Here is a 72089-nt window from a genome sequence, read left to right as displayed (position 1 = left end):
GGCTGTTTATTTGAAGTAGATATTGTATATATATATATATATATCGCTACACTTGTATATAATGCGACAGAATACTGACTGTCACCGACAAGGTCTGTTGGTTCGTCTGGTGATCTGTTTTATAACATATCGGTTTCCTCTCGACTCCACTAACAGTTGTTTGTGACCACTGGACGTCAGTGAGATGGCGTGTGTCGTCCATCCGATGACCATCATGCATGTTGACTTAAGTCCTGACCAGCAGGAACTCCCTAAGGACCGGCATCTCCTTAAAAGTCGGAAACACTGCGCGTCAGCTTTGGTACAGGATTTTAGGTGTTCCATACTACTGATGGTCCGTATACAACACAGGTTCTCACTAGGTGAGAAAACGTGCTAACATTGCCGTGTTCACGACACGGTTTCTCATCCCTCAACGATTTCACGATTTTTCACCCGGCACCTTTTCTCATCCCAGCTCTCTTTCTCCCTCTGAGGATATAGACAAATCTGATCTAAATGTTGTTTAAGGTCCTCTGACGATATAGACAAATCTAATCTAAATGTTGTTTAAGGTAAAGTGCAGCCAAGCTACACCATGTGTGAGAGATCGCGCAAGGGGTGAGAAATAGTGTTGCGAACGCAGTAGTTTTAGCACTATCGGTGAGAAATTGTGCTAGGGATGAGAAATCGTGGCGTAAAAGACGTGCCCTGTACAACTGTATGTGTGTAAAAAGTTTCGGTGGTGTCAATTCATTTTTAGAAATTATCTTTGCCCCTTGAGAGAGGATTCTGGCCGGAAAGTGAATTCGATTACCAACTCTGATGAAAATGCATGTCTGTAGTACGGGTGCTGCTAGGTATAGGGGTAATACATGTATCAATTATATATGTAAGTATTTTACTGCATATATAATTATTTACTTCTGTACTTTTTCTGTTTCTTTCTACTCGATCTTGTGTTGAAACGGAAATCCAGGACACAACTCCATTGTGTAAACCCTATTGTGTGTGAAAGAGACATGTGTATTACTACTTACTGTAATTCAAAACATTATGAAATCAACAACACGGTCCCAGTAAATCCATTTCAATGTTTCTAACTAGTGGGTTTGCAGTGGGATCACTGCTTAGTAGCGGACGGAGAGTGTCAGATTAAGGAATTTAATCACACCGTAAAAAACAACATTTTAATATCCTGAGTGATATCAATCGACCATGTTACACACAATTTAGAGCTTTGTAAGTCATGATATGTTTTGGATACACGGTATAAAAAAGTGGCGTCCTGGCTTGTACATTGTATTTGTGTAGAACTTGATGGAGTATATACAATACTGGGTATAAACTTATAATGCACGTTTCGCTATCTGCAATGGATTCTTAGCTAATCAATAATAGCTAAGAGAAGAAAAAGGACAGTTTTAAATTTTAGAGGATCATTATCGACCAAGTCAGATACTGTTGAGATTAAACTTATACTGTATACTTTCTTTCGCTCCTGTGTGTGTTGACTGTTGGATACATGGTTAAAGCGTCTGTCATTCTTCTATCACTAGTCCTCCACCACTGGGTCGTGGGTTCGAGACCTACTTGGGACGGTATATTGTATATAGTAAAACGGCTTCACAAGGGGTCTAAAACCAGGACAGGAAGCTGAGTTAAACGCATGAAAAACTTTTAGTGTCTGGCCCTATTCCAGGTTGTTCAAAACAGAGAAGGAAGATAAGTGGTACCGAGAACTATAGAATGATTTAGGAAAAATTAATGGAAATAAGTTGCGATACTGTTGTAAATGGTAAGCATAGGCAAACGTTAGCCAAGTTCCGTTGCGGTAAATTGAAATTGAAAATTAAGACTGGCCGGTATTCTCTCCCTTCTTTAGAGTTAAATGAGAGGAAATGTATTGTATGTCAGTCAGGATCGGTAGAAGACGAGCGTCATTTTTTTTTAAATATCGTGAGTTTTATTCTGATATTAGGAGAGTTTTTTTAGTGGGGCAAGTAAGTAGTGTCCAACCGTTTTAGAATTAGACCCTTATGAACAATTTTATTTTATTATGACAAGTGATGATCTTCAACCTATTTTAACTGCTTCACTATATTTGATGTATCGCAGAATATCTTGTTTTATCTATGTTTTACCTATGATTAACTTCTTACTATACTTTGTCTCATAAGTCAAACTGGCTGGATGTCAATACATTTTGATGCAATTTGTAAAAAAAATTATTACTTCTAATTCATTCAATCGAACACTTCGATTAGAATGAAGTGTCACTCTTGAAAACGCTGGTGTGGTTCCAAGTGGAGTCTGGAGTGCGGCAGGGATGTGTTGTCGCCCTCATTATATTCCAGGAAAGAACGACTTACGGGAAAGTCAAGGGCAATCCAATGGCTGATATTCTCCCAATTAGGGACCTAGATGTTCACCAAATCTTAATGACGCATTAAGGTGATTGATTGGCTGGTGTTCATATCGGCACAGGCAAAGAGATATAGGTCCGTTCTACCAATTGTTATGATACATTCGAGTTTGAAGAGGAATTTCCCTAAATTTCATAAAACATGTAAAATATTTTCTCATTTCTATCTTCGTCATTCCAATCGACTCATTAACACGCTTGCTTTCACATGCCCCTAGAGAATTAATATCTATAAAATAAAGCAGTCTGTATATCGCTAATGTATAGGTGGCGATGTTTTTTCGTCTCAATATTTGGTAATACATCGGTATTTGCCGGAATTTATTTATTTTTGTTTGAGAAGAAACCCTAATTGATCGCCTTTGAGGTTTTCTGTACTAATGTTGTCCCCCCCCCCCCCCCCCCTCACGTGTCCTCCTCGTCGTCCCCGTCCTCGTCCTCCTCCCTCCCTTGTATGATCGCCTTTGAAGTATACTATAGTATTGATGTGTTTAGTTTTATGTACAGGTAGTGAGCTATTGTTAGGGCTAAGCAAATATCATTTGATTTCGAATTCGTCTATGTAAGTTTGGACGAGGGATATTGGTATTTAAACATGAGATATGATCGACGTCAATCACTTGGGTACAACATATAGGGGTACGTTTGTAGTACACAGGCTGGGAATTATCAATGGTTTTCGAGTAAATATTATTTCTATATATACAAATACATATATCTAAAAAGCATTGAATTTGACAAAGTAAGGGATTATTTAGCGCCTAGGTCGTTTTAATGTTTGCTAAATATCGTGTTTTCACGCCTGCTTGTCTCCGTACGGTAGAAAAGATTCCGTTTTCAATTAACTTACATGAATATGTTTACATGTACGTACCTGCCCTATACCTTTTTAAATTATAATCACTGTTTAAACGCTAAACAGTATCCTGTGTAATAAAATACGAGGGGGGGGGGGGGGGGGGGGGGGTATTCATCATGCTTTTAATTTTCACCATTGAGGATACTCCACTCAACCTTTTTAAATTTATTTTTAAGGTTTAATAGGGGAAAGTATTTAGTTGTATGTAAAGGTACCGACATTTACTACAGCTGAGGCCCAGATTAGTCATACGTGGCCGACCCGGTCTGAGTCTGGTCCGAAATATTGGAACATGTTGTGTATTTACTTTAAGAAATAAACTAGGAGAAAGTGGATAACCTTGGTGTAACACGAAGTATTCGTAAGGACGGATAATAGCAAAGACCATAAGGTACGGAGCTTGGGGCCTGTAATTAGCCTCGTCTAGTTAAATACATCTAGATCTTGTATATATATATATAGAATGTTTATCGCTATTTAACTTACTATAAACGAAGTTTACCACACGGCGAATTCGAACAAATCCATTTGCTAAAGTATCGCCTGGGGGAACATACCTTACACACAAACCTCAACCGCGCGCCTAATGTTAATTTACACACAGCACAGGCAAGCCATCATTGCTGACGAGTGTCGTACTATGCATGGCCTTTGAAGAATTGGATAAGACAGTGTAGCTGGTTAAATGACACGCCTTATCGTGGAAGAGAGTTTGACACATTTTACAGATAATCGGCGTTATCTTGAGATCTATCAATGGTAGACGCCGGAAGCAGGTCCGTGGACACGGAAGTAAGCATGTGACAAGTGTCGTTTGGAGTTCACGAGGAGAGTGTGAACGACACACACCTGAATGGCATCAAACGGCAGAACGACATCATCAGGTAAGTTGCATTCTTAATAAGCTCACAATGAGACAAATGTAGTTTATTTTTCTGGCGAACACTGTTAAAATAGGGCAAAACATAAGTTTTTAATGATTAATAGCCTTTTAAAATGCATGATATTAATGTTTCACAGAAAGATTGAGTATATTTATCATTGAACGAATATTAATTAATAACCTTTGACCTATTTCCAAGAGGCTGACGTTTTAGCTCTTCGAGTAGTGCTACTCCAAACGATTTCGGATCCGAAGTTGTTACCAACAGTTTTACGGAATCTTCTACCTGAATTTTCTATTTTGAATTTTAATGTCGAAGAATGCAAATGTGCATTTTGACCGTCGAAAATTCTCTGGTCAGCCGACAAAGTTGTGGCTAATGCGTGTGTATATTGGTCCAAAATTGTTCTGGTTCAGGGGGTAGAGTGCAGCACCATAGAGCCTTCCAAACGCCAGAACCAACCCGTCTAATCCTGAATCCGGCACAAGACTAAATATCTGGCACTAGACTAAATATCTGGCTCAAATTATTTCTGGTGTGTGGTTGGCCAATCGATAATTGTCAAAAAGATATATATCCGGTCCGGTGGCAGTGTCGGGGAACATTTTACAGATTCGCTGGATTAAAATTTGAAGTCACTGTACAAGACAAAATAGAATGCATCAACGGCAATCTCTATTCGTATTTAATTAGAAATAATACAATCAGCCTATGAGTCAGAAAAGCATAATAAATGTCACACGTAGTACTCTAATTAACCCCACTCTGACGTTCTCTGTTGTTACATAACCACAGGTATGAAGCTTACATACATAGTCAGTCGATAAATCATACAAAACATTCTTTGTATACAGTTACATTAATTATACAAACGTCTGGGAAATAACAGATTGATAAGTAAGAAGCATGCACCCACATATATGTGGCTTTCCAGACCACGAAATGTACAGGTGATTTAAATAACTTTCACATATATTAATACGTTAAAATTTAATGTAGAACGTTAAGGACTATCGCAGAACAACAAAATAGACTGTTCTGTTGAGACACCCCCTTGTAAATGGAGTTAAGTTCATAAAAAAGGTGTAGATAGTTTGAAAATGAAAATGCGCTGATTATGTTCATATTTCGTTTTAAAAAAAACCTTGAAAACAATCATAAGTTTTACATTTAACAAACAGAAACACGTTTCGGAATAAATGTTATTTCTAAGTCTTTAAAAAGCGAACACCCTTCCCGTGTAATTCCGTGACCACCATCGAGGAGACGATAATTTGTCACAACTGTTAACTACTTAGTGAAGTACAAAAAATAATATTATTCATATAAAAAGTCGGGCTTTACTTGTTAATAATCAGACAAAAAGGATTTCCCAGAATACGAGAGATTGCTTCTAAGGTCTAGTAGAATTCTTTTTTTCTCCCCCTCCCATACCCGCCCCATCATCCGGCGCTGCGCCCCTCGGACGCTCGACCCCTGTAAGCATACACTCCGAAACATGATTTGCTTCGCCACTGTATGTAGTCGCTTAACATAGATGGTCTCTTTATAGAGGTGGTCTCTTGATAGAGGTGGTCTCTTTGAAGAGATAGTCTCTTGAGCAGGTTTGACCGTACCAGTTTAATTTTGAGATAGGCCCACTGAGTCATAAGTCAGAATACTCATTCGGAACTGGAATTGCAGAGGTGCTCCGTATGGGACAGTCATAAGGAGAACCCATCCAGTAATTATAGATTTCTCGGGAAAAAGCTACGGTTTATGAGGGGATGTCTCGACAGAATATCGCTTTTCTTTGTTAGGATACTTGTTGATGGTTCTTAGCTGCTATTAGTGACACTCTCAGTAGGAAATGACTGTTAACTAAATTAAGATAAAGAATTAAAATATTTCCATATCGTCATTGGTAATTAATATGGTGTCATATAAGCAGTCGTTTTATTGTATCATGATTTGCATTTTTTTCTCATCCGTGTTTTGCCAGAGGACAAATGAGCAAAACAGCAATAAATATCAAAACTAGACATTTAAAAGAAAATGTCAAATCAGTGCGCTTGATCGACTTTTCATCGTTATAAATCACGTCATCACGTGACGTGACATTCGTTACATAGATCTACAGATAAATCAAATATGATACAGAATGCTAGCATGCGAGAATGTTGATGTCTTACCAACAATGTCCTATGCAACCTCGAAAATAAGTACTCTTTGGGGGCATTTTTTAATGTGCCCCCTCCACCGGTTCCTCTTCAAACTCCAGGATGGGTGTGTTGGGGTGAGGAATAAAGCGTTTGTTTCGCCTCATCCTTTTAGAAATCCTGAATTCGCCAATGGAAACAATAAAAAAATAGTTTGAAACCCTGTCTAATCTGAACAAAATCACGTTTACCGGTAGTGTCGGTTTGGACAGTTTATATTGTACTTCTTGATAGATTTCTATAAAATCATGACTTTATTTTAAACTATGATTCACGAGCTTGGCTATAAATCATACCCAATTCTCCAGTGATGCTTTAAACTATTTCTCTGTAGCAAATGTGTTATTTGACTTTTCCGGTCGGTAGAGAATGCAAGTCTATCTATCTATCTATCTATATATTCTGCAACACCCTCTTTCGAGTATTATGTGCAGCGTGCGCGTCTGTGCATATTAAAAGGTATTGTGTGGTGTCCGAGACAGAAATGATAAAGTGCGGACTGGTGCATGCATAAGGCAGAGAAAGAAAGAAAAGTGTGATGAGAGAGTATTTGGTGCTAAAAAATGTCTATAAGTTTAGACCTGCTACTGCCCATACAAGGGCATATTTTATGAAACCTCTACGGATGTTGATAGCTCCTGTTGTACAAAATAGCGGATCTATTATGGACTTTGGGTCGGGGTGTGAAGGAGGGGGGGGGGGGGATAATAATAGTTTGAAGATTGTTTACCTAATATATAGTAACATAGACTCCAACTGAGCTATATTTGGAAAGAGTTCTGATTCGGTGTTGGTCATATCAACTCTGGCCACCTTTAGGAGAACTCTTTCCAATACAGAGCCAGAAATAGTGTATTAGGGTAGGTGAACTATGATGACAGGGGACGGGGGTGAAGGGGACGGGGAAGGGTGAAGTTAAAAATACGCTGACATAGTCTATGGCCTAACAAAGGGAGTATCACTGATTGCCTTCTTGAAGGTTTTAAGTGATGGACTGCTGCAAGCTCCTAGCTAACGGGAGGGCGTTCCATTGGACTATGGTTAGGGGGAAGAAAGAGTATTTGTAAAAGTCCTTATTGGTAGGGATTTGCCGAAAAGATAGGGGGTGGGCATTTCTTGATAGTCTCGTTGGGTGGACTACGTATGGTGGCATTTGGATTGCTACTGTCTGGTAGACTATTTTACAAAATAAACACAGTCTGCTTTTGGATCTTCTGTGTGTTAATGTCTGCCAACCCAGACTCCCTAACATGTCTGTTACACTGTCCAGAGGGGAAAATTAGCCAGACACCCACCTAGCAGCTCTGCGCTGGACCATTTCTAGTTGTTTACTTTGATCTTGGGTGTATGGGTCCCAGACACAGGCAGAATATTCTAATTTAGGGTGAACCATGCCAGTGCCGTGTACGCTGCAGCCTTTACCTTTTTGTCTTTCACCTTGATGTTTCTTTTTATATATCCTAAAGTTCTGTTGGCTTGGCTACTTACATTTTGGATGTCAGTAACCTTGCAAAGTTGTGTGACGTTACCCCATGTGAACTAACATTGTAAAATTATAAATGAAATAAATGAATGAATTCATGACTGAATGAATTCATGACTGAATGAATGAATTCATGACTGAATGAATGACTGAATGACTGATACCACCTGTAGCTTTGGCTCCATTAAAACAGTTCACTATTTTCTTATAAACTGATCTCAGAGAAGTGAACAGTTTTTAAATTAATATATTTCATTGGCAATATAACTATTGAACCAGTAACTTAAACAAATTATTTTGATAGAAAATGATAAAAGAAATTAAATTCAAATAGAAATAATTTATTGTTATCGGAATGAAAAAAAAATATAAGAGCATTAAACGTATATAATAAATGTTCGTCTACATATACATTTTAATTTCATATAAAAAAAATCATAACATATCAATCTGAATTTTCTTTCGCATGTACAGGTGAAAAACACAGGTAAAAATCACAGGTAAATCAAACTAACTTCAAGTTCAAGTTAAGTTCAAATATTTTATTTTCGTGTCAAACACATAGTATTCATAAAATCATAATACATATACCTTTGAATATAAAATGTGTCTAGCCAAAATGACTAATTAGACACGTTATAAGAACAATCACACTATTTACTATCTTCAGACATGTAATGTTATTAACCAGTCCTTGTAAAAACAATTATGCTTGATAAATTTTCATTGATAGCAAGACTATGATTTCCATATATATATAATACCATGTACCCCAACAGGGTAAGAGATATACTTACTTTAACGAAATAGGCTATAATCACTATGAAAACAAATTTCCTGATATGTGTTTTTAAAATATATGCGTTCAGGGATATAGCCATTTCTCCCCCCAAACGTGTTTTCGCTCAAGGTCTTTTATAGTGATACTCGTTACATAATGTATGAAGCGGTCTTTCCTTTATTTTTTGTAAATATGTTTCTCTATACATTGTATTGTGAAAGAGAATAAAGTTGAATTGAATTGTATTGAATTTATACGTATTTTATTCTTATTTAGTATCTAACAGTTACCATAATTATTTAAATGTTACGTTAAGTAGGATAAAGTCAATTCGAATAAGATGGTTACTTGATGCAGCTATTAAGGTAACAACTGCAGTATTTTGTAGAACAAAAAACATCCCAAGATATGATTTACGTATAGCATGTTCAAAGCCACGGTGGGGATTTATAATCCAGAAACTCGCTTACAAGACGACGATATTCCGACAATAAAGCGCAGTCAAAATATTCCTGTCTTTGCATATTGCAGAGTTATCTTCTCTTGAGAGCAGGTATTGATTGCTCAACGGCAGTAGTAAACATCAATGATCTCAATTAGTTTATCGAAGTTGTAGGTCACATTTTAATTAATACCTCTTTTCCCTGGTCTGGTTCTCCTGTAATGATGATTAAATATTTAATTTATAATCCCGTGTTAAAGCTTATTTGTCGGTTTTCTCGATTAAGGCAATGTGAAACTGTGTTGCTGCTTATGTGACACAAAGCCAACAGGTCTCGACATAAGCGGAAACCGAAATATATGTATGAAGAACATTCTGAATCATGCATATTCGTTTTAACTATTAAAGAGAAGTTTTATATAAAACGAATACACACATTATTTGACCGACAAATATGTCCTATACAACTTAAATATCGAGGTAGTTTTTGCACTATTTTCTACAAGACTTTAATGGCTTAAAATCTCTCTTTCCGACATAATCTGATTCAGTACAGTTTCTAATGTGACAATGAAATATACGGCCATTCCACCGCTATTTACTTAGGACACAATAACGGTCGGATGCTTTCTTTACAATCAACTTTTTCGTGGTTAAACATCATATTAAAAAACCACCACGAGTCCATAAAACTTGTATTTTTACATAATTTTTGTATATTATAGAATTGCATAGCTCAAAATATTGTAATTCATGAAAATACAATAATAAAGCAATATATACTAGTACATAAATTATTGTTATGGGCAATATCCAACTTGACAAACAGTACAATACATGTACATTGTACCTAACCCACTAACCATTCCCGATACATGTTTCCGAGGTACGAAAACCTGTCCGGAATAACGAACTTATCAATTTTCTAACTAGAAAAGCGGTGACTCCCTATCGTGTCTATATATAACACTGTGTAAATATGTTGTTACAAATATTATATATATTAGTGTTAATATTTTAAAGTATACTTATCTATTTGGTTGAATTACAGCGTTAATCTCTGCAATGCACATATTACATTGTAAAATATCCTGAGTTCAGTCGCCGTCAATACAGGGAATGAGCTTAAATTCGGCCTTGCTACCGTAGAGGGTGTAGTAAAATAAATACGTGAAAAACATGAATGGCCATCACACCTACCTATATCTGCCAATCAATTTACTTTCATTCATGGTTTAGTTATATCGGAAACAAATTTCATATGTCACCTGTCAATCATTAAAAACGTATTAATTAGGTGAAGATGACCTGTGTTTATCTATAAACACAAATAATTAATTATCACACGTACACATTGCACTCGCTAATTATTGGTTAACCTTAATACTTATATGGGATGGAGATCAATTTCGCTCGGAGCACATTTTTAATTCCATAATTAGCCATTCTATTCTTGAGCAGACATTTCATATTTAATTACATTAGCCCCCGAGGTCGATAAATGCAAATCCAATATGGCGGTCTGTTTATGACAGGTAATTAAAAATTGTCCCCTCGAGTTGATCTGTCTCATTACTTCACAGCTTAACTCTATCTTATGATTATCGATTTCAATGAAGCGGTAAGTTGTTTACCATAAAGGTTAGACACTTTCTTGTTTTTGACAGACTCCTCCAGTGCACCAGGCATGCCCACAGTTCTAGCACACGACCAAGCACACAACGTCGCCCGATTTGTTGCCCAAATTATTCAAAGTTCTGTGGAGATAATTAAACAAGAACAAGACCTACTGAACTTCCTTGACGAGGCTCTGGAAGGCTTAGGTGACGATTATTCAGTCGAAGATTATCCACTGACGGAGCAGAACACATCACCTGCAGAAACGATGGTAAGAAAAATGTACATTGTATTTGCTGAAATTGACGTTGAAATCACTTCGTGAAAAATATATTAATTTATTCCATTTCCGTAATAGTTTCACATCTGACTGGATACATATATTTAGTAGTACTGATTTATGTATATATATAGGATTTTAAATTATAATAAGACAATTGCTAACACAATCAATTCATCGTTTCGTTTGTTTTACACTTTGCATGTATTATATTTGCATAACCTGATATTGAACTGCTGATAACCAATCGACATATATCGTTAATAAATCAATGTTATCAATATTTATTGATTGGACATTCATTCATTCATTTCATTTCATTTCATTTCATTTCTACATGCATGTACATACATTCATTAAGCGCATCATTCATTCATTCATTTATTCACTCATTAAGCTCATCATTCATTCATTCCATTCAAACATAAGTAACTCATTCATCAAACGCATCGTGCGGCATTCTGTCCTTACATTGAATAAGTGCTCCATTCTCTTTCATTGACTTAATTGATTATAAATTCATTCATTAAGCGCAACATTCATTCATTCATTCATTCATTCATTCATTTAAGACGAGTGTAGCACCTATGCCTATTCCTGTATGTCAGTTAAATGGAGAACCGATGTCGGAATGCGACGAAGACGTAAAAAGCGACCAGACATTTACTAAAGAAACGGCGGAGATGGACAATTCAATAGGTGCAGGTAGCGTACAATTGTTGATCTATAATAAATTAAGCAAGGATATGCCCAGGCGATGGTCCATGATTTTATTTTAAAAGATTCAACGAAATAATATCTTATTCATTCACAAGCACCACTTATTTACTCTTACATTCGAAAAATACAAACAAAATGTTGTTTTTTTCGTGTTGAAATATTCATATTTGTTGCAATCCTGACACTTTGTCTTTGACCTTGTAGAAATCCCAAATCTGTCTTTGATGCACACTGATGGTAGCAAGCAGAACCTCAGTGCTTACATACAGGACATTATCCGAGAGGCCCACGATAAAGTTACCACGGATGACGCGGAGATGGCGCCCCTAGCAACGGCGGAGAGCAGCATTCAGGATGAGTCAAACCTCACCGGAATTTGCTTTACTGACGACAGTCCCTCAAAAGAATCACGAAACGTATGTACTTATTTATCATGTTTTGAAGTTAAATGGTGTTTTGAAACCTTTGTACTCCTGTAATCCAGAAACGTATATTTCTGTATAGAAAAAAGAGTAAAATGCAAGCTTGAAAATAATTCATTTCCTAAATATGAAATGCCAATATTTGAAAAGAGATCTCATGTATATTTGTTTTAGTCCTGTAGCAATATGAGGATTTGCTGATTATATGTCTACTTTGTTTGTTTTAGGCAACAAATCAAGATAACAGAGAAGAAGAAAATCTCTCAGAATCTGTAGTAGAAGGTAGGTACTAAATTGTGTAATTACCCGATCAGGCGATGCCGGGCGGTGGTTCATAGTGACAAAACTATACGTGGCATACTACAGATATTTAAAACTGACTACAGTCCCGTGTTGGTGTAGCCATATTTAAAGAAGGCTATTATAATGCTAAGGTCGGACGGCTGAACTGATGAAGACTAATGTTGTGTTTTTGAACTGTTCGAGGATTATAAAAAGGTGTCAGAACGTTTAAGTTGAATATGTCATTAAGACTTGATTCACAATATGTTTAACTAAAACCAATAGTGTCAATTTCCAGAATTTAAAAAAATCTTTTATATTATTATTTCAGTACCAGCTCCAGATATCCACGTAGAAGAAGCGATTATTAACAACAACCATCACGAAAAAACGCCGTTAGATGGTGACATCGACGAAATAATTGAAATCGAGGATGACAGTTTTGGACAGCAATCGTTCGTAGAGATGAATAGTAAGGACAGAGGACTCCCGAATAAAAAACGAAAACGTATGAGCAGAATCAAAGATTCTATTCTGAACCTGTTCTCGTGCACGTCATCACGTGCAACAGATACGTCATAGTATTATACGCCTCATTTGCACAATTGACATTTGAAATTACGCCGTCAACGTCGTTTTATATCGAATTAAACACAAAGTGTGCAGGAAATTGCGCAAGACATACCGGAAATGGTATAAGACAACTCAATACTGAACGGAAGTGACGTTAGCTGGATTTACAGGGTTACCATGTGTTCATTTGTTGTTGATTTCTGGAGTTAACGTTGTTGACGTTGATTAAGATGGCCTCATCTAAGTAATTTTAAACCTTACTTCGCGCCTGATCTCTGTGATATTGGACCAAAAGGACCAAATGTGACGTCATCGATCAAGGAACTAACGAACAACTTTGGTGTGTCAAATGCAGTACTAATAATTTTAGATACTGTTTTAAAGAATCTGGAAGGTTCTGATATTCCTAGTAATAATTCTAGTATAGAAAACACATTATCTTGGAAATATTTATCAGGAAATCAAAATGTCCGGATTAACAAGGTTCCTCATACCAAGTATTGAATCCAGTAGTGCGGACCGATCATTTAGTTGGGTGTTATATGGCTGTATTGTAGGGCAGCTTACCATTCATTGATTTAAATGATGGCTTAAAGTCATTATTGATTCTATACAGGTGTTCCCTAACTCTTTAGCATACGTGCTCTTACAGGGAATTTCTAATGACGTGGACGTCTGCGAGGAAGCATACCGCTGTACTAAATGGTGTTTATCGTATTATTTTCTGTCTGTGTTGCAATACAGAACCGGGCCATCAAATGCCAAAATAGAATCTGACGCCATCAATTTGTGAGTAATTCAGTTTCCTGCCTTGATTGCCATTCAACTGAATTACAACGTTATTTTGTCTAATTTTCATCAATTTCACGAGACAAGTGAACTCAATTAACCGGAAGTGCTTTGACATCCGGTATGCAGACTCGTTCGCTTCCGCGACGGAAGCCGCATTACCTCATTAGGAGAGCGACCGGATGTACAGTATACTTGATAGAGAGGATATTGAGCAATGACACGAAATGTTCGTACATCACAAAGATAAAATGGGACAGGTATCTCCTTATTTTCAATGCGACAATATATTCGTGTATCATACTCGTCAATTTGTGCCTGGAAATTAATAATAACACTTAAATGCTCTGGGACAAATTTATCAATTCCCGTTTATAGTTCGGTGGTGATTTAGATTAGTAGAATTTGTATCTATTGTATCTAAAACTATGTTAATTATAACAGAATCATCTGAATGAAAAATCAGACATTGAAAACTCGGTGAAATAGTTGCCCAGAAACCATGTCACGTGATACAAAATGGTAGTTCATTATTGTAGCAAGTGTCTGAACGATTTTCCTCAAATAAGTGTCCTCTTAATAGGCCAAATTCATGTTATGCATAAAGATCATGAGATTGGAATTTAAATTGTTTTTTTTTATACCTTTATTCGTTGCCAATTTTATCATTTTTTTTATATAAAATGTGTTATTTTATATAAGGGTCTTACATGTACTATTGAGAGAAAACTGTATCCTGTTTGGTTCGAAAGGGACAAAGCTCCAATCAAGTCGGTGTCATTTGAAATCAAATATAATATATTTCTTAAAGTATTCAACTTAAATATGCATTGCGTAGCTGTAAGATATAATTGTGATATATTTTGTAATTTATATGCAAGAAATGTGAATAAAAATATTATGACTTTTTAAAAAAAATATGTGTTTGTTTAAAGTTTCTCCGCCAGATTTGTTTTCTCTCTTTACATTCTATAGACGATTATTCGGATCTTTCCAACAAAAAACAAACGAAACCAAAACAAAAAAGTACCAACATGCTGCTAGCTGCGACTGACTTACGAATGTTATTATTTTGTTGTACAAATATTCACAGATGTTTAGGAATAAGAACATTTTCTTGTCGGCAGTGGGTTTCTGCCGATTATCGACGGTCAGTTCACAACATTTCAAAGAAAACGCCCTTGGTATTTTTTCCAATAACAAAACAGTAACCGTAGTTCGTGCTTTCATCTAACTACTTTTCGCCCTCTCATGTTGAACAAAATACCCGTGCCTAGTAGACCATATATAGAGCCTAACCCGAATGGTGTGTCACATATACTTCGTAACAATAGGGCTGTCGGAAAACAAGACTAATCTAATATTCCATGTCATATCAAAATTTAATAATGGAAACAAAAGCAACTAAACGGGTCATTTAAAGTGAAACTTCACTGAAATATTTGCAAAAAACTAATTGAATGTTTATTTGATAGACAAGAAGGATTAATTATACTAATCTAATCACTAATCACCCAACCCTAGCAACGTGATTCTGCTGAAGGGTCGACTCCAGTAGTGTCTTGATGATCATGAAGTGGAATGTAGCAGGCCAATAAATTTGATCCCAGGTCACCAAACCTGCATGGGCCTAATTTCCACAAACATCTATAATCACTTTTCCAAATGAAGTATATATTCGTTGGAGGCAATCTTCAAATAGGTACCATTGATAAGGAGCGGCAAATCAACTAACTTTTAACGACGCATGCGTGACGATTAAAGAACAATATATTTAAGATTAGCCGACAAAATAGGAAACCAGGAAACTGAGTATTGCATATCAAGCTCACTCAAAGAATATTAGCACTGATTCTGACTATTTATACAAAGGGAAAAAAATCCACATAAAACGACGGTCCCGTATTGAAACCTTAAGGGGATAAAGTTCATTACGCATACCCATCACGTGACACATGCACGCGCGACATGGCATTAGTTCGTTTTGCATATTCCCAAATGTGACAATTACCTGCGACTCATTTCCCTATGGAATTTTCTGAAGATAGCTGTTCGAAAATCGCCAATTTGTGAGAGCACCAGAGAGTTATCGGAGTCGTAATTCGGTTTTTGTCTGATGGACTTTGTCGATTTTTATTGCAGTAGTGGTCTAGACGATTTACAGCTCAGTGCTATTTTGATGGGCATATGAAAACGTGCTGGTGAGATTTGGCAACTCAGTTTATTCTACTGAATGAAGTTAGCTTATCAAAATTACAGACACATCTCAAGAATTCTTTATCAACTGTTGCAGAGGTTATGTTTTAGCCTGCTTCTCATTCTAATTTGAAATCTAATTTCACTCAAATGTGTTTAAATTGACAGACCCATTTTAAAAATATCTGAAAAAGCACTGATCAGTTATACTAAAATGTTATTTCAATTTTTCTTTTTTTTGCTGACATGTGAAAATAAAAATGAAGTAGGTATTGACTTCCTAAGACAAGAACAATCATTCGTTTATCATGACAAAGAAAGAAAAAGATTAAATGTAAATCAATATAACGGCGCTATTTCTAAATACAACGTTAAAAGCGACTCTTAGCTCAATGTTTACGCTAAGAATTTTTATCGTAAGATTTTAAGAATTACGCAACAAAATTGAATCTCGCGAGACTTATAAAACCAAACTAGCAAATAATAAATATTTGTTGGTAATTTGGCTTCAAAATCGCGACAAGAAATTTCCATCTCTATAAATAAATTTTCAATTTATCATACTTAAAACGAGGAATAATGACAACGGCATGACACATGGTAGTTTATGATACAAGACCTGTTTGTCGACTTCAATCCGGAACCTTTCTCGATCAATATAACACAGCGCTCTACAGAAGCTGGATGCAGGGCCGTACCTCATATAGAAAACCGGAAAATGTCTAGAAGGTTAAATTACTTTCGTCCCCTAGTTAGAGGGAACTCGTGTTTCCCAAGATCGGAGTTTGAGGATTACATTTTTTTTAGGGTTGGGAAATCCCCATATCTCCTTCAAACTAAAGTAATGACTAGTTTAATAACACTGCATTATGATCTATACTTGTTAAATTATCGGGTTTAGCACGAACGTCTAGCAACATTTGCAAGTTGGCAAAAGGTCTGTCTTCTGTTAAATGACTTTCGGAACACTTCTTGAGATACCATTCATTTTACAAGGAATATGACCCCGTGGAGGTGACATGATGTTTTGTCACCCAGCCATGGTATACGGATGATGAATTGTCTACAAGTATCGATCCTTGCTAATGACGGAGATATCGATCGGTGTATGTATCTCACCAATTACCTGAAACAAATATCGCGCCAAAGCGAGTCACAAACCTGTAAAATATCTGGCATTGTATCATCATGGTATTTGCACCAACATTTTATTTTGTTTGATTGTTTGTATGTACAAAACGGGGTTCCCGGAGAAAAACCACCGACCTACGGCCAGGACCTGGCGACTGCCCAAGGTAGGTTTCGAACCCGCGACCGTTTGGCGGAGGGTNCCTCCTCCCCAACCCGAAATATTTTATCTATTATGGACTCGGTCAATATCAATATCTCATGTTCATATAACATTATAATCACCTCAACAACAGTCCATAATCCCAATAATATCAATTATGGACTGTTGTTGAGGTGAATATGTGGTTATATGAACCTGAGAAAGCGATATTAACCGAGACAAAGTTGAGCAAACCGTCAAATGAAAAGAATCGCATTTTGCAGATTTGCAGAGAGCATTATGATGTTTTAATTGAAATGCCATAAACATAAACGTAGATTACCATGGGTTTTCAAATGAAATCGCATTATGAAAAATAACACCTGGATAAAAAATATATGCAGTAATGGTCAGAAAAATGAAAAAGTGGTATTTTAATGAATTTTATGCAGGTCAGCGTGAAACAGCATCATATTCGTAAAATATATATTTGTAAACATGACGCAGATACAGGTGGTGCAGGTATGTTCAATTTTATATGCTGAGTGTTAAGGACCATTTGCATTAGTGTGAAATATTTGTTCAAATCCTTTTCAAAAGAAAATTTCCATAAAAATCACATTTTGCTATGAATTTTACCGAATTACAGTTGTTAGAAATTTGAATTTTTGAGCATAGAAATAGAAAGAACCCCCCCCCCCCCCCAAAAAAAAAGGCACTCCCCTCGGTTGCTGCTGTTCACGATTATAACTGATGCAGTGGTACCATTTACCTCAAGCAGACTATGAAAATTTCAACTGTCTGTTTATATTTCAACGCTGGCGTGTTCTGCATCAACAGAACGCAATTAATATAAAAAATAGATAATAAAATGGTGCAGAGTATGGATCCCTGTGGAACACCTTTCACAATAGGTTGCGATGTGGAGCTGATGCTATCAACAATATACATAATTCTATAGTTCAAAATAGCTGTTGACATCTTCATTAACTTTAATTTTTATACCTCATTGAAATCTGATTCAAGGACAAATGCAAATCGAGAAAAATGATCTGCCCAATTAATCATTGTCAACGTGTTTTTCCTTCAATCTAGTTTGCATGAATTATTTAGATTAAGTGTAGCCATTAATTTGATTAATTTCATAATGTGACGGTGAAAATCTTGCTACATTGTATGTAGGCTGAAAACAAGACAACAGGATGAAGATATTAATCTGCATCACTGATCTCGGTAGAGTTATCTCTCTTCCTTGAATTCAACCGCATTAAATATACGTGACAAGAGTTGTGCTTCTGTAGATCGGGGATAGAGAAAAGAATAGACCTGCTGTGACCCACTGCATGTATTGTAAGAGGCAACTAATGTGTGAACCCCCTGCAGATTTGGGGATTCGCAATTGTGCCCTCTATTTAGGACACAAAAACGATCAAAATAAATCTGTTGAACCCATCGCAATATTTGGGATCTTAATCTTTTTATCTACTTCTAACTACACTTTTATTTTCTAGCGCCTTGCTTGGCAACACCTTACTTGTGGCTTTATTGTTGAACGTTCGCCAAGGTGATGAAGGCAATAATTTTTCCCTCCAGACCGACAATACCAAAGTCCTTAAAAATGGTAGTTGTTATTCCCTGCTTAACGTTCAGCATTAAGAGGAATGACAACAACTGGTTCATTTGTTGTCAGTATAATGAGACCGGACGGAGTGCTGTGCTGGGTATTTCAGCATGGTATTTCAGTGAGATATCACTATAAAGTCGGCATCAGATCCGCGCTGTCGCAAGGAGGCAAATACCCCTTGCAGCTACTGAGCATATTTCTTGTCACAAAAAAATAATTGCTGAAGAGTTTAAAGAAAGGCCCAATATCGTGCATGTGCGTATCTTTGGGTAAGATTTATCTTGCATAAATATTTCTTTGTACACAATTTCCAAAGCTCACACCCACACGGCAACTCTTATTTACAGTGTGCAGTCTATTGGAGTGAATTAAAAGTAGTCTTAATATATCATCTTATTCTAGTTTGTTATATTTTTCTCAAATGTTATCTTAGACCAGTTTGTTAAATAGTTATAAGGTGCTATATTAGTCTAGTTTGTTAAATGACATTTGAGTGTTTTCATGGAAGAGTTTGTGAAACAAGCTATATTGAGTTATCCTCAAATAGTGACAAAATACATTTGATTACGATCGGCACATTTGGACGCTATAGAGTTTGCGAAGCTGTCGTGAGAGTAAAATTTCGGTTACCAGTTAGAACGTGAAATAACCTAACAGCCAATTATACGACCTTATGTCATAAAATGTCATTTTGACAAATCAGAGTGCATAGAAAAAGATTTTTTAATATGTCCCCAACTTCGCCAATTCCCATTTTGCAGTTTCATTGAAATCAGCCTTGTAGGTTCCGAGATAAGTGTTGGTCACCTTTCAATCAGAGGCAACGACGGCCATCTTAGATGCGCAGTCGCAATTAGAAAGGTTTCTTGCACATCTATGGACGCGCTGCAATACTCATTGGAATCCTATATATAGCTACCTAGAAAACGTGGGAATGAATTCACGGCGGAAAGAGAAGAAGACGGAAAAGGAGAAAAACAGGGTAAACCGATAAGTCAACTGTTTGAATGTTCATTTGTTCATTGTTTTCTGCTTGTTCATTGTTATTTTCCTTTGTTTTTTAAATTGATCGTTTGCTTGCTTACTTACTGATTGATTTATATATTTTTTTCACTTATTGTGTTTGTGTGTATCCTTTTCATCAATTTGTTTGCCTTTCGTGCGCGAGTTGCTGATTAATTTGTTCTTTGATTTGTGTTTTTCTTCATTAATGTTGTTTCGGTGTATTCTTCATCATTTTGTCCATTATTTGTGAGTATAGTTGCTTATTGTTTTTGGTCATTGGTTTTCTTGTATCTTATATATCGGTTTGTTGGTGTTTTGTGCATTAGTTGTATTTTTTTCTATGAGTGTTTGTGGTCTTACGTTACTGTGTATGGTGCTATCTCTATGAAATGTCACATCTTGGACCTATTAAGATGACACATCGCCCGCTCTTTTGTTCTGAGATCGGCTTAGCCAGACGTGTTTAGGGAGATATCATAGTAAGGATATCATTGATGAAACGAAACTATTAATCATTTGTCCATAATTAGGTTTATAACGCGACTATCATACGTACAACGTTGTCATCCGCCCGAAAAGATTATTTTGGTTTTCATTACTGACCGCCTCCATACTATGACACCTGCGTCTCAAACAGAGCTGAGACAGGTTCCCATGCCTCGCCATATTGCCTTTGATATTGAAGACACAATTGTCAGGAATCATATATTTTTGTGGGGATCAAATTTCATGGTCTCCCGACAAAACAACATTTCGCGAGTTCATGAATACCAACTCAAACGGAGAATTGCTGTACGTCAAACTTGTAATTACTTCGTGAAGCAATGAATTCGTGGATGAAGGTTACCCACGAAACGAACAAAATTTAAAAAAAACACCAAAATTTGTGATGTCACAGTACATGGATATGGGAGCATAAAACCCATGTAAAGTATGTAAACCCGCTCTACCGAATTCTATACTAAATAGTAACAAAGATTTCTACAATAAATTAATTAAATAAAAACTGTGGTAGGTACTGTAAAACTGCTATTAATCAGCGCACCCATATTTAAGCGCTCAAGGATTAACCCGAATTATGAACGCAATCGTAAATAAGCTCGCTGACACTTTCTGCAAGCATACACATTTAAGGAAATAAGTTTTATATGTTAAATCACTGCAAATATTAGTACACTAGATAACGTGAAACCCGCTAAAAATAAAAATACCGCTAAAATTAGAATACAGCAAAAATATAAACGTTTACAGCATGTATTTGGTTGTTTTATTTTCGGGTTCATATTAAACTGGAGCATTTTCATGTGATTCTGTTTGACAAGTCTATATACGTACGTAACGTATCTGTCTCACTGGTGATTTGTTTAATTTTTACATGTCTTTGTTGATGATGTTAAAGACTGTGCAAAATAAACCCCCCAAATATGACACATTGTTCCTGCCCTGCTAGTACGCCCTGTAAAATACGTTGTCTACCGCTTTTGACCGTCCTGAGGCTGTGTTGACAAAGAGCGTTAAACGGGTACTTTCTCGCTACCGTATTAGATACAAAAGTGGTTCTTTTTGACTCTGCAGGTGACACACAAAGAAGCCTTGTTAGAGAATAAGTTAGTTCCTTCTGACGCTGTGGAGATGGTACATTAAAATCGATAAAAAGACATTTTGTTTCAGTCTATTAGAGACGCAATTACTTCATCAGTTCCTTTTGACCCTCCGGAAATTGTAGACACAGAAGTGAAAAAAAATGATATTGCCTTAAATATGTTACATGCCAAGTTGGTTACTTTTGATGTGTCACAAGGTACCGTATCAGTGATTAATTTTTCTGTCGTCCAGATCATTCTAGCCTGTGACATTTACATTACTATTCGTAAGGCGTCTTCATCAGAAACTCCAGGATTGTCATCAACGGTCCCGGAATAAATGGAAACACAGCTGCTTCCTTAACGCGAAAATATCTAATAAGTTCTACGTGTTTACAGAAAACATATTCCCGTTATGTTACATATACCAATTATATTTTGCTTAAAAAGAAATAAAAAGCAAAATGACCTGTTTCCTTTTTATTTATTATTAATTTGTCGTCTCGGAAGTTCATAAAATTGCACACACATTTTACACCTATTCTGTCAATTAACGTTTTTCGTTTAAATTATAACGTATTCTGTTTTAATTATAACGTATTCTGTTTGGGAGTGAAACATGAAAAGTCAGCTACATGTAAACTGTATGAAGCATATCGCATATCATAATGTGTTCCTGCAGTTGAGAAACTATATTATTCAAATTTTACATCTTGTTTTAGCCCTGTTGGTGCAGAATTTGGCAATGCTTTTTGACAGTTTTGTCCTGGTACAAAATGAAGCGGTAGAGGGTCACCATGTCTCAGCTCTTACAGAAAAAAATGATCCTGTTTGGAGACAGTAGACAACTTTCACAGCCCTGTTGCAGACGGATTTGATTCCCTTTGACATAAACACGTAAGCGGTAAAATGTTACTTGTCGCTGTTATTTTGGAAACGTTCTTGTTTCCTATTTCGATTTAACACGTAAAACATCACATACCATGTCTGGATTGAGTTTTGGGTAACAAATGTTCTTAAGATAATCAGTTTGATAAATAATTGAATGTTTCATTACCGTGAAAACAGGAACAACTGTTCTCTTGTTTATTGAGGAAATCGAATATGATCGGACGCAAAATGTACTATATCAACTATAGAAAAAATATAAAAGAATATTTTACAAGTAAGCCCGTGTTTGGTTAGAGGTAAAATACCATTTTCCGTTCTGCATCATGAGTCTTACGTCACCAGTTTTGGTTTTGTGGCGTTGAGGAGTGGATTATTGCTTTACGACCCTAGACTCGCTAAAGCTCCACTTTTATAGTCTAACCACTATGTCTTTGAGTTGAATTGAACTTTATTTGCAAAAGTCATTGCAATTTTGCATCTATTTGTCTTCGTTTGCGTATTTCGACCAAATGTAATACAACGAACATAATTTTTGAAAAACAGTTTTGATTATTTAACTTTTGTATATTATAGCTTAAAAAAGGCTGGATAATTCGTGAGTTAACGACCGAGATGAAAGACCATCAATGTGTACTGTTCTATTAAGTACAGTCTACTCCGACTTACTAGTACATTGTAAGTGAGGGAAGGCAAAGGTTCATGAATACCATAAAAAGATCGTTCGGAAACTCTGGAGAACTATACGGCTTGTGAATGCTTTGATGCTATAATATATCGTATCTCAGTAAAAAGACATGCAACATATCTCAAATCTCAATATCCAAAATATAATGGTGTGATCTTGTATCATAAAGCAGACTCACAAAATTTAACGACTTTTGTTTGTTGTAAGTCATACCACACCATCCATGTAAAATATAACTACCGGAAGCCGTTTGAAGACATCGAACCAAATGCTCATTATTTCGATTTATCATCCAGAGTGTTACATAAAACGTCAAGGATGGCTCGGATATGAAATAGGACATCCGTGCAATAACTAAGGTATTTTAAGATATGACAATTATGATTCCAAAGCCAAGAGTCGGAACCTACAAAGACCAGGGCACTGGAGTACAAAATCTGTCTAGACGTATTTTTGACATTTTTAAGGCCCTGTTAAGTTCCAACACAAGCTGTTCCCGACACGCGGAGTCGATTGGTTTGTTTTTGATTTGATTAACGTCTTATTTCGTTTAAGGACGGGCCTCCATGTGTGTTGTGTAGTAAGCGTGCAAGTGTATATGTGTGCTAGAGACAGGGTATGTTGGTGTACTTGCCTACTTGTAATAGCGCGGATCTGATGCCGACTTTATAGTGCTATCTCACTGAAACACGATGCCGAAGGCACCCAGCACAGCATTTCGCCCGGTCACATTAAACTGATAACGGGTGAACCAGTTGTTGCATTTACACTCTATGATGAACGTTAAGCAGGGAATAACAACTAGCATGTTAATGACTTTGGTATGTCCCGGCCTAGGGACAGAACCCATAGTCTTCCTAACCTGGGCGATCGCTCAATATAAAAGCCAGAAGTGAGGTATCGCCAAGCTAGGCGCCAGGTAATAAAAAAAGTTAGAATCAGAAAGAAAAATAAAGATACCAAATGTTGCAATGGGTGCAGCAGATTTATTTTTGTCGCTTTTGTAACTAGCATCAAACAACACATTGGGTTCAAACGCCGAGAGCACATTGACTCCCTGGATTGAATCGACCGCTTTATTTCTTCGACTAATCAAGGCATCCGTATTTTCAGGAAGTCTTATGAACGGCTTGTAAGGGATAAAATCGAATTGTAGGAGAAACTGAGCTAAGACAGATTTTGTGAAGGATTTCTCCTGGTCTTCAATGAGAGATTTAACGTTATACACATCATTAGATACCGGTCCAGATTTGAGCTGTTGCCGACAAACAGATACTCATTAAATGTTCTGTCGGCCAGATCATTCTAGCCTGTGACATTTAAATTACTATTCGCAAGGCGACCTCATCAGAAATCCAGGATTGTCGTCATCGTGCTCCCGAAATCAATGGAAACACAGCGGCTTTATTAGCGGCGAAAATGTCTAACAAGCTCTTCTGTTTCATATGACAAGCGCTAAGTCAAAGAACTAAGATTTGAGAAGTAGATAAAGAAGTTTTGGTTATCAAACTGCGGGTGTTGTTAATGGGTTTTGGTTGTAGCGTTATTTGATGTATGAGGTGTTGGCTACTTATTTTACCCTCTAAACACCGATACTTTCCCATCAGATCGGTTCAAAGAGTAAGCAGAAATTGGTAGCAAAACAGGAGTCAGATGTAAAGATGTGGGTCGACTTTTACGAATTCGTTATTTAAAAAAACATTCATAGACAATATGAATGCCAACTTGAAAAACATTTACCATCTTTTGGATTTTTTTTTCTCGCACCTCGGAGAGATATAGATTTTTCTATCTCGTCCGATCTGTCTTGTACCTTTTCGTGACATTTCGCGGAATTTTTACACTGCGATGTATTCATCCGTGCGTTAACTGCTTGAAATTGACAATCTGCATTATAAATGTACTGTTTTGTCGTTATATGTATAGTTTTGATGTTGTTGGATATTTGATGTTGTAGACAAAATATAATCTACACTGTGAAATACGTTGTCATTTATGTAAGGACGGACTACATTTTTATGGGGAAGCATTCAAATGTAGCTTAAGTAGTGAAGAGGTCATTATCATTTGAGGCCCAGACGGGAAACTTGTAGTTTTTAGCAAAATTGAATATTTTTTTTCGAACTGAAAGGTGCGAGAGAAAGATATCAATTACCTGTAACAGAGCAAGATCGGGTTTTCTCAGTCTCGGGCTAAGATTCTGTAACGGCATTTTTTTTAATAGATTTTATTAATCTTATTGAAAGCTCATCTTATATGTCTTGTCAATTATTAGAACAACCATCTGCCAATGAAGGGTTAATTGTTAACCAAAATTAGATTTATGACGTCATTAAACCAATGACGTCAACAATTGTGTCATGACATTCATAGCTGGTAATGAATGCCGTCTGCATGAGGAAGGGTGATACTATTGCAATGTCATAAACATCTTTTGCTGTTCCTATATTCAGACTTTACTTAAAGGTTAAAGATAGCAAAAAGAATGTAAAATGCCGTGAACTGTCAAACTGTATAAAATCAGGTGAAAAACGACAGATTTTGAACTTAAGCTGCTGTTGAAACGTGAAAACGAAAAGGTCACAAATGGTACTCTGATACATAGGAATTGTCCCTTGCGCGCACAAAGCTCCGAAAATAAGTCGTGACATTTAAACATGGCTGGCGATTGGTCCTTATAAGTGTCAGGAGACAGCTTTGAAGTAGCACAATAAAACCAATCTGGGATGAAATATTCGGATCAAGTGCAAACGTTAGAGCTTAAGAGCATCTACAAGCTTTCGGAATTTGTATTCTCTAAAAAAGGATCAGTCATAAATTCTTCAATATTTTGCCTCTGTGTGGTACTGCCAGGATTTTCAGGTGTGGGTGACAAAATTGTAGACCCTAAGCTAACCACTCTCCAGATTAAATATCAAACCTAACACCATTGGTTGATTTGCTCATTTCATCCTACGTTTGTTCGTTCGTTAATGTATTCCTAAGCAATGTAAGCTTTATAAATATAGGGTTTAAATGTAAACGCAGAGTAAATCTGATTTCAAAAAAGTCTCTTTTACACTAGTTTTGTAAAACGGACTTTATTAAATATATCTTATTGAAAAGGAACGTGCCGTTGATTGTTGACGTAATAACATTGTTTTTAATGTTTCACGATGGCCGATAGAACATCAATTTATCATATAATCACTGTGTTATTTATGCCATGAACACATTCAATTTTTTGTGGGCACATCAACAAACGTATGCATTGTGACGTCAGAATTAATACAATCGACGAACACATTTTCACAAATATTTTTTTAATATGATAAAGCCTTTTTTTCTGGGCATTCTTGAAGTCTAACGTTCTGGCATCTTGGCTAAGCATATGGTTCTTCTCTGTGACGTCATAATATCATCTGGGATTCTCCCACGTCATTTTAGTATGTTTTTATGACTCTCCAGACCGTATATGCCGGACATTACAAATATTCCAAGAGGTTCCCGTATATCGTGGCGCACTTCACGTAAACCGTCACGGAATTAGTCCTTAAACAACCAAAACAACCTTTTGATGTGCTGTTATCCATGCAATTTGATATCATCTTGTGTGGTACATATCCCAACTAAATCATTGTCAACATTTCGAATGTCATATTGTTGATTTGAAACTGGGACACTGAAAAATTTAAAATTGTTCACATTGTGTTAAAAGTATTATTATCAGGTTCCCATTTTAAGGCAGGAAACCTGGAATTTTTAGTTGGAATCTCAATATTATAAAAATGTGCAACGTGAAAAATTGGTGTTATCTGTCGGTTCTACTCCCATACGTTAAACAGTTGACGCCTATCAGTTTATAGCCAAGGGAATCAACCCATTTCAATACTGCATTCTACATTGGTCTCTTGGATGAACTACTGAAGACAAATAGGCCTTTTATGCGGCAGAGGACTTTATATCCTGGCAGGTGTGACACGGAAGACGCTAGAGGGATATATACTCACCGTTCTTTACATCTAGATTTATTGTTAGAAAGCGATAAAGCCACTTTTTAAAATCAATGGTTAAACAGTTCTAGGGCTGGTTTCTGCGTCAGAGTATGAATTTGAAGATATTATTTCAAGTTCTGAATTTATCCTGTAAACAGAGGACAAAGAAGGAAACACTCGTCTATATTATTTCCCCCCTTTGAATCATGCAAATGAATACAGCAAATATAAAAACTCCAACCCGACTTAAGAGACTTTCTTTTCAGACTGAAGCATAGACATATACATTTATTTTGTAAATCATAAAGGGTAAATAATGCGTTTCTATCAATGTTATCAGATATGATTTTTATTTTTCCAATTGTCCTTCTATAAAGTCATTATACGTCACATAAACAATTGGTACCTTCGTGACGATGCCATAGTTACGTCAAATATCAGACAATTCTATGAGGCTATTGTACTTTGATTTAAGTTATTATTTCACCCCTATAACCCGAATAAAAATCCGACTCAAATAGAATTTAGTTTCTCGTTGATACCTTCAGATAGTTTTGTGTTTCAAATCTTTTTAAGTGAAGGTACACTATACATTAATATAATAAAAAAACACATTTTGTTTACTTTCCCTGCTATGTACCTCTTCCTTAGCCCTCTTACAGGAAACAAAATCAATTTAATAAATCAAAAAATATTAATTTAAAAATTGCAACAGTCAGATTTTCAATACAAAATTAGAGATTATTTTAATTATAAAATGTACGTCGACTACGGCATGATTCCGCGGAGGTTACCGAACCGTGACAAAGAGGTTGATTGCAATTGTAGTGCCAACTGCCAAGACCCCCTGCGGGGTTATTCTTTCCAAACCTGAAACCTCTACTGGGTGTCACGGTACAATCGGTATCAAATACCTGTATCACTTTCCGCAGCAGCTTATATATTGATTAACGTGTACTCGCGTGACGTTGCTGCCCGAGATTGATTTAAGGCACGCATGAGAATATTACGACGCAGGGTCACAGATAGACAGCACGTGAGAACTCCTTGTACTTTCATATCGTTTTCCCTCTAGTCAGGATACATCAATGGATAATTTGTTTGTATTTAAATAAATCCCGTTAAGTGGGCAAATTCTCTTGTCGGCAGGAAAGCCATCATGACGAGACTCTTCGGTAAATCTGGACCGTCTGCTCTGAACACACGAGCAGTCGGAGAGGTTTCTCCAACAGTTTGTTAGTTCAACATACTCGCCCCGACCGTCTGAGATTTTGTCTCTACTGGCAACGTTCAGCCAATATGACCGTAGTTTTGTTGCTACGAGAAAAACTTGCGTGATTGTGACGAGTGGTGTCGTCTGCTTACCAATGACTTTGGCGGGAAACGGACAACAAAGGATTATAATTTGTTATCAGAGTTTCTTTTAATAAGTCTGATTTTGAAGAAGGATTTTTAAGTTATTCGATACGGAGAAGGGAAGAGTTATATATATTTAATACGAGAGGTGAATATCTATCACTGTGACGTTTTAAGAGCACAACAAAAATGGATGGATTTTTACCTCATTTGTGTTGCCATCGGTGACACAGCATAAACCACATCCTGTGGTCATTCTATATATTTTAATCACACCTCAGGGATTTATTGAGTGAACGGTAACTGACGTGAAAATAATCATTAAAACATAATGCTACCATTCCATTTCCCTCTATGACGGAGTCACAACACCGTTGTTCCATATCTTTTAATGTTAGAGTAAAGCGTTATTTGGAGTTCCGAGTGTGATAAAAGGAACAGCTCTCAGCTATTCACCACACGCCAATACTCCTCGTGAGGTTTCATTAAACTTTCTATGGTTTCCAGCTGCTAATACATGGTGTATATGGTTTTAATTCCGATGGAAGGAATCTGTTTTTAGGTTGAGGTGTTATCGCCATATATGGAAATCTAATATAATTTGTACCGCGTTTGATAGTGTATAAAGTGCCTAATTAATTTTAATTCGTGTGATATACATATAAAGATAGGATTCTAAAAGGAATTTTTATGATATAATTCTCACGTATTCTATCAGAACTTTCATAAACAGGAGCGCAGTTTGCTCCAGGCTACAGTTTTCACATAACCAATTATCTGAACAGATCTTTCATGTTTTGAAGGAGTCGGATTTTGGCTATACACACAAGAATGTGCCGGCGATATTGAAGAATAAGCTTATGTACTAGATTATCATTTTTCTGACATCCTAACAAACGTACCAGACAGAAGCCGATGACAAGGACATCTTAGATTGTGTTGATAAGTTGGCTAGCGTTGGCGGATTTTAAATTCGACGATTGAGTGTAATTGTCTGCTAGATTTAAGAAAATTGTTTTAAAATGTTACGTTATTAAATATTCAAGGCCTAGAGAGAGCACGAACTAGATCGATAGGGTTACGTACTCTCAACGAACAGGCGAACTATCGCTCTATGGTTTTAAACTGTGGAAGAATACATCGCACTTCCATTGAACGACGACAGGTTCTGACGAGTTGCTTTTGAATTCCTTCAATTCTTGGAGTTGTAAAACTGTGCTTAGAACTAAAATACTTTAGGAATCATGTGATAAATGATTTTACATTCTGTAATGGAATCGGAGAAATCCTTCCCAACAGGAATTGAATTCAAAGAGCATGCTGATTTGGATTAATGGAGCTAGCAGTGTCGGAGAACTAGATAACGGGGGTCCGTTAATCACGCCAGAAGTTGGCGTGGTATTACGTGTAAGAGATTAAAACATTTCAGGAGGGAATATAAAAAAAAACGTTCGGTGTTTGAATAACGATCGATTGATGGTTTCATCCACCTATACTCTCCCGAAAATGATATATTTTAGTGAAATGCGCGTGATATGGGCAATTATATTTGAAGCATAGTAATGTTGTTCACTGATAACTGTTATCGTCCGATCAAATAGTGTGCGAAACCGTCGTTTTACATTAAAGACAAATATTCGAAGTCAGGTTTATCTGGATGAGCGACAGAATAGAACATTTCTTATTCAGAGATAACTTTTTTTCATATCCGACCATATATAGCTTTATCTTGTTTGATGATAACGAAATTAGAAACTTCTGCTAAGATAAATTGTCACAGATCAAACTACTCAAGAGTTATTTTCGAGTTGGATGAGCGACATTTTTAAATTTCCTTTATTTCTAAATGATTTTCTCCCTAACAAGCGTGTCAATGACTTGGAGTTGTGACAACGATGATATGTGGCCATGAACTGATTTCTTGTAATTTTCACTAAATCTTTCTTCGATTGTACGAGAGCTGTAGACAGCTGTGTGGTGACAGTGCTACTAATTTTGATGCTATCTACATGTCGTTTAGCACTAGTGATACAGAGGTGTGCTTTATGTGGTAAAGTACATTACCATTTATATCCTAGAATTTGTTCAGATACTACCGACGTCTTTATAGTGCAGATAACTGAATTTGGCGCCGCTAGTTCAGCATTAGTGTACTGAGCTGAGTTTACCGCGGGAAGCTACTGTACCTCAACTTGAGTGAACTCCGTGATAATTCAAAACAGTTCGTACTACTGGTGCTGAATTTGTCAGCATTACAGTCGCATTAAGTGCTTATAGACAGTGACAGGGTAAGCTACGGTTTTATATTAGACAACAAGTACTTATAAAAATGCTAGACGAACAGATTATCCTTGTCCATCCTGACGGCCGGACACAGAGTGTCAAGGAATACGTGCACGAGCTGGTCAAAGGAGCCCAGGTCCGGCTATATGATGGGAAGGACTATAGGGACAAGAGGAAACACAAGACCGGGGGTATCTCCAAAACCAAACACAAGGTGAGTAACAAAACCGTAGAACATGTGTCATCTCCAAAACTGGACTCAAAGAATGTACACAACACTAAAACAAAAGTCTTTTCAAACATAAATACAGGGTCACAATGTCGTAGCAAAATTGCTAAAACGTGCATCTCAAACACTCAACACGGCCAAGATAAGTATTAAAACGTATGTTTTTATTTTCAAAAAATATCAGTAATCGCAACGAATGCACCATCGTAAAGCAAGATATAAAACACAGGGTAAATAAATTATATATATATATATTGTTTATTTGAACATTTTGGAATGAAGGCACTGTGACAATTTCTAAAATATATTACAGAAAAAAATCAAAAAGAAATCGCGTATAGCTTCTTCGAACTTTAATTGTTACGGCGGGGAACGAATGCTACTTCAATATAACATATTTCATTATGATGGTTTCTTATTGCAAAGCAGAAAAGCGAACATTTTCTAAGTCATAGCATATATATGTCTAACAGGATATAATACAATAAATATCGAAGAAATCTACCCCTTCAAATATAGGGTGATGTTTTTATTTAGTTTTAACTGAACTTAAATGTAATATCAGAGCTGAGACTTTATTTTGATGACTCCTCGTTTCCCGCTGTGGACTTTCCAATCGATATCGAGTTCAGATGTGTCCTTGTATGTTGCTATGTGACATGTATTTTCTATGTCACTTCAAAACCAATTGAATTGTGAAGTGGATCGATTGATTTATTAACCTACATATGTATGTTCTATGTTATTTCAAAACCCATTGAATCTCGAGGTAGATCGAGTGTTTTATTAATCTACATATGTATATTCTATTTTTTTCACAACCCATTGAATCTCGAGGTAGATCGAGTGTTTTATTAACCTACATATGTATGTTCTATTTTTTCACAACCCATTGAATCTCGAGGCAGATCGAGTGTTTTATTGACTTACATATGTATGTTCTATTTTTTTCACAACCTATTGAATCTCCAGGTAGATAGAGTGTTTTATTAACCTACAAATGTATGTTCTATTTTTTCACAACCCATTGAATCTCGAGGTAGATCGAGGGTTTTATTAACCTACATATGTATGTTCTATTTTTTTCACAGCCCTTTGAATCTCGAGGTAGATCGAGTGTTTTATTAACCTATATATGTATGTTCTATTTTATTTTCAACCCATTGAATCTCGAGGTAGAGTGTTTTATTGACCTATATATGTATATTCTATTTTTTTCACAACCCATTGAATCTCGAGGTAGATCGAGTGTTTTATTGACCTACATGTGTGCGTATGCATGATACATAGCTTGTGCTCATGTAAGATCCAAAATTCTATTTTAAAGACCAACCTATCTTTGTCTTAAGATGAATGAACTACGTCTAATGTTCAAGATAAGATGTAAATAATATCAGAACTAGGAAGAAACACTTCCATTGTTTTAAGGGATTTTCTTATATATAAAAAATTAATGAGAGACAAATCTACGAAAGGACATTTTCGGGCGGTACATTTATAGATTTATAGGTGTCAATGTCAACCATGTGGAATAACAGGCTAATGACAAACATAATGATTGTCGGATTGGATGACCGGGGTACAATCATAAGATATATTTGGCTCGCTATCTGAAATAACCCCAGCATCCGGAAGATTGCAACCAACCTCAATGACGTGAATCATTCTTTGTCTACATGTTGGAACGATGTCTTAATATTTGGGTGTTTTGTTCGATGATTTTAGGTTTTATACCTTCGCAAGTTCTAATTATTTCATAAAATTGATCGTCTCCAGTTTGCATTCTTAATCATTATGAATCATATCTGAAAACAGATAAATACATCTATTTACCAAATTTTAAAATACCCCAGGCATTCATTGATAAAACATTCAGCACTTGGTGTAAATTAAACGCTATAATCTTTTGTGATTGCTAGATAAATACAAAAGATGTCTTTCAGAAAGTGTCAGTGGCATTCACAATTACTATTGTGACGTAATAGTAATCTAATTACAACAATAATGACACTCATGGATATATAACTTTAGCAGGGATATCAGTGGCTTTTCTTTGTACTATTAATCAATGAACGTAACAGTAGTAGATATAGTATGCCAAAAATGAATTACTCTGCATTATGTCACCTGTTTCGTCCTTCTAGGACTCATCGGTGATGATAGGCCAAAACGATGAAAATCAAAATTGGTCTAACACGTATAACAGAGGAAAAAATAAAGACAAATGTGATTATTAACCAAAATTTTTTAAAAAAAAATAAATATATTCCTTATTACGCGATTTCAGTATAGGCAAAACAACATTGCAAATATTTGATAATGTCGAAAAGGAATGTCATAACCTTTCCGAAAACTCCCCAGAAACAAAGCACTTCGGATCAGGGAATCGATTTGGCTGATTTTATCTAAGTTTAATACATTTCTTTCGTGAATGCAAATACCGTGAAATAGAAATGTCTCTATACAGTGACGTAAGGCGGCTTGTTTTAGCGGAGTTGTATCTGATATTGTCGAGAGGTCTGTATTTACACTATGTAAATTGGCCCATTTCTAAGCCACTAGCGTACCTTGCTGAGTGTTATCTCCCTATAACATCGTGGGTATTTCAGGGAACTCTGTGTAAGTTGTTAGTAAGTATTGAATGTTACGAGTAAAAATTTAGGTGTAACAGAAATGTACATATGCAAAGAGCAGAATAAGCTGTTCTTCCCTCCTAAGATATGACCGGCGTTATTTTTTTTACATCTGATTCTAATTTCTAGCCATAATTTATCGGTGTCTGCACTTCTTGTTAAATGCTTCTCAGATCGCTGGTGCCAATTCCATTATTGGATTTGACATGAGACACCATGGCAATCTCTCGTTACACATGAATATTTCCTATCCATCTAGGGCACACGTTTTTACATGTTGTCTTTAGCGGAAATTCTTGCTGACTTCCCTTTTGTTTTGGTTGTCTTTTCGTATATCTGTTGCGTAGTTTTAGTTTAAACTCGAACCTGATGTGTTGGCGCTCTGACAAAGTTGTTTCTATTCATACAATATTCACAATTCATGGCAATTCATACATTCATACAATATTCACAATTCATGGCAATTCATACATTCATACAATGTTCACAATTCATGGCAATTCATACATTCATACAATATTCACAATTCATGGCATTTCATTCATTCATACAATATGTTAACATTTCATACCATCCATTTTTTCCGGGAGTGTTGAGGAACCAGCATGATTAATTAAGATGATCTGGGATGAAAAAGAGCGACAATAATGTTAAAAAAGTGACAAAAAGGGTATCAATCAAAAAGTAAAGACAGCGCTAATTTTTAATTCAATGCCACTTTAATTGGTTAGTTTGAGTTTTTAAAGCACTTTCAGTCAAAGCATTTAGAGTATTGTATTGGAAGCAATGGTCAGAAACGTTCATTTTGACGCTCATTAGGCAGTGTACGGTATCATTCACGGGGCTTTTTCGCCAGTCACTTTTCTTAATACACCTTTTGGATTCGGCATTGGAATTTGCAATGCTCGGTTGTATGATAGGAAACTTGCTGAGGTTTGTACAAAGCAGTTGACCATGATTTCTTTTCAAAAACCAGTGAATTTCTCATCACATAATTTAACAATGAAATATGCATACATTTGTTTTTTTCGCAAATGTTTGAACCACTTATTATTTTTGGTACAAGCATAGGATAATTAGTGACCTGAAAGTAGAAAAACTAAGTTGATATTCTGCCCAGTTTGGCGTCTGTTGCGATAACAGCCGACTGATTAAATAACTGTTAGCGGCAGCTCGTAGAAATCAAAAGCATGCAAGAATGCAAGGAACAAATCTTAACCATTAGGACATTAAAAATGATATCCAAGTGCACAATAAAATCGATTTTACTCTGACAGTAATAAATATCTCTTACGACACAAAATATATCTGACGACAATAATTCCTTTCTATACAATTGATAAACGTCAGCGTTTTGCCTTCCGACCGTCTGTCTCCGTGGACCCTCTTTGGTACACAAAGTTGATCATGTAATACCCATAGTAATGATTATTCAAAATCTCATGGACGGTTTTACCATAATTCGCTTTTATAAGATTGTGAGATCCTGTCATTTTCTCGAGACATATTTATTTTATAATTGAAAATTGAATAAAGGAAAGATGTCGCGTCCTTTTAGAGAATTCCCGATTGGACGGTTTCGCGAGCAATTTATCAAAAAGAGATTATGTATTTCCCTGTGTTAAGCTTCAGGTAGAATCCGTACACTTCTTCGGGAAAAACCTAGTGGAATTGTCGCATTAGTGCTGCATTAATAATTGACGAAACAACTCATTGATGAATGAGATACACGCCGCAATCCGTTATCCCTTCGGAAATCTCCGTCGGCTGCACACAACAACTCCTGGAAATAAATTAGTCCGACGTTTTTTTATGACCAATGCATCACAGTAATGTTTTATATATCTACATAGATGTATATGAACGTCCATAAGGGAATTATATTAATTCTTTCGTAAAACAATCGGAATGATGCATTTTCTTTTCATGATTAATGAAAGTACAACATCCGAAATAATTACGTGATTAGAAAACCATTTCCATCTCGAGACTATTCCTCTGATATACTATGAACCAAATGACCTCAGTAACCGAAATTACTCTGATATTCGGTTAAGGTTATTCGGTACTGTAAGCTACTGTAGAGTGTCTATTTTTCATTTAATTTCACAAACTAATCTTTCTTTACTAAGTTGCAAGGACATAGTTCACCTCTAGTGTATTGTTTACGTTGTGTGTGCCCTTTTACAGGTTTGGAGAAAGAATAAATCGGTTGTATGTCATTGCAAAATCTCCTTAGACACTTATTGATATCCCGTTTTCAGAATAATATGACCAAAAGGAATACCATGCTACAGTGTCAATACTATTAGTTTTCAGTGAGATGAAACTTAAAGCGACCATGTGTTAACAGACCACCCTTTGGAAGTCTAAAGAAGTCTAGAAGGTGGTCTCTAAACGAATGTAGTATCTTTCACGTCAATGGGAAACAATATGAGCGGTCGCTTAACACAGCTGGTCTCTTTATCGGAGTGGTAACATGAGGAGATTGAACCACCACTTTAGCTACTACGGGGTAGCGAAAAGGAAAACAAAACTTATGTTTGAACTATTGTTCGTATAACACTTCAATTTGCGATCAAGACCTGTAACGAGAATTTACACGAAAAGAAATATAATGCAAAGGCCAAAGCTAATATCAATTACACTTTATGCTAATGATAACTAAATGTAATACCCGTGATTGATCTAGGAGTTACGTCACTTTCAAAGTTTTTTAACAAATCAAAAAGTAACGAGAGTTATCCAATGTATTAAATTATTTTTCAAACTTTGTCGTCATATTTTTTCATCAATTCCAAAATTAATACTTAAATTAGGATATGTTATATGTTCACTTGCTGGGAGAAGAATTACAGACAGTAGGAATGACTGATCAATGATCTGTTCTTTGGCCTCGTATGTTAAATGACACATACTGTGGTACAATGTGATTGACTCATTTTTCATAATTACGGAGAGCTTGAACAAGGACCTGGTAATAGTTACGATAATTAAAGCACTACCAGATAAGCTGCATTTGCTGGATATTCCTTATGTCTGTTAATAATCTTAAGATTTGACAGGCATTGTCCTACTTGTTAGATGCGTGAGTATCTGAAAAACGCAATTTAGCAATTGTAATAATTGGAAATTTTATGAGTAAATGTAGTATGAATATTCTAAATAGTATTTGAACGTATCTGTCTAGGCATGCAGGTTTATGACGCTATGCTCAGGTAGCGTAGTGAGACTTGAACGCTAAAAGTCCAAATAAGTAAAAAAAAACGTTTATTGCAAGTTAGAAGTGCCATATTCTGACTTTGAAGCCATTGAGCGTTTTATATGTCAGGCGAAAAGGTATCCCAATTTCTCGCATTTGTCCTCGGTGCCAATTCGACTGGATATAGGTTGATAGAATAAACTGGAGGATTTCCTTCCTAATCTATCTCGTACTAATGTATTGTTAAATTGTCTGTTTTGATAGCAACCTTACATCTGTTGACATAAGACTGGTACCATTCCTGCTCTGTTCTGACGTCTACTAACAAAGTATCTGGAACATGTCATACAGATAGAGAGCCAGAGACAGCGTAAAGCAGTGGACACAACGACATTACTAAGCTACCTTTTGACCATATGACTTACTGTTTTGATATTTTGGTACCATGCACATATAAACAAGAACATGTGCCTTTAAGGTGTCAGCCACGACAAAAATGGTTCCTGCGCCTTTGTTCTAGACCAATGTTTGCTTTTTATTTGGTTTGTTTTGTTTACGCTTCATGTCCTATTATAGCTATGGTCATTTACGGACAAGCCAGGGTTTGGTGGTGGAGGGACGCTGGAGTGTCCGAAGAAAATTTACCGACCTGCGGCCAGTAGCTGGCGAATGCCAAATGTGGAGACCAATGAGGTTTCTTGAATGGGACAACAAACATCTCGACCTTTGCCACCAGTGGTGCAGGAAATGTAGTACATGTTCCCGCCATTGGTTTGTTGAGATGGTTCATGTTGCTCTTCCTTTTGCTATGGTGTTTATTCGGGTCCTATAACGTTTTGTTGGTATCTATTTCAGTTTCGTTGTTTACTTATCTATTTGCGTTATTGAATGACTTTTGCTATTTGACTTTAAAATTACAGGAAAGTGTGTTTAGAAAAAAAGACGCCAGATGGTGCTGATTTAGGACATGCAAAATTGGAAATATACACCTGTCTGTACCAGAAGAATTTATAACAGTCACGCAGATTTAGGTTCGTGAATTCTACAAAAGCACTTAACAACTGTACTGGCATATTTAAGTGACATCTTGTCAGGCCAATGTCCAAACCTGCATTAACGTGATATATAACTCTCCCAAGTTAGACTGTTCCTCTTCGTGTTCCTTTCGTACGAAGTAAAACTGACTGTACTATACAAGTTTTTATTCTCTATCACGTTATACAAACCCATCCTTTTGGAGAGTATTAAATAAAGTTATAGTTATATTCCAACACACATAACCTTTCGAAAGCAGCAACTATTACTCAAATCAACGTTCACGTTTCATTGTTTCCCCAACGCAAACAACTTAGCTTGTCAGGAGTTGAAGTGCTGTCAATACCACTTTGTGAGTTTTATGTTCTAACAAATTTTAAGAGCGGTGCACTGCGTTTCCTTAATGAACGTTGTAAACAATTCGTTACTGTATATCCCATTTTCCTGCCAACCTACATTGTTCACACACAAACTATTTCTTATATAAATAGTCGTTACACATTTGAGTGAAGCCGTCATATGTATGTTAAAAATCTTTTTAGAAATAAAGCGTATCTAAATACCATTAAACTATACAGCACGATTATTGTAGTATATTTTACTAAGTAAGTGTACCATATTTTGTGATATAATAGGCAACATAACAGAAATGTGCGTGTACAATTTCTCTTTGATTAAGTATTCTATCGGGAGCCCGACATTTATTTCATGAAATATGTTTGTTATTCACTATGTCATTGGATAAATAACAATCAACAACGCGCTAAAAATAATGACTTAAATTTCTTTGTTATTGTTTGAAAATAATTGAATGCAAATATTGGAGTATCTATAGTGATATCATGATTTTGAGCTGAAATGCCTTCCCTTGTTGAAATAATGACAAAGACATTATTTGATTCTTTTACTCCGTTCATGATACAACATGTGATATCCATAAGTATTTTAAGGAACCATCAATCGAACATAAACCAAGTACCGATTTAGAAAAATATACCGAAGATCTAATTACATAACACTCACAACTTTATAACGAATCGAATAGCGTCAATTGACGCAATTTGTTTCTCTCCGTAATGGCATTTTCAAAAGCTCCATGCTATTCATATAGAAAAACTCGTAAACACCAAAATGACACATTGACAGACCGGTATTTATTTTACAGAGACATAAGATATTGATATTGTTCTGTTAAGACCTACTGTAATTGACAAAGTTTTTTTCACGGTTCATTTATTAAAAATATATGCGGTTTATGATAAACACACATGTACCGTTATATTTTTGTTCATATTTTTATTATTAAAATTGCATACTGTATTTCTAAAAAGCCATGTTTAAAAAAAATCCAAATGTGCTTCGTCCGACTGCATTACATGATATCTTCAGAATATATTCTAAGACAAAAGATAATCAAAATAAAAGCTAACCATAGCTCAAACTTATAACCAATAAAACCTTTGTAAAAGATATGAACAAGGGAGATAATGACTTACAAAGTACAAGGATGATATACGACCAGGTGTACTGGAAGGGAAGGCATCTTCTTCCGAATCGTCGACACCCGCCACGTACAGCCAGGTCAAATGCAAATAATGCCATGTTCTCAAAATGACAATTGGGGTAGTGATAACTAAACCATATGCCACACTAACGAGCTTATCAGTACTGACGCCATACATAGGAGAAGCGATGTGACGTCATAAAACTGCCAGAGGACGACGAGTAAGAATAATCTTCGGGAAAAAACCCAATGTATTTTAATGATTAGTCTTCTTAAGAAATCTCGATTATTCCTAATTTACATGGATTGTAAAGATGATTGTGATAAATATGAAAAATAAGATTCCTTGCTAAAAATTGGTTCATGAATAGTTTTGTAATTCGATTTTTGATATTCAGTTAACTAGTCTGAATATTTCCTACACTCTTTAAAGTGTCTCCATGATTCAATATCTTCGCTTGCCATTGCGGTTTAACGCAATTGAGACATCTCATCAATATACAGCGTGATGCCGTGGATATTAAAATTCTTGTGAGAAACACATCATCAATTGTTGCTAAGGAATATAACGTCTGATAAGAACCAATGGGTTCCCTGACACAGACTCTTTAAGAGACACGATGCGTGCTGTGTCCTGAATATTGAAGCACCATTTTTTTCTGTAGGTGTTTAAGCGTAAGGCTGTCGTGAGATCGGTGGTATTAGGTCTTCCCTGCAGAAGCGGGGTTTCTTTTGAAGCTGAACACGTTATAACTCGGCGGAATGCTGAATTAAGTGGTTTTGCCCCCGAAGGGCTTAAGCAACCACATTCCGTCTTCTTTTGTCGTTGTGGCACAGTGTTTTATGATGACGTCATGATCAACTGTGCAATGCTCAGAAGTAACTTCATGATTTAATTCCTTCACGTCCTAGTTGACAATGACACCATGCCCGTTTCTTTTTTTTGGTTAAAGTGATGTAATTTATATTTTCATGATATAATTAATATGTTCATGTTTTAGTGAGGCTTTGCTTTGGATGATATTTTACATGTCGCCTTGGAGCCCTGCTCAAGTCCATATTTAATATACATATGTAGTAACAATGTACAAATAAATATGAACGTCTGGCTGACTTGTGCTCAACATCTTGGTTATACAATTATAAATAATCATGATTAAATCCTGAGTAATAAACCAATATTTTAAAGAAACATGTTATATTCTCCTTTTTTGGCGGATCCGTGATTCATCATCTGTATTTGTAACGCTGTTAGTATTGGCCGCCATCTCCATTTGATATATCAATCACATTATTACGTTACATCTTTAAACAAACGATATATTGATGATCAAACGCAAGAAATGCCGCAAATACCTTCACGACAATGAAATAGAACAATCTGTGTGCATTCTGTTTGTATTCCCAAACAGACCCGATAAATGCCGATGACTGCCGATGATACCCGAGGGACTGGTTGTGATCGGATTGTCGGAGAGCCATATGTTTTATTAGCGGCGGGCCCTCTTCTGGTGAGATGTCATTGTGTTGTGTAAAGTCGGTTTGCTAGACAGGGCGAGATCAATAAAGATATCTGGTTGTGTCCATTAGATTGCACAGCTTGTCGCAAGAGTGTTGACACCTATGTATCACAGTTCCTTTCGGTTAAGGGTACATGCTACCTTACTGCGACATATACTTTGCTTCCCATAAAATGTCCTGCTAAGAAACATTATGAACCCTTAAGGGGTGTTTTGATTTCTCTTCAGATCTAGTAATTGTCTCTTAGATACGACTTGAAACTGCGATTCCCGATGTCATACAAGAAGGATATTAAAGACATTAATGACATCTTGGTGGTAACGACTTATTACAAAGTTATAAATTCCAAAGGCAGATACACATTCACGATATTATATATATGGTAGAATGCGCAATGAAATAGACGTTCACTTTTAATCATAAGATAATGTTGTAAAATAATCCCAAAGAAATATGATGTAATTGACGAATTTCCAGAAAAAAGATTTGTTCCCAATTTCTTAAAGTTATAAAAGGGTTTATAACCTTTTTATTTTTTATATGAATGTGTTCCTATGGGAGTGTTCTGGAAATATTTTGAATTTGCAATCTCAATATTAGTAATTTAGAAGCCTTCAACATAAAAATAAAAATAAATCATTTTCCCTAAGATAGTAACATGTAGTGTACAGTTTGATGATTCCACGACAGTTTTGCTGAATGAGAAATAAAACATGGTACCTACCGTATACAGCATCTTCTGGTTTCGCCTCCGATATTCCTGTATTGGTACATTCCTTCTCTGTTTTCTTTTCTCTGTATAATAACTTTCGTTTTTATCATATTTCTTTCAAATAAATTATGAAAAGAGTAAAATATGGTTGATACTAATATTTAAAAAACAGTAAAATGATTGCATCTGACATCAACGTCTGATGCTCTCAAATTATTGAAAATAACAATTGAATTATTTTTAGAATTTGCATTGTTAATTTGACTGGCAAATAAAACGTTTCATCCTGACATCATTTCAACAAATTTACAAATAAAATTAAAGCCCTACCTCCATGTATTTCTCAAAGCTCAGTTATGTTTATCATGTTGAAAAAAATATGTTCCGAATAGGACACATTGCATGTCGGATGACAATACTTTTATTATATGACCTGGAATATCTTAATATAATTAATGATACTATTAAAACAGTTAAATTACAGTATTGCCGTCCTATATATAATCCTGAAAATATAGATGATATACCTGATTCAGATTTACAGTTTGTTATAAATGATCAGTTATTTTTAGAAACACTATTAATGGAAATTAGAGGTAAGTCAATTTCATATTCTTCCTATAAAAAGAAACAGTGTTGGGCAAGGGAAAAGACCTTAATAGATCAAATACAGGAACTGGAAAATGAGAATAATGTAGACTTAGACAAGTTACTTGAGAAAAAAAAGGAATTGGAAAAGATTAGAGTACATAGGATAAAAGGGAGTATAATACGTGCAAAAGCCTTATGGATTGATGAGGGTGAAAAACCTACCAATTATTTTTTTAATTTAGAAAATAGACATTTTACATCAAAAATCATTCCAAAGTTACAACAGGAAAATGGGGAATTTCTAACTAAACAAGTAGATATATTAAATGAGGTGAAATTTTTTTATGAACAATTGTATTCTATTGATAATGAAGTCGATGACATAGATTTGGATGAATTTTTAGAAGATTTTGATGTTCCAAGATTAAATGTTGAAGAAGCGGTCAGTTTGGAAGGTATTATTACACTTAAAGAAGCATCTATAACACTAAAGAATATGAAAAGTAATAAGAGCCCAGGCTCAGATGGATTCACATCAGAATTTTATAAATGTTTTTGGAATCAGTTAGGTAATTTTGTGGTTAGGGCATTAAATTATGGTTTTTCAAATGGTCAGCTATCTATTACACAACGTCAGGGAATAATTACTTGTATACCTAAGGCTAATAAATCAAAGTATTTTATAAAGAATTGGAGACCTATTTCTCTATTAAACATTGTATACAAAATTGCTTCTGGATCAATAACAAGTAGATTCAAATTAGTTTTACAAAAAATTATAAACTCTGATCAATCAGGATTTATATCGGGACGCTATGTAGGAGAAAATACTCGCCTGGTTTATGACATTATGCAATATACAGAGGAAAATGATATCCCTGGAATGTTATTAATGGTTGATTTTGAAAAGGCTTTCGATTCTGTCTCTTGGAAATTCATAGACGAAGTACTTAGATATTTTGGATTTGGAAACGATATCAGAAATTGGGTCAAAATTTTACACTGTAATTCAAGCTCTGCTATAAACCAGGGGGGTAATTTATCAGCTTTTTTCAAAATAAATCGTGGATGTCGTCAAGGAGATCCCATCGCTCCATATATTTTTATACTATGTGCAGAAGTTTTAGCAATCCGCCTTAGAAACAATAAGAGTATAACTGGTATAAAGGTTAATAACTGTCCCATCTTAAACTCTCAGTATGCAGATGACACTTCTCTGGTATTAGATGGTTCTGAAAAATCACTGAAAGGGGCGGTTGATGAACTAAATATTTATGCAAAAATATCTGGTCTTAAAGTAAATGTAGGTAAAACTGAAGTTGTCTGGATAGGCAGTAAAAAATACAGCAATGATGTTCTCCTTCCAAATATGAATCTTAGATGGGGAGTTAATAAATTTACTCTTCTTGGGATAGATTTCCATGTAGATCTTTGCAAAATACCTAAAATGAACTTTGATAAAAAATTAGTTAAACTTAAAGCTCTTATTAAGAGCTGGAGTAGAAGGTTGCTCACACCTATTGGTAGAATTAATGTCATTAAATCTTTATTAATTTCTCAGATGAATCATCTGTTCATTTCCTTACCTAATCCATCTGAAAAATTTATAAAACAGCTCAATTCTGTTCTTTTCAATTTTTTATGGAATAGCAAAACTGATAAGATTAAACGGGACATAATAATCCAAAATTATCAAGAAGGTGGGCTAAAAATGGTTAATTTAATGTCTTTTATTGAAGCTCTGAAAATAAGTTGGATAAGAAGGTTTTTTAGATCAGAAGGTAAATGGGTAAGCATTTTAAAATCTTGTGTAAATCCTCATATCTTGGCTAACTCAGGAAACGAGTACCTTAATAAAGTTCAAGGAAATTGCAAAAATGTGTTTTGGAAAGATGTGTTTAGGGCATGGTATAAATTAAGAGCAAAAGAGGAGCTGTTTAAAAATGAGAATTTTGCCCTACTTAAGACACCCTTATGGTATAACAAAAATATTTCTGTTGGTAATAAAGTTGTTTTTTATAGTAAGTGGTTTAAAAACGGGATTATGATAATTAATGATTTGTTGAAAAACAACACAGACTACTCTTTCTTGTCTTTTAAGGAATTTTGTGATCTACATGGTACAATAACTAATTATCTAGAATATCATGGCTTGATAACAAGCATAAAGAATTATCTGAAACAACTTAATTTGCCAAACAAAAATGTGATATACCCAATTATACCGTTACATCTTGTAATAATTTTAAAGAAGAAAAAAGGTTCTCAAGACTTCTATAATATACTTATCAGAAATAATGCATCAATAACTGCTCAAACAAAATGGGGAACTATATTCGACTATAATCAGGAAACTTGGGGGAAAATATATGCTATTCCTTTCAGGGTTACAAAAAATACAAAATTGCAATGGTTGCAATTTAGAATTAATCATTATATTTTAACAACCAATTCTTATTTATGCAAAATTGGACTTGTAAATAACCCACACTGTGTTTTTTGTATCATAGAAAGGGAGACAATTACCCACGTTTTATGGGAATGCAGGGAAGTACAAAAATTTCTGAGCAATTTTGAAAGTCTTTTAAGTGCTCTCACTATTCCTTTCTCACTAAATAAAGAATCAATGATCTTTGGTTTTATCAACCAAACTGGAATTTATACCAGAATTGATAATGAAATTACTCTGTTCATTAAACAATATATATACAAAACCAGATGTTTTCATAAGTCACTTAATGTGACGGCTTTAGTCAATTCGATTAAAGATTACTATAAGGTTCAGAAATATATTGCTCGTGGTAAAGGGGAACAAGGCCTTAGAAGATTTACTTCTGAATGGGAAAAATGGTTAAAATTAGTAGAGCTTGACCTCAACTAACCCTGAATATTATGACTATTTATATTAAGTTATTAGTTGTTATTCTACTTAAAAAAAACAAAATATTGACAAATACTCACAGCAGTTATTTATTTTATTTAGTATCTTCTCAGATTTGGCAGTCTGATCTCTCTCTCTCTCTCTCTCTCTCTCTCTCTCTCTCTCTCTCTCTCTTTGTTTTGTCTATTCTATGTGTGAAAGTGTGTGAAAATTGAATGTGTCTTGGTGATTGTATAAAATCAGCATCAGATGATGAGGATGATGAGGAGGATGAGGTTGCTGATAATTTCAATAGTAGATATGTGTGAATGTGTGGATATGTGTTGATGTGATGTTCTGTATAATGTACATGTTCTGAAAATCTTTGAAAATAAAAAAAATTAAATTAAAAAAAAAATAATATTTGTAACTGGCTTACTTACAAAGCAGCAAAACTCAGCTACACCTTATCTATATAAACATCATTATTGGATATCGGATAAGTTCCTATGCATAAAGGTTGGGAATTAATATGCCTGGCAATCTCGTGTCTGAGACAAAGCATGGAAAGCTTTGTATTAAATAAAACCAAACATCAAGGGTGATATACGAGCTCGTAATATGTCGTAGCGCACAAAAATACATATATATGGAACAAAATCGACCATGGCACGAACAAAATGGTCTTTTGATGTTTTGAGGAAGAAATATTTTGGAAAGTAAATTTAATGCCTCTCTGTGATCATCTTGATGAAAATAGATCCCGCGTTGTCAGTTTTCTGTTGGGAATAACAAAGGAAACTTTTGTATTGAATTCCAAGCAGTCGGCTTAATCTACCTTTTACTGTAGTCACAACTGTCATAAAATGTACATTCACGGTGCTTAGCTTATCAGCTGACTAAACATGTTTTTTCCTTGTAGTATTAGAGGCATGCGATGTAGCTTGGCTTTTATGTTTCAGCATTTCCGTCTAAGAAAACACGAAAATAATGATCCTCCTAGATCGGTTTAAAAACAATCAATGAATCAGTCTTGGTGAGGGCCATCCAATGTCCCTCGAAACTGATATTGACCTACGATGACGTCCGGTGTTTAATGTCAACAATGCTCTAAGGTCCATAAAAAACAATGAACATTGTATTGACTAAGTAATGATATTTTTTACGATGATGTTTTGTCTTGTTCTGTTTGGTGTTGATTCACGTTAAAACCCCTTTTTTTACAAATGCGAACGAGATAAAAATACTTTGCGGATGTCACGTGAAATTGGGTGTAAGATTGAAGGTTCCTACACCCTTAATAATTTCCAAAATAATTCAACCGAATTCAAACCAATTGGATTAATCGTTTGCAGCACTGTTGCGAAAATAACTTTCCGACAATATAAGGAGATTTGCTGTATCACAGCAGCGACATTCCCGCCATATCAGTTCCGAACCAAAATCTTATTAAAAACACACTCGGATCGATATTGTGCTCTTACAAGGAACGTTAGAAACAACCTAAGCCTCTTCCAGACGATTTCTGCTTTTTATTTTTTATTTATTTGCATATACAAACATCCAGAATCTGTATCAGAGCAGACACGTGACATCGTTAACAACCCTACAAAAAGCCCCACAAGTATGAGTGTCAACAGCCGGGCCGTCTGGCTTTGTTTACCCAATGCAGACAGTCTCGGGCTATACATATATTTGTCTATCCTAATTTTGGTTAGGTGGTTGGGAAGTAGGGATTCATATAACCGGGGCCAAATTGACGCCATTAATCTACGTATACATAAATAAAAGATGACATTTTCTTGTTTTATATTCTGTGACGGTGTTTGTAAAACACATATGTATACCGTGTAAGTTTTTGCTGTGTATTTATGTTCGCGGATTATTTATCACCAAAGAACATATTTTAATTATAAATTATACAGCAAAAATACTTGTACATTAATAAAGGTAATTAAGATACTGTAAATGAAGGTGCTTATAGGTTTAGTAGTGTCTTCATATTCGTGATTTTCCCTTTATTGATAGTAGCACCCCTGCTCCCCTAGATTCGGTGTTCAAGAGCCTGCTCCGAATATCATGACTCCTGTGAAATTACGTCGACTAATAGACGAACAAATACAGGGTTTCCACAGATGCAGGCTGATGAAGATGATGCTCAAGTTTAAGGGTCGCCATCATGATATTATTGGGAAATATGTTATTTCTTTGTGTGCTATTAAGATCGATTTTAATTATCATGCTCATAAGTGTGCTTTGTGGTTTTGAGGTCACTACTCGACTTTTCGATGTAAGAACGTGACCTAACTTTCTGAACACCTTGTCTTATGGTCCTTGTATTTTTGCAAGGGTCTCCATGTAAATTTTGAGGTCACTACTCGACTTTTCGATGTAAGAACGTGACCTAACTTTCTGAACACCTTGTCTTATGGTCCTTGTATTTTTGCAAGGGTCTCCATGTAAATTTTGAGGTCACTACTCGACTTTTCGATGTAAGAACGTGACCTAACTTTCTGAACACCTTGTCTTATGGTCCTTGTATTTTTGCAAGGGTCTCCATGTAAATTTTGAGGTCACTACTCGACTTTTCGATGTAAGAACGTGACCTAACTTTCTGAACACCTTGTCTTATGGTCCTTGTATTTTTGCAAGGGTCTCCATGTAAATTTTGAGGTCACTACTCGACTTTTCGATGTAAGAACGTGACCTAACTTTCTGAACACCTTGTCTTATGGTCCTTGTATTTTTGCAAGGGTCTCCATGTAAATTTTGAGGTCACTACTCGACTTTTCGATGTAAGAACGTGACCTAACTTTCTGAACACCTTGTCTTATGGTCCTTGTATTTTTGCAAGGGTCTCCATGTAAATTTTGAGGTCACTACTCGACTTTTCGATGTAAGAACGTGACCTAACTTTCTGAACACCTTGTCTTATGGTCCTTGTATTTTTGCAAGGGTCTCCATGTAAATTTTGAGGTCACTACTCGACTTTTCGATGTAAGAACGTGACCTAACTTTCTGAACACCTTGTCTTATGGTCCTTGTATTTTTGCAAGGGTCTCCATGTAAATTTTGAGGTCACTACTCGACTTTTCGATGTAAGAACGTGACCTAACTTTCTGAACACCTTGTCTTATGGTCCTTGTATTTTTGCAAGGGTCTCCATGTAAATTTTGAGGTCACTACTCGACTTTTCGATGTAAGAACGTGACCTAACTTTCTGAACACCTTGTCTTATGGTCCTTGTATTTTTGCAAGGGTCTCCATGTAAATTTTGAGGTCACTACTCGACTTTTCGATGTAAGAACGTGACCTAACTTTCTGAACACCTTGTCTTATGGTCCTTGTATTTTTGCAAGGGTCTCCATGTAAATTGTTCCTTTGTTCATATATTGCCATATTTTTATCGATGTTTTTTCAAAATATGGTTTTGTTAATACTTCAGTATTCTATTTTGTTCCCGTAAAAGCTCGTTATACTGCAAACCATTGACCAGCCAAATTAGGACCTTAAGGGTTGTCGATACATCGATAATCAAATGTTAAAAAACAGCAAAAGGTGACATTGGAATATGTTGGCGGTAGACGAAGGAAGTGACATTATATCAAGGTTTGAATGTACATTAATTGATATAAGTTCCTATACTGAAAACACTCGGTAAAAAAGACCTCGCATTAAGTGAATTCAGTATAGATAAATAGAAAGCATCTTGATCCCAGTGTTGGTACATGCATACGTTTCTACGTTTTTCTGCATATATGTGCTTCCATATATAAGTCTAACTGATGACAATAGTCAATATGATTGGAATACATTGAAAGCTCATGTACACAACATATCAATTATCGTAAATCTACTTCCAAAAACCAAACAAAGAGTTTCCGAATCGACTTTCTGATTTGATTGTCATCTCGTACTATGCTAACACCAAAGTGTCCATACATTTTAACAAAGCCGAATCGACTTGTCAGTTTGATTGCCAACCCGTACATTGTTGAGTGAGTATAGGCTTTGATGTAAACATTTCTCCGACGACGATGACAGGGTACATATCGTACGAAAATCTTTGAAATGGCACAAATTAACATCTAACTGGCTGTGCAATATGAACCCGTATAAAATATGTATTTACCAACCTTAGAAAATGCTTCGAGAGAATCACTTCAGGCTGCATTTTCTTGATTGTAAAACAGGTGGATTACTTTGAAATTTTGTATGGAAGATGGCCAATCTGTCCCCTATACCACTGGCTTGGTTGCGGGACGACCGGATTAGTGGTGGTTAGATTAACGCGGTTCGATTGACACTCAGGTTCCGAAAGTGCGCCAGTATACAATTATCGCGTTACTGCTTATTGATTCGGTCTTCATCAAAGGAAATTAACTCAATGAGGAATACAGGCATAAGCTTTTTGTCCCGTTCCAATTGATGTTAGTTGTTTTGTAAATCAACACTGCTGTGCAAACTCATTATATCTGAAAAGTCAGAAGAAAATGTCATCGAAGGGTTTTAGAAAATAAAATAAAATAAATGCATCGTCGGATGTTGCCTACTGCTCAGTATTATGAACGAAGCCCACGCAATTTCTAGAAACACTTATTATTGGAATTGTGTTTTAAAAAAGACTGACAGGATTTCAAATCGACAGTCAACAATTTTCCTGATGTTTTATTTCAAAATGTATCTGAATTGATGTTCGAAAAGTGCTTAACGAACCATTGTTTATAAATATTATAGCGAATTTAAGTGAAGAAGACATGCACCTCGTAAAATAAAAAAATGACGTAATGAATGTTGATAAGTGAAATATTAATAATTAAAAAAGGATTATGAAAATAAGATCCAGCATCAAGTTCCTATTCCCCTGATGAAGTCTACTATAGCTTCTGTTAAGGATCCTCGCACCACTGCAAACAAGTGTAGCTACGCATAGGATGCTGTTTTTCCTAGTATAACTATACCTTTGATAAAGCATTTGATCAAAGATGAAATAAACAAAATATAGTTAACAATTATGTTCTGAGTGTAAAAAGTTATAAAGCTTTAGATTTGGTGCATATAAATTCCGTAGAAAAGTCAACATACAGTCTTGGAACAAGAACTGCTCGCTGGCAAACCTTCATTACATGTAATTGATCTTTTGAAAACCAGCCTCAAGCCTCTGACCTTTGTATGATACATGTTGTGAAATACTCGACAATGTTCGTCTGTGATAAAAAGAAGCAATAAACACAGAGCAGTAAGACCACAGGGACCGTTTCCTCGCTGTACGGCCATTTACATGCGCCCGACATTGATTAACCTTCAGAGATTTTGCTGAGCACAGGTTTCCCATTCAGTTCGTCCGTCACATGGCGGTATATGAAACTATGGATGACATATGGATTAATCCGGCGCTGTCTACTTTAATGGTGTATCATGAACCCGCCTTTATTGTTTATAGGTTGTTTCTCCTTGAGTATATTTTGTTGACTTGTTTGGGATTTTGCTTCAGCAAAGGTCAAACAGCGATGACCTCCATCAAAGATATGACAAGTGATAAAGGTAATTTCGGAGTACCCACACACTGACAACTTCGTCACAGAAACCACAAAAGCTGCTGGGATACATCATTTTGAAAAAGACCTTTACAGAGACACTTTCGAACGTGAAGACAGGAATGGCAAAGGTTGAAATAGCAATAGTTGAAATATGGGCAGTAGGTCAATGATGCAGACAAAACTATCAATTTTCCAATGGAGAAGCACAAGTTGAATGATCTGAACCTAGATAAGAGCTCTATGTACAGATGTTAGTGGTACTAATTCAACAAGATGGTGATGCTTGTAAAAGCAACAAATGTCGCAATTCAAGAAACAGTCAAAAGCCGAATATAAGGAATATAACCTCAACATAACCGAATTAAACCCGTGCTGTCATGTGTGTTCATGTTTTAAAGTTTATCGTTTCTATAAATAAGGGACATGTTACTGACTAAAAATATCCGGAGATAATTAGAAATCGACATCCTAAATTCAGTTGCATTTAGACACGTTTGCAAGAAATTTATGTGTTGATAACTTCTACACTTTTACGGATTTTTTTTCTTCTGAATATCTTGCTAGATACTTTTCCGTTTTAAATTCGAAATCATATCGTGAACATGATACTTAAAGGCATACCTTTACTGATAATCACAGTTAACAGGAAAATCTAGGATACACGATACTTAAATTAAAAAACTATATTTGAAACCCTGGATGTCCATATTTACACTTTTTATTCTTAATGTAAGCCTTAATAAATATAAATGTTTGCATGAACGCTCTATCTATTGTATATGATGAGTTGAGATTCTCATCATTTACTGTTCAGTTCAGTCATCGGTAGAAATGCGTCCTTCCTTGCCCTGGACAATATTTATCATTGTATCCAAACTTAATGCCGTGCCCTTTCATTGAAACCTGTTCAAGTTAAAGCATATTATATGACCTCTCAGTAGTAAAGAATAATTGGTGCGTGGTCCTGAATACAAATTGACAACGTTCTTGAAATTCAAGATAGCAACCAGAACGTTTTCAACGTCTTCTCGTGAATGGCAATTCGTATGATAAACAAACCTAGCCTGACTTATTAGCTCATAAAGATAATACACCAAAATATTTTAAACATCTTCTCGTGAATGGCAATTCATATCATAAACAAACCAGACTTATTGGCTATTAAATATAACCAGTCAACAAACATTATAAAAATCGGGTAGTTCTTTAAAGAAATATAATATAACAGTTCCTACAAATCTTTCATTTGTCTTTAATTTGTTAAAAATGTCTTAATTCTCACTTATCGTAAATATTGTCAAATAAATGACATAGCAAACCACACCATCATCGGATGAGGAATAATAATAGAACATACAATTGCTGTCCGTCTGCATTTACTAGAGCAAAAACCGGTTCAAGTGTCTGATGAATATTGGACACAGACGGAAATCATACCCATGTCTCGGGAGGCAAAGAAAAATATGGCGCGTTGAGCATAATGCTTACAAGATGACTGATTAAGACCGCGCTGAATTATTTATTGTGTTATCTCGTAAGAGTACCCCTAGAGTAGATTGTTATTCTCTACTATATCTACCTTATTCTAACTTGTGTCTGGGGGTTTTGCAGTCTTTAGAGTACCGATGATCGATTCCTGATGTACGTTAACTTATCATGATTTATTTGACATTTTGATGGTGGCCATGCCACGGCGGTATAGCATGTCTTTCTCCCAGCAGGCACATACAACATATGCTTGCTAATTAGTGGAAAGACATGATCAAAATATAGAAAAAGTGGTTCAAGGTTTCTGTCAATAGACTGAAACTGTATGGTGAAAAATGTAAGGGTTTGAAAAATGTATTTAGCATGAAAACACGAGTTAGAATTAGTTAAGGTAGAACGATGTTCAAGTGTAAACAATTTCAGTACAATCCCCTGTAGAGCTTCGCAAAAGCAACAGAATGCTATTCACACAGAAAACCTCATCTTTGGCTTATGAATCAGTCGAAAAGAAATGATTAGTCGAAGACATGAATATTGCTTCCGGTGCTCCAACAACTTAGCAAAATTAAGAAGCTATACGGAATTATAAACTATAGAATTGATTTTGTGATGTAAGTAAATAGACATAGAGTATTTCCAAAGGAAATGAACGCATATTGTCATTTTAACAAACAAATATCAACGCAAAATTATCAATATTGAGATAGATATGTATATACTGTAAATATATTGTTCAATAAAAGGGGGTTATGATTTGAGGATGGGTAACTAGGAATCATCATGGGTGCCTATACTTTTTATATACTACTCTGCATAGTAAGATGCTCTTTCAAGTAAATATAATTTATTTTACTAACAAATAATGATTTGGCAATCAATTTAAGGATTTATTAATATATTAGAGTATACTATGAACAAATAATACCGTATTCTTTTTCAACCCAGTCATTCTGGTATTTTTATTTTTTATTTTTATTTTTTTATTAATTCCAGACATATCATACACATGAGGAACCGTCTGAGGATGGAATACGTCGGCTACGGTCCGTCACATTAATAGTTACTCTAGTATTGATGCAGACGCTTCTTCTACTCTACTTCTTCAACATTTTCCTGAAAATCTATCAATGAGGTCTGTAAGAGATGTTAGTCAATAACTGATCATTTGCATATATCTTTAGCAGATAACAAACTCAGCGGAAAAACCGGAAGCTGTCCGATTTCAAGAGACATGGATTGATGACGACGAAGATGTAAGGAATGCTGATAGCCATTCTGGAGCAAGGAAAGGTTCAGACGACAGGAAACAAGGTTTGGGCTCATTTCTTTTCGCCTTGAGGATATGTACTCTGTGATAAGTTCTGTAATGGTCATTAAAAGGATGTCCGCTTTAAGATTGGATAAACTATTCACTCATTGTCGTAACCTATTCTCCAGCGTTATTGCAGTCTAGACATGAATTCTAACTCGGGGAAAAAGTTGTAGTGATTCGTATTGTCCTCAATCAAAAAAACCCACTGCAATAACAGCGACAAAATCTGGAAAAAGAATACCGGATATTGTGTGGTATTTAAGCATTATCCATTAATTCTAACATAAAAAACGTGCAATTCCGAAGCGATTCCAATTACCTTGTCAAAATAGGATTCTCTGCTGATGTATATCTCCATTAATGACGTCCTTTGCTCGAATATAGATTAATAATTGAAGAGAAAATCATGCCAATATGACCGTATCATCGTATGAATAGCAATGTCGTCCATCGAGACACGAAAGTAGAACAGATATATTCTGGGTCGATCGTCAGTGATCAGATAGCTCCCCACGCAGGGGCAAGCCGCTTGAACCTAAAATTGGAACACTTCCGCCAACACTCAACCTGTTGTCCATTTACTTAGGAATTGGTATTTTTCATACACTTGCTCGCTTGCCCTTTATAGGAGAATCGGCTTGAAACGAAAAGGGAACACCAATGCCAACATTCAACATCTTATTCATTTACTGTGGAATTGGTACTTTTCTAATACTTGCTTGATTGCCGAAAATGGAACACTACTTAAACAGTCAACCTCTTCCTTCGTTAACTACAGAATTGTGATTATTTTCCTATACTTGCTTGGTTTCTAGCTTCTAGGTAGCGTTTACGATAAAACTATTTTATTCTATCTTGTCCATCATTTTTAAGATTTACCGGGGAAAATCATTTCTATTTTCAAAATTTCCCCTTAAGTTTCTCTTATTACTTATATATTATTCATCGAAAAATAAAACCGATTACAAAAATTCATCTATGGTTGGTAACCATTTGCGTTTAAATAAAATGTAACTAAACGGAAATGTTTATAACATTTCATAATTTGTAATCCACATGCGGAACCAAAGAACATCTACATATGTATGTGTGTGTGTAGTTTAACTAATCCCGGCGTATCATGTAAACAGCGTGTTTCCCCCCCCCCCCCCCCCCCCGGAGCACGCACACAAATGAACCTTTGGGAAAGGTTTCTTTTAAAGATAGATGACAGTGTAAATCATTTTATGGAAACAATTAAGTGATAAGTAAAGGAGGCTTCCTTTACCGTGCATATTTTCACTAAGAAAAATGCTATTTATGTTTCCAAACACAAATACAAATAGCAACGTGTGTAGGTAGCACAATTACCGTACCTCTATTCTGCATGTAATAATACTATTTCCATGTCATTTCTTACACTGATATCTCTCTTTCATTGAAGTTTTTTTTTATGTTAAAATCTTACATTGATATCACTATTGTTTTGCAGTAAAATTTTCAATCAACAAAATATTTAATAATGGATTTATTCTTTTCGACACAGGTGTCGGGGCATGTGCAGGGGACCCCTTGTCATCTAGTCACGTGACGAGTGAGGGCGCGTGCGGCCCCGAAGATGTAAACAACGACCACGAGGAGAGCGAGGCTCACGGTGGATGGGCGTTCCTTAGTAGACTTCTGGCAGTGAGAAGTGCATTAATGGTAGGTGAAATCGACACCAGTAAACTATTTCTTAATGATTTGTCTATGCAGTCAGAAGTGCTTTAATGGTACGTGAAATTGACACCAGTAAACGATTTCTTATTGATTTGTATATGCAGTCAGAAGCGCATTAATGGTACGTGAAATCGACACCAGTAAACTATTTATTATTGATTTGCCTATGCAATCAGAAGTGCATTATAATGGTACGTGAAATCGACACGAGTAAACTATTTTTTATTGATTTGTCTATGCAGTCAGAAGAGCATTAATGGTACATGAAATTGACACCATTAAACTATTGCTTATTGATTTGTCTATGCAGTCAGAAATATCTCTCTTTCATTGAAGTTTTTTTTTATGTTAAAATCTTACATTGATATCACTATTGTTTTGCAGTAAAATTTTCAATCAACAAAATATTTAATAATGGATTTATTCTTTTCGACACAGGTGTCGGGGAATGTGATGGAGACCCCTTGTCATCTAATCACGTGACGAGTGAGGGCGCGTGCGGCCCCGAAGATGTAAACAACGACCACGAGGAGAGCGAGGCTCACGGTGGATGGGCGTTCCTTAGTAGACTTCTGGCAGTGAGAAGTGCATCAATGGTAGGTGAAATCGACACCAGTAAACTATTTTTTATTGATTTGTCTGTGCAGTCAGAGGTGCATTATAATGGTACGTGAAATCGATACCAGTAAACGATTTCTTATTGATTTGTATATGCAGTGAGAAGTGCATTAATGGTACATGAAATTGACATCATTAAACTATTTCTTATTGATTTGTCTATGAAGTAAGAAGTGCATTATAATGGTACGTGAAATCGACACCAGTAAACTATTTCTTAATGATTTGTCTATGCAGTCAGAAGTGTCTTAATGGTACGTGAAATTGACACCAGTAAACTATTATTATTGATTTGTCTATGCAGTCAGAAATATCTCTCTTTCATTGAAGTTTTTTTTTATGTTAAAATCTTACATTGATATCACTATTGTTTTGCAGTAAAATTTTCAATCAACAAAATATTTAATAATGGATTTATTCTTTTCGACACAGGTGTCGGGGAATGTGATGGAGACCCCTTGTCATCTAATCACGTGACGAGTGAGGGCGCGTGCGGCCCCGAAGATGTAAACAACGACCACGAGGAGAGCGAGGCTCACGGTGGATGGGCGTTCCTTAGTAGACTTCTGGCAGTGAGAAGTGCATCAATGGTAGGTGAAATCGACACCAGTAAACCATTTCTTATTGATTTGTCTGTGCAGTCAGAAGTGCATTATAATGGTCCGTGAAATCGACACCAGTAAACTATTTTTTATTGATTTGTCTATGCAGTCAGAAGTGCATTAATGGTACGTGAAATTGACACCAGTAAACTATTATTGTTGATTTGTCTATGCAGTCAGAAGCGCATTAATGGTACGTGAAATCGACAGCAGTAAACTCTTTCTTATTGATTTGTCTGTGCAGTCAGAGGTGCATTATAATGGTACGTGAAATCGACAACAGTAAACTATTTATTATTGATTTGTATATGCAGTCAGAAGCGCATTAATGGTACGTGAAATCGACACCAGTAGACTATTTCTTATTGATTTGTCTATGCAGTCAGAAATATCTCTCTTTCATTGAAGTTTTTTTTTATGTTAAAATCTTACATTGATATCACTATTGTTTTGCAGTAAAATTTTCAATCAACAAAATATTTAATAATGGATTTATTCTTTTCGACACAGGTGTCGGGGAATGTGATGGAGACCCCTTGTCATCTAATCACGTGACGAGTGAGGGCGCGTGCGGCCCCGAAGATGTAAACAACGACCACGAGGAGAGCGAGGCTCACGGTGGATGGGCGTTCCTTAGTAGACTTCTGGCAGTGAGAAGTTCATTAATGGTAGGTGAAATCGACACCAGTAAACTATTTTTTATTGATTTGTCTGTGCAGTCAGAGGTGCATTATAATGGTACGTGAAATCGGCACCAGTAAACTATTTATTATTGATTTGTCTATGCAGTCAGAAATATCTCTCTTTCATTGAAGTTTTTTTTTATGTTAAAATCTTACATTGATATCACTATTGTTTTGCAGTAAAATTTTCAATCAACAAAATATTTAATAATGGATTTATTCTTTTCGACACAGGTGTCGGGGAATGTGATGGAGACCCCTTGTCATCTAATCACGTGACGAGTGAGGGCGCGTGCGGCCCCGAAGATGTAAACAACGACCACGAGGAGAGCGAGGCTCACGGTGGATGGGCGTTCCTTAGTAGACTTCTGGCAGTGAGAAGTGCATCAATGGTAGGTGAAATCGACACCAGTAAACTATTTATTATTGATGTGTCTATGCAGTCAGAAGTGCATTATAATGGTACGTGAAATCGATACCAGTAAACTATTTCTTATTGATTTGTCTATGCAGTCAGAAGTGCATTAATCGTACGTGAAATCGACACCGGTAAACTATTTATTATTGATTTTTCTATGCAGTCAGAAGTGCATTGATGGTACGTGAAATCGACACCAGTAAACTATTTCTTAATGATTTGTCTATGCAGTCAGAAGTGTCTTAATGGTACGTGAAATTGACACCAGTAAACGATTTCTTATTGATTTGGTTGTGCAGTCAGAAGTGCATTATAATGGTACGTGAAATCGACACCAGTAAACTATTTATTATTGAATTGTCTATGCAGTCAGAAGTGCATTGATGGTACGTAAAATCGACACCAGTAAACTATTTTTTATTGATTTGTCTATGCAGTCAGAAGTGCATTAATGGTACGTGAAATCGACACCAGTAAACTATTTCTTATTGATTTGTCTATGCAGTCAGAAGTGCATTGATGGTACGTGAAATCGACACCAGTAAACTATTTCTTATTGATTTGTCTATCCAGTCAGAAGTGCATTATAATGGTACGTGAAATCGATACCAGTAAACGATTTCTTACTGATTTGTCTATGCAGTCAGAAGTGCATTAATGGTACGTGAAATCGACACCAGTAAACTATTTCTTATTGATTTGTCTATCTCGGAACTGCAGTAATAGATCGGTTTACCGTTAGTTATTATTATTCCATTTTCAAGTGCATATCTCTAATGCACTTTGCTGTTATAAATTGTTTAAATCAATTGATTTCGCGGAATTACGATCTGAGTTGATAGAAAACATTTGCGTTCATCGCAGAATATCTTAAATTCTTAAGATCAGAATTGGAATCGGTTTAATTTGCCATTGTCCCACAGTAAACAATGGGAATATCTTATAAAGAATGAGGTATTTTTAGCGAATGAAATTATTTCTAATTTATGTATTTTATCTATGTAATTTCATCTTATCATGTATATCATAAAAGTCAAAACAGAAATAGTGGACACTTATATTAATAAGGTCGATGATTTTGATTATGCTCATAAGTATGCCTTGTGAATTTGTTGCCACTTCCGAGTTCTCGATGTGAGGATGTGGCACTACTTGGTTTAACCTACATTTACATGGAAGGTGTTGTCGATGAAGCAGAATACTCTTACCCTTCTGGAACACCTGGTCTTGTTCTCCTTGTTCTTTTTCAAGATTCTCAAATCGAATTTTTCCTTTGTTCATAATCTGCCCTAGTTTTACCGATTTTGAGTTCTAATAGTAGTCTTGTTGACATTTTGGTATTCTCTTGCTATTTATTGTCTGAAAAAAGTATTTCAAACGTGTTGCTTATGTTGTTTTGCATTCGGTGTCTCATGAATCCACGCATTGGCTAAGAAATAAAATTTTATGAAAATATGCAGAAACTTGCTTCATCAGGACCAACACAGGACTTTATATGAAAAATATAATAATGTCATGAGTTATTCAGCTATTATCAACTTTAGGAAATTTGAAAGGGTGAAAATAAATGATTGACCCCTTCTGGCTTTGCCTCCACTGGGAAGGTATCTGTGAGTCAACCATAATCGTTATTATTTTATTTACTAGAGGGCCACAACAAGGCGCCCAAGCCAATCATCAGAGGGGGATGAGGAAAAAAGAAGCATTGCTGATTTCTTCCGGAAAAGGAAGAGCACAGGTGAGAATGTTCGAGAACAATATCCATGTGTTACCGAAGTAACATAATAATCAATATTATTGACATTTTAACATTTAATATTTTATATATTTTATATAAATCCACAAAATATCAGATATATTTCGTCATTAAAATGTTGGTATTCTGTAAACATACACCTTTTCGCGGTAGTCTTATTTTAGCACATTTCGCGCTTCGGAAATTGCGCTGAATAATAATATGCCATTTGGACTTCCTGCGCATTGTTCTCTTTTGAATATTATGTTGCTTTGCTAAGCCATCAATGCGCTTAACGGTTAAAATCCGTTAATGCGCTAAAATTAGTATATTTACAGTATATAGTTTACAATATATGTAGATATTTTTTATGTACATAGTTCAGTAGTTATTCTTTGTGCATAGCCATTCCTGGAACACGAGTTCCTGAAGCCATTATCGATATACTGATTTTTGAAGCCAATATCGGTACACTTATGTTTGCATCCATCAGTGGTACGGAGATACCTGAAACCACTCATAATACTGCAAATAGTTTAATTTCTGCGAATATGTTTTTCACCATTGTTCTATGGCCGACGGTTTCGCAACAATCTATATTCGCAAAATTAACAATAACATATAAATCACAATTATTTAAACGTGGTAGATTAAACATTTAAGATTAATTTTACTTTGTGATTTATATGAATTTGCGATTGAATTCTTCATTTAATTTTGAACTCATGCAAAACTTTGTATCTCGCAAACCAGTTATTCGAGTGACTTACAGCTCTTTTACCATGGGAATTTATTGCAGTTATATTTGGAGCTAAACTGAGTCGTTTAACGTAATATTACAAGTTTTCGGGGTTTCAGCTTTCACAACTTTCAGAAATAAAAGCCATTCCCAATAACGATACATGCGATCACAGAGATATGAAAATGTGTTACTACTATGTTTTGACCTATTTGGATGATACATCGCCACAGTTCATGTCAAACCTATGGCTTTAATATCTTTATCGTGTTTGGTGACACTTTCAGTCGCTTTTGTGATATGTCTGAAACATCTTCACCTGATTTTTTAATATGATATTTAAATGTCAGGCATAATAACATTGCCTTTATTCGTTGATGACGGACAATTTTTTTTCTAGATTTGACGGTGGGAAATCCTGACAGGTTAACAAGACACTTTTTTGCTTAAATCCTGATTTTGCCTCCAAGCATTTTGTTTGGTTCAAGTTGTTTTACCTATTGTTTTGTTGTCTATTCGATTCCTTCCTTTTTCATATCAATTCCGAGTTGCTTTGTGTCAGGATGATATCGAACGTGTTGATACAATCTGCGCAGGGTATTTCCTGTGTTTATCCTGTTATTTAACAGCCTAAGACCATTACTGTTTGATCGCAGCCATTACATTATTTAAGTAATTACCACTGGGGAAAATGAAATCAGGAATGAAAAGTGCATATGACTACTGTCGAACATTTTAAGCTTCGCTTAATTGCTTTGAATTAGAAAAAAAACTATCTGATTTTGTGCCGCCATAATGCACTAAGTAACGTCAATTTACTTTAATGAACACAAAGTACATCCGACAGGAACACACACCGGAAAGATCCATACCTGTCAGATGCTGGTAATTCCTTATAGCTCACTGCACGTTTATTTGTGTCGCATTGAAAGATGACGCATCACTATATGGCATCCCAAAATAATTACTGATACAAATTGTACGGCTTCATTTAAACTCTTTCGATTTCCTTTGACAGATAATACCTTCACAACAGAGGAAAAGGACAACGAGGCATGCGCAAAACCACATAACATGACCCCATCTCCTAAGAAACAAAAAACTCGACTAATGTCGGATGATTCCGGAATTGCTGTCGACATACCAAGGAGGGATTCTGAAATTAGAAACCAACGGTTAGCAAGATTCCGGAATTCTATTAGGAATTTCATATCTTGTTCTACTACATCTGACAACGTTCCCACCGTGGAACCTGCAGAGCCTTCTGAGATTTAAAATATCGTGAATCTTAATTTAAATTTCCAGATTAATTGAATTTCCCTATTTTGTGTAATACGACAAGAGTCTAATATATGTTTTATCCAATATAGTACTATTAGATTTTGTTGTCTTTGAAATTGCTGATTTATTAATAAAGTTATGCGTAAATATTGATAAAACATCTTGGTCTGATTCACGAAACCGTCCTCATGCACAAAGTCAGTTTTTGCGGCCAAGTACTATTCCAAGTCCAGCTCACAAATACCGTTGAATAATGTTTCATATTTTTAGTAGCTGGGTAACAGTTTCATTTTGATATTTACTCTTCCATTCCGTCACCTATTGCAAGCATTATAACTATAGTTTAAGTATGAAGACTTGAGTTTGAGTATGAGGACTAAAGTTTGAGTCTGAAGACTTGAGTTTGAGTATGATGACTTAGGTTTGAGTATGATGACTAAAGTTTGAGTATGATGACTTAAGTTTGAGTATGATGACTTGAGTTTGAGTATAAAGGCTTGAGTTTGAGTATGAGGAACTAAGTTTGAGTATAAAGGCTTGAGTTTGAGTATGATGACTAAAGTTTGAGTATGATGACTTGAGTTTGAGTATGAGGAAATAAGTTTGAGTATAAAGGCTGGAGTTTAAGTATGATGACTAAAGTTTGAGTATGATGACTAAAGTTTGAGTATGATGACTTAAGTTTGAGTATGATGACTTGAGTTTGAGTATAAAGGCTTGAGTTTGTGTATGATGACCTGAGTTTGAGTATGAGGAACTAAAGTTTGAGTATGAGGACTTGAGGTTGAGTATGAGGACTTAAGTTTGAGAATAATGACTTGAGTTTGAGTATGAGGACTTAAGTTTGAGTATGATGAGTAAAGTTTGAGTATGATGACTTGAGTTTGAGTATAAAGGCTTGAGTTTGTGTATGATGACTAAAGTTTGAGTATGAGGACTTGAGTTTGAGTATGATGACTAAAGTTTGAGTATGATGATTTGAGTTTGAGTATGAGGACTTAAGTTTGAGTATGATGACTAAAGTTTGAGTATGATGACTTGAATTTGAGTATAAAGGCTTGAGTTTGTGTATGATGACTAAAGTTTGAGTATGATGACTTGAGTTTGAGTATGATGACTAAAGTTTGAGTATGATGACTTGAGTTTGAGTTTGGAGACTTAGGTTGAGTATGATGACTAAAGTTTGAGTATGATGACTTGAGTTTGAGTACAAAGGCTTGAGTTTGAGTATGATGACTTAAGTTTTAGTATGAGGAACTAAGTTTGAGTATGATGACTTGAGTTTGAGTATGATGACTAAAGTTTGAGTATGATGACTTGAGTTTGAGTATGAGGACTTAAGTTTGAGTATGATGACCAAAGTTTGAGTATGATGACTTGAGTTTGAGTATGATGACTAAAGTTTGAGTATGATGACTTAAGTTTGAGTTTGATGACTAAAGTTTGAGTATGAGGACTTAAGTTTGAGTATGATAACTTGAGTTTGAGTATGAGGACTTGAGTTTGAGTATGATGACTTGAGTTTGAGTATTAGGAACTAAGTTTGAGTATGATGACTAAAGTTTGAGTATGAGGACTTAAGTTTGAGTATGATGACTTGAGTTCGAGTATGATGACTTGAGTTTGAGTATAAAGACTAAGGTTGAGTATTAGGAACTAAGTTTGAGTATGATGGCTAAAGGTTGAGTTTGATGACTTAAGTTTGAGTATGATGACTTGAGTTTGAGTATGATGACTAAAGTTTGAGTATGATGACTTGAGTTTGAGTCTGAAGACTTGAGTTTGAGTATGATGACTTAAGTTTTAGTATGAGGAACTAAGTTTGAGTATAAAGGCTTGATTTTGAGTTTGATGACTAAAGTTTGAGTATGATGACTTGAGTTAGAGTATGAAGGCTTGAGTTTGAGTATGAGGACTTAAGTTTGAGTATGTACATTGATTGCGTTGTTACAGTGAATGTCATATGACGACTATGTCGTTCACTGAAAAACAATAATATCACCAATCTGACACGTTAGTATGAAACTCCTCTCTGTCATATCCGCCTGACAGCGGGATAACAGGACGTGCCGACGGGGAAAATGAATAATGCATCGGAGAGAAAAGAAGAGATATGGGTACCAAGCATTGTCACGGGGACAGCAGATCAATTTTGGTCTCTCCAATCTCCCCAAGCAGAAGATACAGAAGAAATCCCCGATTTTGCAGGGAGTCTGAATGTTGGGTCTTATATACATTAATGGAATAATAATCTTTACATCATACAACTGACTTATACGACAATTAAAAAATATATTGAAAATACTGATTTTTATCGATTTAAGATAAAAATTATCTACATCCATTGAGATACATAGAATTCTATGTCGATTTACAGATATACATTATACTGACTAAATGTATTATTGCATGTACCAATGTAACTACTGTAAAATATGCATTTATGACCTTTTCTAAAGAAAAGTTTCATAAAAATCACATGTTGAAATGTATTTGACAGAATTTGAGCTGTTCGAAATTTGACTGTTTGAAAAAAGAAAAATAATTTTATTTAAAAAAGAAAAGCAACACGAAACTGCTGGAGTCAAACTCGGGATTTTTATGTTACAAATGCTACACTTTACCAATATTGCCATTCAGGAATTATACAAGCAAAGTATCAAAATCAGTGTCCAATTTATGGGCCACGAAGTACGTGAAAAAAACAGTTGACAAGGTAAGTCACTCTAAGGAAGAAACCCTTCTTTAGATTGCTGCACCATGTATAGAGGGGAGATTACTCCAAGTCAAAAAACGTTGGATGGAACCCATCTTAGCGATTAAAATTGATGCTGTGGTACCTTTTACATTAAGTGAAATGTGTTAATTATCTTCGTAATATCATTGTTTCCATAGTTACACTTTCGTTATGTGACGTCACAGTTTAGCAGTTCAACGTGAGGGCTGTATTTGCCCATGGAATTTACCCAACTACATTTATATGTACGTAAGATCTGTAATAATAATAATAGTAATAATAATTTGACGTCCTTTTATACCGCTTTATCACAACTTAGCTCGTAGGTCGTCTCAAAGCGGTTCACAAATTATTATCCGTGGTTATAGGGCCTTTGCAACAAGCCAATAGCTTTCTCGACTCCCTGCGGAGCATACGCCGGTGCTGCCATTTCGGAGCTCACAGCTAGCATTCTACAATTCTAGCACTGCCCAGCCACGTACTCATTTACAGCTGTGTAGACTGGAATAAGCGGAAAAAAGGCATCTTGCTCAAAGATAAAACACAGTGCTATGCCGTGACTAGAACCCGCAACCCCGGTCACGAGCCCGTCGTCCAACCACTAAACTACCGCGGCTCCACTAGACTACCGCGCCTAATGATAATATTTGACCTGTACAATCAAATATTTTAAGGTGAAATTTAATTCAATAGTGAAGTACTATTTACACTATATGCGATGCTGAAACATGCATTCTAAGTAAATATTACTTCAAACAATCACCATTCATAATACACGCATCCTTTTTTTAGTTCTAGTCATATGTTTTTCTCCGGAATCCTCGTGTAAGCCAGGTATGAATGTAAACATATATTATGTACCTTAACAACAAGCTGTATATATACAGTAAGCTGACCGGATGTTCCTTTTTTCACTTGAACCCATGACCAAAGTCATTCCTCCATCTAACATAAACCATTGACTAAATTGCCGGAAGAGCCGTTCTATGTGGTTTCTATAGCTACTCAATTCGGATTACCGTATAGATAGATGTTCATTACACCACGGGTCTGTGTAATTATAATCACCGGAATAATCCCAAGATACACCAGAACATTTGAATTGGAGTGGTGAGCTCATTATCGACGGTTCATGCACTGGAGAATCATTGTTTTCTGTTCGTTAACCACAATCTACAACCTCTTACAGAACACATGCTCGATAACAGAGTAAGTAGTTTTTGTAACGAAGCCGTGTCGGGAGTTGTCTTGAACAATGTACACTCCTGTCGATCTGTCGAAACTCGAATTATAGAGACAATCCATTTCCATTTGCAGTGTTAAACGCCCGTTTGCGTCAACCAAACACGTGGACGTACTTTTCCCGTGAAATTAACGATTATTGACATGTTTTGTAAACAGTATAAACATCTTCTTCGCCTAATGTTGGTTTTCAGAATCCTTTTTGTCATATGTCAATATCGCAGTAGTTTCCGGATACATTTATAATTACTTAATATACTTGGCTAGACATTGCCATAATAGCGAATCTCCATTATAGCTAAATGGATCGCTATTATCTAAAGTACCATGTTTCGGTATAGGTAATAGGTAGTCATAAAGCACCCCTCTCACGGCATCCAAACCATCAGATGTCACATAGACATGTAACGTAGGTTTCATTTTGTAAAACTTTCCCATCTATTTTGTCAATACATACACTGTACACATTTTCTTGTAAAACGAACATTTAATTGTCCAATTTTGGTCTCGGTAAGTGGAAGATTAAAGTCTTAGTGTCTCGTTACTCTTAACTAGATTTGCTCTTTTTAATGTTATTGAGAGAATTACCGTTTAAGTTAGGCTATAAAATAATTCTTCGTAATCCGCTTTTTACCAAGTAAGTTGATCGCTGCCATTTCCTTAATCAGTTGGAAAAATAAATCCAGTCTTCCAGACTTTCGCGGGTACTTCATTTCGCGAGCTTTGCCTGTAGTATTTATTCGCGAACACATGGAATCGCGATTAAGGGGATGACGTTTCAATATAAACAGTTATTGCAAATAGAATTAATCGGAAAATTTGAATTCGCGATTATGTGTCTTCGAGAATTAAACACGAAAACTTATCACTCGCAAAAAAGATTGATTTCCAGTATATACAATTTTTAACTTCCGCAATATTCACGTTTATATGGACAATGCAAATACGCACTGTGTTTTGTACGTCTTTAGAGTAACAAGTACCTGTGACTTATTTAGAAATGTTCGCTGTCGGTTTCAATTTCCGGATCCGGAGTTTTGAAAAAAAAAATCTCTGAAAAAGCATTACCGAGAAATTAACCATGTAGGCAACACCTGACATAGCCTCATAACTGTCTTTTTCACAGACACGCTTTTAAGCATTTTACGAAATGAATATTCAGTTGAATTTTCCAACTCCCAATCTGCCTTTCATCACTTTGTTACTCTGGCAATTCCTCGCACAAAAACGCAACAAATCTGATAAAAAATGCATTAAAAAAATGATCTTCATTTATAACAAATAAGTGCTTGTGTTCAAGGTTGATAAAAGTTACGTTTTTGATGAGTTCTCAATTTGAAAAAAACAACATTATATAAGAAAGTCTTAGAGTTTTACTGAGACAACTTGGTAGTATGAGATGAATTGAGGAGTCAACGAGAAAACAGAAAACCTTATGATCCTATAGTAACATCTCTCCATTCTTCAGCTTAGTAACATCTATCTGCTTACAATGTACAAAACATTTGCGTATACGCAATAAAAAAGAGCTCGCGGATTGATACTTGTTCCATATATGGTGCCGTTCATGGTTCAGCGAGATACAACTGTTTGGTGACAGCCTCTTATTCCATGGATGCACATTCTAATTTCTTTGGCGGTAAAGTAAACAATGGCGTCTTTAGTTCTGGAAAATTCAACCGCATTACTGCCAGAGCAGTGTGTCAATGCGCGTTCATAACGACCGCAGAAGACATACAACAAACATATTCTTTATGGAGCGCTAACGCTCGCCATAGACTATTTTCGTTGCCAACTCCGTTCAAACCATCGTATACGCCGTCAAAATGAAGATCAATCCTTATATAATACACTGATGATACTTACAATCAATAACCTGTTATGGCAAGTTATATTTATAAGGAGCTACTTGTAAACAAACGAAAACAAAAAAGAATGCAATCATATACATGTTTGTAATTTTTCGGTTGAAAATGGAAATATATTGATTTTAACAACACTTCACGATACTTTAAGGCACGCCTAGTTTTGTAAACATTAAAAGGTGCAAGCTTATCAGTTTCTATTGACAGTAAGAAAGAAAGCCTTGAAATTATCAATAAAACCTCACCAAGTTAATGTAAAACAAAACACGTTCAACGAATGTTAGCAAATAAACAAATAAATATCACTCGTAAAATGCACAGGGACCTTTTAATTTGCTACAGCTAGATTAGAACCCAAACTAAGATGTTCAGACTAATTTTACATATTTTAGGGGTTTAGATCAATTTTCGGTAGAAATACAACCCCAATAATGATAATATACGAGAATGGAGGAAAGCTCTCGATGTCGAAAAATCGACACCACCTAACATTCTTGCATCAAAAACAACATTTCTAGTTGATGAAAGATGGTTATTTTTACTTTTAAAAACCTCATGTATGCACACAAAATGTCTTCTCCTTCCGCGGACATGATCTCCGATTCCTCCGACATCACACGCCATTTCGATCTCAGGTCCCTGTGGTATTACGTTCATGTAATATACCTGAATGGAAACTCCCGGAAACAGATGATTACGTACTTCGTGATCTATCTGTGGACTTTTTAAATCTATTGATGGTCGAATATCCTGGAAGAAAGTCAATTCAAACACATCATGTCACTTTTTTGTCAGTAGGGTTTTCGATGGGTTTCGAGCGCCATTTGTTCATACTACGAAGGTAGGGGCTCGTTCAAAAGATCTCGGCTTAATTTACATTGTACGCCGTAAACATGCACTGCTATGGCCTACATTTGACAAAAAATAATTGGATACGTAAACCAACAAACGGTAACTGTTACCTTTGACAATGCTACAAAATGATTCTATAAAACATATCATGGGCATGTTCATGTCCTCTAAAACTTGATGTTATACGATGTAATGTCTTGTTCTCCAATCCTTTTGAATCATTTGATCAATAAAACATATCAGAACTAAACGTTCATATACGTTTGTGGATTGTACAGGTTTGAATAAAGCCATTTTTATAATTTAAGCAATATTAACCCAAAGTTTAGCTTGTTTTACGATTGAGGTTAAACATGGCCATGACGAGGCGTGTGTGTCCGATCGTCTAACGATAGTAATTACTATAGTGAAGCCAGAAATCGACAGCACTTTTGAAGCCTTAAAAAATGCCTATATCAGAAGCACTTTAAACGCTAACTCGAAATAATGGAATTGCAATTAAATTAACGGACGGTTGTGATGCTGGCAATTAAAAAACCCATCTGATTGGAGGAACAGTTGAAGACATATTCGTATTCAAACAATTGAAGACTACTGACTGACTGAAAAAAACAGTAACACCAAAAAATAAACTATTCTGCTGGGCCTATAAGAACTACATTTGTGGTAGTGGATGCCTTCTTAAAACTGCTGAAACCCTCCCCCCTCTCCGATATAAAATGTAATCTGTTCTTAAAAAAGAATGTGTTTTTAGGACTATGTGGTCAGTATGATAAAACAGTATCGAGGGTAAACCTTTAAATGGGATATACAGTAGATAATCCTTTGATGTATAAGTAATTTCAGTTTTGTCTTATACTACAAAAAAAAGTAGTTCTAGAATGTTACCCAAGCCCGTATCCACGAATCCGTTCACAAACCAACCTTCTAAAAGCTCGCTTAAATCCTATAAAAAAAATCTTGCAAATAGTAGACAAAATTTGATTTTTCATTAACCTATCACGGGAACAAGAAATAGGGCTTTAGCGCAGAATCTGAGTTCAAGCATGACAACGATTTCCTGAATACCGCCCCTGATCTTCATAGGATTTTGTTCATTTCGTGGTTAGCTGTAAACGATTCCGATTGGCATTTTTGTGATATATTTTCGATTGTGTCACTTATGATATGATTTTGAAATTCATGATCATTTGCCCAATAGCCTACCTTGTCCTTTTGCCAATTTAATACGTTTCACAAAACCTAATCACGCACTTCAATGACCGGGGAAAAGATCCGGCTTCATTTCGGTATGACATATAGTTTTTGCGCATTTCCTTCAGGGTCCCTGTATCCTCCTCTTCACGTAAAACACAAGAGAATTCTACTCTAGGGTTTCATACATACAGTTATCCCCTATAATTAGATTTTGGATAGAACTGTATAGGGGCTGTCCAGTGAACCTCCGCTGATCAGGTAGTCAAGTTGGTTAGATCGACCAGAGACGTAAATGTCTCTGGATCAACAGCATAACGGTCGGAGGTCGAGGGTCTCGGTCTGACTTCAAGTTTTTTTTACAATCATATCACTTTTGATTTTTTTAGTTTGTTTCGTCTTTATTTTTCTTCTTCTTCATAAACTTGATGCACGACAGGTATGGGTGACATTTGAGAAATAATTTGGTGAAGCTATTGCCGTGCCGGTAAAAATAGTTTCCTATCCAAGGTAAGAGTTTTTGTCAGATGCACGAGCATCCTTAAGTATAATTTACTTGGTTTCTTGTGGAGGACACTGGTAGATATCTTTTATAAACATGAAAATTGAAGAAACGGGAAATACTTTTAAAAAGGGTAAACGAAAGAGTGATCATATATGTGGTTTTAAATTCTGCATAGGCTGTGTAACAGCGATAGGAAAACAGCACGTCATTCAAAGGGAAGTAACTCTAGTTAGTTTTGGTTTTAAGGGCTAAGGGATGCAACTCAGTATTCGTTTCTGTACTATATGCTCTTATGATTGTCTTAATAGGCCGTTAAAACTTTCGTGTGTCACTGTATGATCTTATTGTCTTAATAAACCGTTAAAACTTTCGTGTCATTGTATGGCCTGATTGTCTTAATAGGCCGTTACAACTTTCGTGTGTCACTGTATGATCTTATTGTCTTAATAAACCGTTAAAACTTTCGTGTCACTGTATGATCTTATTGTCTTAATAAACCGTTAAAACTTTCGTGTCATTGTATGGCCTGATGGTCTTAATAGGCCGTTACAACTTTCGTGTGTCACTGTATGATCTTATTGTCTTAATAAACCGTTAAAACTTTCGTGTCACTGTATGGCCTGATTGTCTTAATAGGCCGTTACAACTTTCGTGTGTCACTGTATGATCTTATTGTCTTAATAAACCGTTAAAACTTTCGTGTCACTGTATGATCTTATTGTCTTAATAAACCGTTTAAACTTTCGTGTCATTGTATGGCCTGATGGTCTTAATAGGCCGTTACAACTTTCGTGTGTCACTGTATGATCTTATTGTCTTAATAAACCGTTAAAACTTTCGTGTCACTGTATGATCTTATTGTCTTAATAAACCGTTAAACTTTCGTGTCATTGTATGGCCTGATGGTCTTAATAGGCCGTTACAACTTTCGTGTGTCACTGTATGATCTTATTGTCTTAATAAACCGTTAAAACTTTCGTGTCACTGTATGATCTTATTGTCTTAATAAACCGTTAAACTTTCGTGTCATTGTATGGCCTGATGGTCTTAATAGGCCGTTACAACTTTCGTGTGTCACTGTATGATCTTATTGTCTTAATAAACCGTTAAAACTTTCGTGTCACTGTATGGCCTTATTGTCTTAATAGGCCGTTACAACTTTCGTGTGTCACTGTATGATCTTATTGTCTTAATAAACAGTTAAAACTTTCGTGTCACTGTATGGCCTGATGGTCTTAATAGGTCGTTAAAACTTTCGTGTGTCACTGTATATCCTTATTGTCTTAATAGGCCGTTATAACTTTCGTGTGTCACTGTATGATCTTATTGTTTTAATAGACCGTTATAACTTTCGTGTCACTGTATGGCCTTATTGTCTTAATAGGCCGGTACAACTTCCGTGTGTCACTGTATGATCTTATTATCTTAATAGGCAGTTAAAACTTTCGTGTCACTGTATGGCCTGATAGTCTCAATAGGCCGTTACAACTTTCGTGTGTCACTGTATGGCCTTATTGTCTTAATAGGCCGTTACAATTTTCGTGTGTCACTGTATGATCTTATTGTCTTAATAGACCGGTACAACTTTCGTGTGTCACTGTATGGCCTTATTGTCTTAATAGGACGTTGCAACTTTCGTGTGTCAATGTATGGCCTTATTGTCCATAATAGGACGCTGCAACTTTCGTGTGTCACTGTATGGCCTTATTGTCTTAATAGACCGTTACAACTTTCCTGTGTCACTGTATGGCCTTATGGTCTTAATAGGCTGTTAAAAACATTCGTGTCACTGTATGATCTTATTGCATTTATAGACCGTTACAACTTTCGTGTGTCACTGTATGGCCTTATGGTCTTAATAGGCTGTTAAAAACATTTGTCTCACTGTATGATCTTATTATCTTAATAGGCCGTTACAACTTTCGTGTGTCACTGTATGATCTTATTATCTTAATAGGCCGTTAAAACTTTCGTGTCACTGTAGGGCCTGATAGTCTTAATAGGCCGTTACAACTTTCGTGTGTCACTGTATGGCCTTTTTGTCTTAATAGGCCGTTACAACTTTCGTGTGTCACTGTATGATCGTTACAACTTTCGTGTGTCACTGTATGGCCTTTTTGTCTTAATAGGCCGTTACAACTTTCGTGTGTCACTTTATGATCTTATTGTCTTAATAGGACGTTGCAACTTTCGTGTGTCACTGTATGGCCTTATTGTCTTAATGGACCGTTACAACTTTCGTGTGTCACTTTATGATCTTATTGTCTTAATAGGACGTTGCAACTTTCGTGTGTCACTGTATGGCCTTATTGTCTTAATGGACCGTTACAACTTTCGTGTGTCACTTTATGGCCTTATTGTCTTAATAGGCCGTTACAACTTTAGTGTCACTGTATGATCTTTTTGTCTTAAAAGACCGTTACAACTTTCGTGTGTCACTGTATGGTCTTATTGTCTTAATAGGCCGTTACAACTTTCGTGTGTTACTGTATGGTCTTATTGTTTCAATAGACCGTTACAACTTTCTTGTGTCACTGTATGGCCTTATTGTCTTTATAGGCCGTTAAAACTTTCGTGTGTCGCTGTATGATATTATTGTCTTAATAGGCCGTTAAAACTTTCGTGTGTCACTGTATGATCTTATTGTCTTAATAGACCGTTATAATTTTCGTGTGTCAATGTATGATCTTTT

General features: G+C 35.7%; 2 protein-coding genes across 4 annotated transcripts; both read left to right on the top strand.

Annotated features, from left to right (window-relative positions):
- Positions 1 to 3880: 3880 nt before the first annotated feature.
- Positions 3881 to 14383, top strand: LOC110443646. Of its 2 annotated transcripts, none has more exons than XM_021487992.1 (6): positions 3881 to 4147; positions 10719 to 10939; positions 11521 to 11647; positions 11873 to 12084; positions 12318 to 12372; positions 12704 to 14383. In XM_021487992.1, exons 1-6 carry the CDS (start codon positions 4117 to 4119, stop codon positions 12952 to 12954), a joined length of 897 nt encoding a protein of 298 aa, XP_021343667.1. In that variant the 5' UTR covers positions 3881 to 4116; the 3' UTR covers positions 12955 to 14383. The 2 variants fall into 2 exon arrangements, with proteins under 2 accessions (XP_021343667.1, XP_021343666.1); XM_021487991.1 differs by having other exon boundaries at positions 3882 to 4147; positions 11521 to 11653.
- Positions 14384 to 28542: 14159 nt separating this feature from the next.
- LOC110443648 lies at positions 28543 to 61150 on the top strand. Of its 2 annotated transcripts, none has more exons than XM_021487996.1 (5): positions 28543 to 30815; positions 53101 to 53227; positions 54754 to 54911; positions 58895 to 58985; positions 60740 to 61150. In XM_021487996.1, exons 1-5 carry the CDS (start codon positions 30648 to 30650, stop codon positions 60994 to 60996), a joined length of 801 nt encoding a protein of 266 aa, XP_021343671.1. In that variant the 5' UTR covers positions 28543 to 30647; the 3' UTR covers positions 60997 to 61150. The 2 variants fall into 2 exon arrangements, with proteins under 2 accessions (XP_021343671.1, XP_021343670.1); XM_021487995.1 differs by having other exon boundaries at positions 53098 to 53227.
- Positions 61151 to 72089: the final 10939 nt, after the last annotated feature.

This window comes from Mizuhopecten yessoensis, unplaced genomic scaffold, assembly GCF_002113885.1.
Source record: "Mizuhopecten yessoensis strain PY_sf001 unplaced genomic scaffold, ASM211388v2 scaffold716355, whole genome shotgun sequence".
Taxonomy (NCBI): Eukaryota; Metazoa; Mollusca; class Bivalvia; order Pectinida; family Pectinidae; genus Mizuhopecten; species Mizuhopecten yessoensis.
The sequence above is the reverse complement of the archived record's forward strand: the minus strand, read 5'-3'. Positions and strand labels throughout refer to the sequence as shown.

What these genes read in the sequence shown, in the direction of transcription:
- LOC110443646 (XM_021487991.1), top strand. Translation starts at nt 4,117, where the DNA reads ATGGCATCAAACGGCAGAACGACATCATCAG. An exon ending in CATCACCTGCAGAAACGATG is followed by an intron (nt 10,940 to 11,520) that starts GTAAGAAAAATG and finishes CATTCATTTAAG; the next exon opens with ACGAGTGTAGCACCTATGCC. An exon ending in CCTCAAAAGAATCACGAAAC is followed by an intron (nt 12,085 to 12,317) that starts GTATGTACTTAT and finishes TGTTTGTTTTAG; the next exon opens with GCAACAAATCAAGATAACAG.
- LOC110443648 (XM_021487995.1), top strand. Translation starts at nt 30,648, where the DNA reads ATGCTAGACGAACAGATTATCCTTGTCCATCCTGACGGCCGGACACAG. An exon ending in CAGTGAGAAGTGCATTAATG is followed by an intron (nt 54,912 to 58,894) that starts GTAGGTGAAATC and finishes TTTATTTACTAG; the next exon opens with AGGGCCACAACAAGGCGCCC. An exon ending in CCGGAAAAGGAAGAGCACAG is followed by an intron (nt 58,986 to 60,739) that starts GTGAGAATGTTC and finishes TTCCTTTGACAG; the next exon opens with ATAATACCTTCACAACAGAG.